Source organism: Eucyclogobius newberryi, unplaced genomic scaffold (genome assembly GCF_026437365.1).
Source record: "Eucyclogobius newberryi isolate DKJ021-1_F unplaced genomic scaffold, fEucNew1.0.hap1 SCAF_7, whole genome shotgun sequence".
NCBI classification, from domain to species: Eukaryota; Metazoa; Chordata; class Actinopteri; order Gobiiformes; family Gobiidae; genus Eucyclogobius; species Eucyclogobius newberryi.
The window spans coordinates 30,976,354-31,048,442 of record NW_027316389.1 but is presented as its reverse complement, the minus strand read 5'-3'; the positions used below and the strand labels follow the sequence as shown (position 1 = coordinate 31,048,442).

Genomic DNA, 72,089 nt, shown 5'->3' with positions numbered 1-72,089 from the left:
GCTTTTGGCTCCTACAAAAATGATACGTCAACAATTTCGATTTATTTCTGATCATAATCCATCTGATTACCCAAATTAGATTTTGAGTTTTGCTTGTCATTTAAATACTCTTAACATCCAGAAATCAGATAATGATCACATTCTGGTGTGCGTGTCAACATGGAGCGGGTTTTTGTAGTTTTTTTTTAGGAATGTATCCATATTCTGAATACTACCAAATAAAAGTGTAACTGTAATAGAGTAAAGTTACTGTGAATGTCTATTTTAAATATTGGGCAAATTGTGTGTTTTTTTATTCAAAGGTGCACTAAGTAACATTTCAGGTTGAGTCTGTGACAGTGACAGTGACTGACACAACCACATCATCTGTGTTTTTGTATGTATAATAAGCAAACTGCATAAATGGTCAGATTGGGTTTGCAGAGCAAGAGCAAGAGGCAGAGAAAATGCCAGGTACGAGTTGAGAGGAGCATTAGTATATGACCTTTATAGTACTGCAATGTCTATTACGGGCTCTGGAAAATATCATACTGTCATTTTTAGCTAAATGTAAAGTTAGTGTCAATGTGTTGTTTTCCCATTTGTCCACAGAGGGACGCTGTAGTGCTGCTGTTGTCCCAGGTATAAGAGCCAGGTGAAGACAGGTAGTATGAGGGGCTGACTTAACAGATTTTTGGCACATTTATATGAAATATTGACCCTGTGTTTGTGTATTTTAATAACTGTGCAATAAAATGGAAGAATTTAATTGGCCAATGGATTCACTGGAGGAGTCATTGTAGTATGATTCCTCCTCTTTGTGCTATGGCCCAAACATCCATCAAGAACATTACTTAAAACTTCATTGTATTATAAGTTTTGAGTGCAGGTATGTCTTTGCAATTCATTGTTTTTATTGTGCAAACGATTTGAGAAGGAAAATTATGTGTGAAAAAAGGCACAATCGAATGAGACTTGTTGGTAAAGCAGTCGGTCGTCTCTGTGAAATGTCATACTCAAAGAAACATCATTTTAAACGTTTTGAATATCAACTTTCTATCTCTTTACCCAATATCACAGCATCAATCCTTTTGCCATATTGTTCAGCCCTAATCAGCAGTAGGAATGGTTTATTACCTTCTTATGAACAATTCATAAAATAATACCACTCTGACAACGATAATGATTCAAGTACTGTAAGCAACTTTTGATTTATTTGAAGTAATTCATAGTAAAAAAAATAAAAATATATATATACACGGCTTTCTTGTCCCAAAGGAGGAGTTTCAATCTGAAGCTGCTCTTGACCTTGTGATTCTGGATGAAGGTCCAAATGTCTCAGTTTCCTCAGAAATCTTCTCCAGCTTGCCAAGTGCTCCAGGCTTGTGTTTGGGTGACTTTTCTGGCAGCAGCAGAACTTTGGCGTGTGGAATGGCACTACTGCTGTCGTTGGTGGGAGCTGCTGGGTGGGCTGTAGAAGGGCTGCTTCCTGGTTGGTCGGTGGGTTGATTGCTATAGGTGTTGGTGGGTTGGTGGTACCATATTGTAGCATATTTGTGGCTTGTGTTGGGTCTGTATTTGCAGGGCAGTGTGATAGTAGTCCTGTGATACCATCGTACAGGTGTAGTAGAGTCCTGGCTGTACAGGGGCTGCAGGAAGGCTGTAATATGTGGGAGTCACTGTGTTGGCCTTTCTTCTCTTCGTTCTCCCAAAGTTGTCGTTAGCGGACCACCCAGGGTACTTGGCTTCATGCTCCCTCTTGGCCACCCGCGCCTTATCGAAGTACGGGGCTTGGTCCTCCGCCGAGAGCATATGCCATCGCTCCCCGACAATTTTGTTCACTTCCGCTGAGTTTCTGATGTTGAATTCCAACATGATGGTCTCCCTCTGCTCCTTTTTGTAGATCATGAAGGCGTTTGGAGGCTTCTTCACGTATGGCTTGTCAGCATCTTGCCTTCTCATCCTATAAATGGAAAAATAAAGACAAGTAGGTAAGTACCGGCATGTTACAAAACACTGACAAAGAACACAACATCAGGAATACACTAGACTAGTCAAATTGACCTAACCAGGTGAGTGGGTGAATGCTCTCTATTTATTCAATGGTAAACTTAACTTTTCCCCCTATTTTAGGGAGTTTCCTGGTGAATTGTGTGTATTTATGCACCTAATTCAAGTCACAATTGGCTCTTAATGGATGTTGTTGACCCAGCGTTACCTCAGAAAAGTAAACCGATTGTTCTGTGGATGTTAAAATAGAGCTAGCACTGCTGTAGCATTCAGCTCGCAGGTGCCTTTAGCATTCTGGCATAATTATACACATTTGAGCCATTCGACCATTTTATTCTTCTTTCCGTCTTTGTGGCTGCATTTTGATTTGATTTGTGAGCGGTCCCTCAGATTCTGCTGTGTGTGTTTGTGTGTTTATATCATGTTACTTACCCCAAAGTGACTTTGCCGGCTGCTGCTTGGGCTGGATTAACGGTAAACTGTCCCGTTGTCTGGAACATAGCTTTCTCGTTGGTCATAACGGGACAATGACTTGATGATTGGGTCATTCCAGGTACTTGCTGATCCTTCTTCTTGGGTGCAGGTCCAAGTGAACATGAAGGTGCCGCTGGAGGAATTTGAGTCTCCGTGTCCGTAACAATGACATCCAACATGGCTTCAAGACGGACTACCACAGCATCTATATCCCATTTGTCTGTAGAATTACTGCAGTCCAACATGGCTTCAATACTCGCAGCCATAGCGTCTATATCAAAACTGCCCACACTACTGCTGCAGTCCAACACGGCTTCAAGAGTGGCTGCCATGGTATCTTCATCCCATTTGTCCACCATCTTTTCCTCCCAGATGAAGAAACTGTAAAAATACAAACAAATGTTACATTTTTGTCCTTGTATAAAGTAAAACATATGTTTCACTGAAAGAGAATATTCTGCACAAAAAGGAGATGCTTTTTTCACAGAATCCTGGAATTAAACTATACAATAAACATACTGAGACTCACTTATGTGAAATGAATGGTTGATAATATTAATAAATCATAAATTACATAAAAGATTGTCCCTGTTTGAAGCTCCCGCCGAGGCCCCGCTCTGCTCGGACCCCGCCGGAGAGGCCCCGCTCACAGGGCTAGAGTCCGGCTCCTCACCTGCTCCTCACCTGCTCCTCACACCCTCCCCTGCGCCTCCCTTAAACCTCCGGGCACTGCCCACAGAGGACGGCTCACTCATGATTAGAATGTCCACTTACCACTGGACTCCGATAGAGCTGATGCTGAATCTGTGGTCGGCTTCGTCCGTTGAAAAGTTGACTTGTTTTCGGTAAGTGCTGCTCACTGCGTCGAGTCCGAGATCAACCTGGCAGGACTGAGCGTGAGTGGTATTTATACACCTGCCACTCTGCGACGTCACGAATTACCATAGAAACCGGAAAAACAAAATTTGAAAAATGCACTTTTTTGTGTGGACAGCGCTGTAGGTTTATATGACGCAGGACTCACGTCATAATCTGGACATGGCGCATGGATGACCTCTTTCCCCTCTTCTCCAGACCCGAGCGGGGCTTCTGCGGGTATTATACAAGTAATTGTATAATAATAAACAACAATTAGATAATTATTTCAACATTAAACCTAACAACTATATATTTATAAAGGAGCCAATCAGAGGGCTGGAATCGTTGACAGCCAATCAGTCTCAAAACTGATTGGCTGTTTGGGCTGTCAATTGTGGGTCCGTGGTGTGTCGCTCAGAGTTGAAGCAAGAAGAAACGAGAAAAGTCCTTCAAAAATGTTTTCTTCAAACCTGGACATGGAAGAGAGGACTACAGACATGTTCTTCCAACCAGTCTTCATTTTTGGGAAAGGAACATCAGAACAGAACGATGAAGTTCTCCGGGAGAATGGTCCTGGATAGCCAAGCCCGCCTCAGCCGAGCTAGCAAGCTAGCAGGCCAGAAGGCTAGCAGGCTAACAACACTACTACAATGACAAACTAGGTAAGTTTTTGCTTAGCGATTGTTTATTCTGGACTTGGTTCTAGTTTTTAATCCGTTTAATCTGTATCTAATATTTAATCTGAAAATGTAGATGTAGATAAGAATGTAGATAAACAGCTATAGCTAATGTTTTATGAATGCTAATAGTCATACAGTCCGGTCCATGGTCAAGCAGAAAGTAGCTAACGCTAACTCTGCTTCTGAAACACATACAGTCATACAGCCTAATAATTTAATCTAAACTGAATCGTGTCTCTTACATATTTCAATGGCCCACATCAATTACAAAAAATGTGCTAGATAAATTTATATTGAGGTTTGAACTGTTCTGATCAAATCTGTCACATATCACATGTTCCCATTTCAGCCGGTTGTTTTTGTGCCATAATGAAAATCATCTGTTCCATTTGCTTGTGTTCAGCATTAATACTGTTATTTAGAGTTTGAGCATGTCTGTGAATTTTTTGTTGTTTCTGTTGAAACATTTAGCAGCTGGATTATGTTTAACTTGTTTGCTAGCTAATGTTAATTATTGTAATAATCCCTCTTTACAAAGATCTAATGGCCTATGACACTCCCGCTGTCAAGTTTACAATTGTTTTGGCCACAGTGAGAACAGCTAGAAATGTGTAGTAATTAACTTAATCTCCATCAAGACTATTTATTGTCATGTTTCAATTGAACCTTCATTAAGAAACAACCCTTTGTGTCTGAGGTAATGATTTTTCTGACCTTTTGTCACAATAATGACATGTAATGTGCTTTGTGTATTAAACTAAACTGTGCCCTCGTCTGTTCTGTTGTCTGTTTTTTCTCCTTACATTGAGAATGGATGCAGAACTGAAAAAAGAAGAGCCTGATCTGTCAAGAAGAGCCGAAAGCCCAGAAGCTTTAGCAGGTAATCTACATAAAATGATTACTATTATTTGACGTACAGGAATATATTTGTAGGAGCTTTGGCTAATTGTTTGTGTTTTCTGTGTGAATGCTTCTTGAAACAGTTGGGTTGGAGAGAAGACGTGTCAGACGCTCAAAGACCCTCTGTGGCCCCTGTAATGGCAGAAATGGGTCATGTCATGTCATTCTAATGTTGTTTTAGGCCATGACATGTCACGGAATTAATATCTTTGTTGTTCTCCTGTGTGCAGATGGGATAAGAATATGAGGTCCTGATTATACTGAATATCTACTGTCCGGCGCCTCTTAATCATCAATTAATGCGTCAGGACCGGATTCGGTGTGGAAATGGTCTTTGATTAAACCTCTGAAGAGATGGAACCGTCACAGACGTGATAGTCTGGTCTATCTCTTTTTGAGCTGATTTGGTTTGTGATTATGTCATGTTTGTTACCACCTATAAAAGGTGTACTTTGTAACTTGTAAAGTTAGGTAGGGACAGAACGAACTTGTCTTAGGGAAAGTGAGGGTGTTTATCCACTGTGCACGTGAATAAACTTCCACCTTTTGAGAGAGACCGAGAGACTCTGTTTCTGCTTCAAGTTATTGCCTGGTTACTCTTTACTTGATCATTGTTTACAGGAAACTGCCGTAACACCCCTTACAGACCGGTACAACTGTGGAGTTTAATGTTTGTCTGAAGAGCCCATAGACTTTGAGTTTTTAATGCTGTGATAATGTTGTAACACTCCCAAAGGGAAATTACCAATCAAAAGAAATATATTGGGTTATGATCATTTAAATACCCTTGCAGATGTGATGTGCACGTAAAACATGAAATTAAAGATAGGCTCAGCTTTAAACAACAAATTATATTTGGACACTTTAAATTATGGCCGTGGCTGGAGTGCCGCGGCGCGGTCAAATTGCCGCGCAGTTTCAGGGACCGCGGCATTTCCCTTATAGCCAGTTATAGCCTCATGGCTAACCTTAACCCTAACCCTAACCTTAACCTTAACCTTAACGCGGCGCAGTTTCAGGAGCCGCGGCGCGCGGCCGACACAAAAATAACATGGCTTTTTCGGCCGCGCGCCGCGGCACTGCAGACACTCCCTTAAAATTATAACAAAATAACCCCAAAAAAGTTTGTATAGGGCCCCTTTAAGTCTCTCAGTCTCTGCCCTTGGCGCAGGTGCTATCAGCGTGTATAACTATCCCAAAGCTCACAAAGTCAAAGAATAAATCCACTCCGATAGTTATTCCAAAAAAAAGACGGTTCTTAAATCCCGCAACCAGGTAAAAAGTCCGAATGCCGCGGAGCGTGCAGCGGTGCGCGTGTCCGTGCCGAGCAAACAAACAAAAAAGAACGCTCTCACCGGTCTGCGGCTCTGGGTCCGATTTGTCCAACCAACTAGGCAGGGCCGGCCCAGCCTATAAGCGAACTAAGCAGCCGCGTAGGGCCCTGAGGCGTTAATAGGGCCCCCAATCTGGCAACCCGTCTTATGCGAAGTGCAAGCGCAGCGTGCGCCACTAGTGTAGTAGCGCGGCAGCGCACACAGCGGTCACATATAACGCACAAACCGCATTTATTTGTAATGACAATCTGGCAACCGAGACACCAAACCTGCGCTGATTGGGCAACTTCATTGTGCGCGAGGAGCTCGGGAGCAAAACACAACAGAACGTGGTCCTCATGTCCAGAGGAATATATCTCCCGGTGCCAAAAAACGAAAGAAGAAACTTCTTGACGATGTAAAGAAACTGCAAACTCAACAACACTCTCCAGGTATTGAACTTCTCTTACAAAGAGACGGTTAATGCTGCTGTTTGAAACAACACGATTTTGTCACGTTAGTTCGCTCAGGCTGGAGGCGACGAGAGCTCTGCCCCGCGCACAATAATATGTCTGAATGAAAGATAATAAGCTTAACATTTACACCAGCCCGGTCGTGTTAGCTGCAGGTGAGGCCGGTGAGGGGCGTCTATGCCCCGGGTCACTAAGAGGCGGAGATCCGGTCCGGACGAGCGCCGTCTCGTCCAGAACCTCTGACGTGAAACTTTGGAGTGAACAGTGTGCGGCCCCTGTCCCGGGCCCCTGTCCCGGGCCCCCTGTCCCGTACAGTAATGTATTAATAACTGGCTTTAGTCATTTTCTCCTGGCACAGTTTCATCACATCATCATTTTATAGCATTACAACCTCAACATTTTACTCTTACTTTAGCGGCTGGACCACATTAAAATGCACCAGAAGACCCAAAAAAGGTCTGAAAGTTCATTAATTTAAACTAATGTGCTAATGTGGCTGTAGACCCTTAATGCCCACAAATACGCCCAAAAACATATCTGGGACGTGTGTTATTTGTACAGGGAGTAGAGGTGATGTCAGCGGAATACCAAGTTACATTGTGGGATTTAAGTTATCAATATTTGAGTTTGTGAGGAGCTGAGAATAAACTAACTGGCAAACGGATGCCCTGGAGTTTTGGTGCGCTTTGTTTGCGTTGAAGAAAGTTCCCATATGTGAATTGTTTGACAATGGCAATAAAACTGATTCTGATGACGTGGTGAGGGGCCCCCAAAAATGTTTTCGCTTAGGGCCCCCTGAAGGCTTGGGCCGGCCCTGCAACTAGGCAATTGATCACCGCTCCAAAATCTGGGTTATATTCCACAATCGTTTGGCCTGGTGTCCGCGATAGTCCTTGGTCCCCCGGGTCTCAGCAGCCTTGCCGTGTGTCCCAAAAGAGAGGAGCCGTGTGTCCACCAGCGAGACCGAGCGTGCACACACCTGCGCCTAAATACCTCAACCTCCGACCCAGCATCAGCTGAGAGCAATCAGCTGAGCAAATTAGAAAATAATTACACGTCATTAATAATTATTAATCAAATTTCAAAATAATTAGTTCTAAAAAGTCCTCTAATTGCATCAATAACAGGAAGTAGTTTATGTGAACAGCCACAAAATCTGGTCCTGTTTTCAAGTTGATATTGTGTTAATCTTTTCTGTTTACATTACAGGAGCTCCATGATTTCTCTCCAAAGGTGCAGGAGGACACCGGGGGGAAACTTTTGATCTGGACATGGACTCCACCCTTTCCAGGGGAATCAAATAAAACATAAAGGACAAGAGGTAATCAAAGAACAGAACTAAGTGTGCTAAAAAAGAGACTGTGAAATGTCTTGTGTCCTAAGAATACATTGACGTTCCTGCACTTTTGTGGTTAATTGTTTTTCACATTCTGCACAATACTGAACCGCGCAATACTGAACTGTGTCCTGCAGAAGTTCTCTGATGACTCTGCCATCATCGGACTCATCACGGACGACGATGATGCGGAGTACAGGGGACTGGCGCAGGACTTTGTGGACTGGTGTCAGCGGAACCACCTCCTCATCAACGCGGGGAAGACCAAGGAGATGGTGGTGGATTTCCGCAGACGCCACCCCACTGCCCCCTCACCAGTGAACATCCAGGGACGGGACATTGAGAGAGTGGACTCATACAAGTACCTGGGTGTTCATCTGAACCACAAACTGGACTGGACTCATAACACAGACGCACTGTACAGGAAGAGCCAGAGTCGGCTCTACCTCCTGAGGAGACTCAGGTCTTTTGGAGTGACAGGGCCACTCCTGAAGACCTTCTACGACTCTGTGGTGGCATCAGCTCCTGTACGGTGTGGCCTGCTGGAGCAGCAGCATCACAGAGAGGGAGAGGAGGAAGCTGGACAAAGTCATCAAGAAGTCCAGCTCCGTCCTGGGCTGCGCTCTGGACTCGGTGCAGGAGGTGGGGGACAGAAAGGTCCTGGCTAAATTCACTTCTATGCTGGACCATGAGTCTCACCCCCTGCAGGACACTCTGTCCACTCTGGAGAGCAGCTTCAGTGACAGACTGATCCACCCTCGCTGTGTGAAGGAAAGGTTTCGCAGATCTTTCCTTCCTGCTGCTGTCAGACTCTACAACAAACACTGCTAGCCCTGAACATGTGCAATACTGATGTAACCATGTGCAGTACCTGTAAATAAGAGTGTTCTATTTTGTTTTTTATACGGTTTACTTACCTGCTAATAGTATCACCTAGTCTTGTGCTAGCTATTTTTACTTTTATTGTATTCTATTATCATTATTTTATTATCTGATTTTTATCTTTATTTTTTATTTTTATTATCTATTTTATTTCCCCCCCCTCCATTCCCTATTAAGATAGAAGAGGAGTTTTGTTAATAAGAGTTTTTGGTTTTGTTCATAAGAGTTCTATTAAGAGTGTTTTTGAAACTTCCTATAATCTGTCCTTTCCTCCTGTTCTACTGCGTTGTAACAACGAAATTTCCCCTTGTGTGGATATTAAAGGATTATCTTATCTTATCTTAACATGAATTACGATATGTTGATTTTTTTTGTCAAGAAATGAGACATACACCGATGCTATTCCTTAACACATAGAGAACACAATTCAACTTAGAATATGAAACGACACAGAAATATCAGACATTTGTATGGCAAGCTTGGGAGAAAACGCGGGGACTGATCACGCAGGCTGTTGTACGCAGCCTGCGTGATCCTCCTGCGTCTCACCCCGTTTTTTCCCATGCTGATTGGTTAGATATTCTGGAATAGGCGGGTCACATTTCTCATTGGTCAGCTTCACGAATCAAGGCACTTGGTATTTTTCCGTAGAGATAAAGCCTGAGTAAACATTCCGTTGCTCCGTCTTTACGACCCCTTCACAAACAAATGCTGTCACACACCCGTTTTTCTCCTCGACTAATGATGCAGATAAAATATCACTATTATGCAGATAAAATACATCACAGAAATATAATCATATATTCACATTTTATCACATTTTTCCCAAATGGCCCATTGTCACAGGAAGATCGCGATTCGATTTTTTAATCACCAATATTATTGCTCAGCTCTATGCTCTAGTCCTGCTCTAGTGCCACTAGTCTAAAAAGCATTGCCCTAGGGAATATATTCATTTGTGTTCTGTTTTTTTCAGCTGTGCAGCGCAATCGCCTCAAGTCTGAGGGCTGAGGGCCAGTTCAAACTTGTCCCATAAAACAAGGTTCAGAAGCCTGGGCCTTTCCTTTAGTCGGCCCCACACTTTAGAACTCTCTTCCTCCCACATAAACACTGTCTGTTGATGCTCTTAAAGGTTGAATGGACGATTTTTTTTAACCAAAATCTGAATCTTATTTCCTCGTGGCGTGGACTGCCGATTAGTCCTGCCACGTATCAATCATAAAATGCACCTACCGCTCACCTGCAGCTGCGTGCGGCTCATCCTCACGAGCAGCACGGTTCCGTGCGTTTAAGCGGATGGATCTATCATAATATAGTTCCCTCAGTGTACGGGACAAAATGAAGACGGAGAAAGACTATTCGAGCTGACTCAGAAGAAGACGTAAATCTACGGGAGACGAGAGATGCGATGCGCTCCGTCGCGCTAGTAAACAAACGCACGTGTGTGTTGTATCAGTCCACACGGGGGAGTGCGCATGCGCACTTCCGCCTGAGCTCTCAAATCGCCGAAAAATCGTCCATTGCGCCTTTAAGTGTTGTTTAACCCGGCATGAGGTTTGTGTGGTTCTCTGAATGTCTTTTATTATTTTATATAATGTACATATTGTTTTTGATTTGTTTTTATTTGATTTATAGCCATTTATTGATTTATCTTTTAAAATATTTTACCTGTGCTTGTTTTGTACTTTGTGTTGGTAAAATGTGCCGTACAAATAAAGTTGGATTGAATATCTAAATATATATAAAAAGCATTTACCACCTCCACACACATGAGTTAATAATGATAAGAATTCATTGTCGCTTCAAAGTACAAGTAGGCCTAAATAATAGTTGCTAAAACTATAATTACAAGGACAATTTGGTAATATATATATTTACAATTTGTACAATAACAAATTGTAAATATACTGTAATGTATGAAACTAAATGTACAATAAGCAGTGTTTATGTGGCTCGGATCATACGGAGGAAAAGAACACCAAGTTTCATAAATAAAAACTGATATATTTTATTTTTATCTGATGAGATATCGATTGGTTTATTTACAGCTTATAGCATAGTGTAGGACACATATACTTTAATATCATTACATGCACAGCCCTATCAACATACAGGTGCACAGACAAGTGCATATGGAAATGCACAGATACAATGGAATGTCCATCATGTGTCCATGTTTCAAGTCAATGAGAAAAATGCTGATATTATCAGATGTCTTTTGTAAAAAGTTTATTAAAATTGTATAAGCCAGTTCCAACTCGAGTTGCCTAAATTGTAGATGGTATGTTAGTTGTTGACGCGCTAGCTCACTGTTTTGTGTGATCCCAGAAAGTTCACCGAGGCAGTTCCAAAGTTCATAGTATCCTTTATTAATTACAAGGAGTCTTAAAACCAGTCCAAGCAGTGCTTCATTTCATATCAATAATAAAATCCATAATCACCAGAACGCTTTCACTACATAAACAGTTCCGCCGTAAGCGGTCATCAAACTGTGGGCTTGTCCGTCTAGCAACGGATAATATAATAGATCCATTATACCTGTCCCACCCATATAGATCCATTATACCTGTCCCACCCATATAGATCCATTATACCTGTCCCACCCATATAGATTCATTATACCTGTCCCACCCATATAGATCCATTATACCTGTCCCACCCATATAGATTCATTATACTTGTCCCACCCATATAGATCCATTATACCTGTCCCACCCATATAGATCCATTATACCTGTCCCATCCATATAGATTCATTATACCTGTCCCACCCATATAGATCCATGCTCCCAGGGCCGGCCCCAGCATAGTGCCCTAGGCGAGCTACCCCTGACTTGCTAGAATATGTAACACACTGCTTTCGATTTTTCCAAAATAGTGTTTGGATACATAGAAGGGGGCGCATTAACTCAGCCAAGCAAAAAAAATATATATATATTTAAAAAAATATATAAAAAAAAATCCGCAGGCACCAGCCTAACCGGCCTAGTAGAAGGGCCGGCCCTGCCAATACACATGGCGTGAATACATGGAGGCTAAAGTGGACGGCACACGGAACTAATGCTGCAAAATGACAAAACACCAGGGACTCAACTTAAAGTTTTACAAACAACTTTCTTATTTTCAGTTATGTGACAGAAATGTAAATTAATTCATAGCTACTATATCTGTCTACAGTCTGGTGACAAGTTAATTATAGTCCTTTATATATATTCTTTATATACAAACGGAACAGTTTGGACTGAAGTGAAATGTTGCTGTTTTGGGGACATACTTATGTGATATTAAGAATAAAATGTGTAATTTAAGGATAATCTCTGTTATTTGTTTATTACTGTGAAATATAACGTTTATTTAAAAAAATATTAAATATGCTTTTAAATGGCCTACAAAGAATTAACTTTACTCGATTAATTGAAGAAAATAATCAAATCAATAGATAACTTGATTACTAAAATAATATGTATGTATGTATGTATGTATGTGTGTGTGTGTATATATATATATATATATATATATATAATTTATTTTTTATTTTTTATTATTGGAATAAATCAATTTATTGAAACAGCGTTACGAATATTTTGTAATACCCAAAATGTTGTTAAAAACATATTGATGTTGGTTAATCATTGTAAATCTGTAATGGTCTGCTTTGTTGGCCTATATTCCAGACTTTTGAACATTTGCATTTTCAAAGGGCTATTTTCGAGTTCTTTCTTATCATGGCATGCTGCTGTTGTCCTGAAGGGGGCGGTGTCGCTCTTATTTCAAATTTGGTCAAGACTCATGTCGGAGTTTAACCAAGAACCCAGCTCTGTTCTTTCATGTTGCACGTCGTTCACACACAGCGGCCCTTCTCATTATCGCCGCTGTTGACTAAACTGCTGCGAGGTTGGACAGAAATTTCATAAAACACACCTTTTTGATCATATGTTTGGCTAGAATGTGTATCTGCGCCGCCTCCACCACCAGCTGATGACCGTAAACAGCTCCTGACAGGCGGGTACGGGGTTTGGAAGTGCCATGCTAAAGCCTGGATGAACGGAGGTACACACTGAAATCAGGTAAGATTAAACATCTTTTTTTTGCTCTCTATTTCACTTTAAATAGCACTTAGCACACGCTGCTGTCAGCTAACGCCGCGGATCGCTTTGATGATGGCATCGTAATGCTAAATGCTAACGATGCTAAAGGCTCGCTTGTTATGGCTCGCGCTGGCGTGCGGTGTGTTGTCGTTTAACATTAGCTCAGTCACTGTAAGCTAATGTTGAAGCTTCCTGATATTCATCCATTCTATGATACAAATTAAACATAGGTTTTGCTGTGTCAATATAACACTCAAACAAGCATCTTAAAGCTAAATTGTGCAGTAGTGGTTTGATAAAGATGAGTACTTGAGCATAAACAAATCGTGTTTTAACACGTATTACATGGTGGACTTTTTATACATCAATAATATAGTTTTATTATTGATTAATTGAATGATTAATCAAATATAAAGTAATAATATTAACAGATTAAGTGAATGCATTTAAATTGACTGTACTAATTGGTCTATTGTTACTGTGGAGATCTGGGCTCAATTGTTTATGCAATATAAGTTTGTATTGTATTCTTATATTGCCATTGAAGGAGGCAATCACTCAATTTACTCAGTAAAACCACTGCAGCTTGAAGTCATTGCTTTGTGTTAGATTCAATTTCCACTGTGTCATGCAAAGTATAAACAGAAATAAATGGCAAGGCAAGGTTCCACATGTTGAGCAGTTAGGTTTAATACTATTAATACATTTCTAATAACAGGGACATTTACATTTACAAAATTACATTTACTCATTTGTCAGAAAGCTAAATAATAATTGCCTGACCCTTCCTTTAATTAATAAGATCATGAGTAAGTAAAAAATTGTGTTTTTGAAAGCAAGACTATTTATTATTGATGAGTAGACGTGCATGTTTGAGCAAGAATTTGAAGAATATTTTCTGTTCCATGATTACTGGCTTGCATACAATTTGAGGGGAAAAAAATTCACGAGTAAAAGTAATTTAATTCATCTGGTTTCTTGATTTTAATGGAGCATTCCTGGAGGACTGAAGGTTTACCTCAACATGTTTAAAAAAGGTCTATTATTTTTTGTGATCCATTTCAATTATTTAGTATATTCAGTTGCAACAATGTGATTGAAAATACAATTAATAATTATGTTCATTCAGCCTCTCGAAACCTGAGGTAAAGCCACTTTTCTACTCTACAGTACAAAACACATTACTGATAACATAGGTCTATGCTTTCTATAATATGAGATAAGATAACCTATATTTGTCCAATAATGGGGAAATTCTAGTGTTGCAACACAGATTAGGCACAGAAGTATAATAATAAAAATGGATAACTTAAAAAACTGTTATATTCTTGATAATAAAACTCTTATTTACAGCTGTTATATGGACAGAAAATATTGCACCATTGACATTATGTCACAGTATTGCAGATGATTATTACAGTATTGGACATGCATTATAAAAGCTGAATGACACATGTTCAAGAGTAACAGTGTTTGTTGTAAAGTGCACCGAGTCCAGAGCGCAGCCCAGGACGGAGCTGGACTTCTTGATGACTCTGTCCAGCTTCTTCCTCTCCCTCTCTGTGATGCTGCTGCTCCAGCAGGCCACACCGTACTGGGGGGCTGATGCCACCACGGAGTCATAGAAGGTCCTCAGGAGTGGCCCTGTCACTCCAAAAGACCTGAGTCTCCTCAGGAGGTAGAGCCGACTCTGGCTCTTCCTGTACAGTGCGTCTGTGTTATGAGTCCAGTCCAGTTTGTGGTTCAGATGAACACCCAGGTACTTGTATGAGTCCACTCTCTCAATGTCCCTTCCCTGGATGTTCACTGGTGAGGGGGCAGTGGGGTGGCGTCTACGGAAGTCCACCACCATCTCCTTGGTCTTCCCTGCGTTGATGAGGAGGTGGTTCCGCTCACACTAGTCCACAAAGTCCTGCGCCAGTCCCCTGTACTCCACATCATCATCGTCGTCCATGATGAGTACGATGATGGCAGAGTCATCAGAGAACTTCTGCAGGACACAGCTATCCGTGTCCTATCTGAGGTCTGCAGTGTAAAGGGTGAAGAGAAAGGGCGCGAGGACGGTGCCCTGGGGCGCCCCCACACTGCAGGTCCGAGTGTCAGACACACAGTCCCGGGCTCTCACAAACTGGGGTCTGTCTGTGAGGTAGTCCAGGATCCACTCTGCCAGGTCGTACTCCACACCAGCCGTCTCCAGCTTGTCCCTCAGGAGCAGCGGCTGCATGGTGTTGAAGGTGCTGGAGAGATTTTTTTTTTAAAAAACAGAATCCTCACAGCACTGCCAGGCTTCTCCAGGTGAGAGAAAGAGTTGTGCAGCAGGGAGATGACTGTGTCCTCCACTCCGATGCCAGGTCGGTATGCAAACTGCAGCGGATCCATGGCTGAGGTCTTTGGTGCGCGGTGTCTTGGGCACTGGTACCAGACAGGAGGTCTTCCAGACCTGTGGTACCACCCTCGGCTTCAGGCTCATGTTGAAGACATGCTCCATAACTCCACACATTTCATCTGCGCCTGGAGCTGATCAAGGCTGCTGCCTTCTTTATTTTAATTCTATATTGGTACATTTTGACAGTACAGAGGTAATCCGTCGAAATAATGTGATTTGAGTTCGTATCCAAATAATTGCAATGTTTGTTGTCCACAGTAAATGCACAAAAGTTGTCATCCACAATATGGGGTCTTATTATGTTTAAAACCTAAGAATTACAAATTGAAAAAATACAAACAATTAAAACGTTTGGGGGTGGGGAAATCCCTACTTGACCTATATATAACGTTTGTAAATGGCCCGTGATCTTTTTATCTTCATTATCTCTGCCTGTTAGCCACGGTTGTGGTTGTTTATTTTCAGACGAGTGTTGTCATGAGTGCGTGGCCGTAGGATAAACTGCCGGTGTGGCTGTCACGTTTAGCGCTGAATCCTCTTGGCTGCATTTTTCCCTTTTAAAAATGTTCATAGACTGAGAAAAAACAGGAGTCAGGACTTTAGTGAGTATTATTCAAGTTAAAAAAGAGAAGCCTCAAGTGTGCTGGGTGATTATCTCTCTATCATTATTTTAAATTTTATAATATTTTTGAGAATTAATAATACTATAATGAGTCTTTATATGCTTTTTCAGACACTCAAAGATGCTTTACATTTTTCTTCATTATTCACTCATTCATTTACACGTTGAAGTGCACTGGTGGTAACTGCTGTGGTGTCCTTGGGCAAGACATTGCCTTGTGTGAATGGGGCGTGTGGTGATGTGGGTGGTCAGAGGGGCCGATGATGCCACAGAATGTCAGCCTTGCTTCCATCAGTCTGCCCCAAGACAGCTGGGGCTTCAATAATAACGTACCATTATGGACTGAAGAATTTAGGAATGATGGACTCGTATTATAAAGCTTTTGCAGAGTGCATTAAAACTCTGAACTCTTAGAACCCCAAATCAAAACTGTGGCAAAACGGGGACTAAACCTGGACTAGAACACGACCAAGTCTTCATCAGGACTAAACTGGGCTTATACCTAGTGTGAACTCATAAAAGTTGTATTTAAATTATTTATGCAGCCCACTGTTTTAGTCTTATTTGGTGAAACATAATTATTAAGAAACTTTCTGTATACATAAATCATTTGTAAGGTAATTAGCCTTAGCCGCACATAGTTCATAACAGCATATTAGACTGTTATTGTATTGTAAAACCCCTCTGGAGGTCTAAAGTGCTATTGGCCCAAAGGACATTCCTCTGAGCTGCGGATCTGTGGGTCATAGGACAGAGAGCCCACATGACTGTTTCAGCTGAGTCTTAGGGAGGGAAAGTGTGTCACGCTTCAGTCTGAGAGTGGCACTGAAGGAGCAGGACAGGGAACATGAAGCTCAGTGAACAGGTGAGTAATAACAGTAACATTTAGTTTTGACACTTATTCTGCTCATATCGTGCTGTCCGGTTTAAATAGCTTTTTATAAAACAAGTTCTTATGGGGAACCTTATGTCCCACCCTTGCACAGCCATAATTGTGTTTTTTTTAATCGATCTGTAACATACATTTTAATATTATATAGCATAACAGACCAATACCATCCAAATATGCAATTATGTATTCATATTTTCTATATATTGTTTTGGTCCAATATGGAAGAGCATCGTGTGTCTTTCCAAGTTTGTCCTCAGTGCATCTCATCATTGGCTTTTTGAACATTATGTATTAGTTACAAAAAATTGTCAAGCATAGAACTATGAAGCTTAAATTGCATATTAGTCATGGCAAGATCAATTGAAAATATTGATATGTTTATACTGTCTTAAGTATCGATGCTCGTGTAAAAGTTTTGATGCTTTAAAAAAAAAAAAAAAAAAAAGTTAACACTTCAGATTTTCTACACATTCTATAATTTGACTTTTTTATGTTAATCACTAAATCATAGTAAACATGATTTAAGATTTTACTAAAAGTGTGACTTACTGTCTTCTTGTTTGACCATTTTTGTGAAGTTTATATTTTGACTTCCTGTTTGGATTGCATGACTTACTCTTGCAAGGTAATTCCATAATATTACTTTGTCAAATTTACATAATAGTTATTATTTTGTCAATGAAAATATATGACAACAATTTAATTTACTTAAAGGTGATATGGACGATTTTTTTTCAGCACATTTTTTATCATATTTCCTCGTGGCGTGGATAAATCATTTGTCCTGCCACGTATCAATCATAAAACGCACCTATCGCTCACCTGCAGCTGCGTCAGGCTCGTCCCCACGTTTCCGCGTGCCTAAGCGCATGGATCTATCATAATATAGTTCCCTCAGTGTACGGGGCAAAATGAAGACGGAGAAAGACAGTTCGAGCTGACGCAGAAGTGGACAGAAATCTACGGGAGACGAGCGATGTGATGCGCTCCGTTGCGCTAATAAACAAACGCACGTGTGTGTTGTATCAGTCCGCACGGGGGAGTGCGCATGTGCACTTCTGCCTGCGTTCTCAAATCACCGAAAAATCGTCCATACCGCCTTTAAATTAATGTTTTAACTGTTAATATAAATTGTGCACTTCATTTTGTAAATATTTTTAACTGTAATTTTCCACTTTTTCCTAAACCTTTTGCCACTTGAATTATGTAAAACAAGCAACAGAAGCAGAACGACAAGATTAATATTGGATGATGCTATCTGCTTTGTAAAAAGTAACATCAAAGCGTCACTATTTTTATGTGTTTACCTTTATTTATCCAGGTAGTTTGATTGAGTACCAATTCTTAAGAGGCCGCAGCACATAATGCATACAATACAAATACATTTAAAAAAATATCTCTAAACGTTTTTTGTAAATGTATTTGCTTGGCTTTAGTCATGTATACTTTTGGTATCTTTGGTCTACATTCTCATATCTAGCTCAATCTCTATTAAATTTCGATCCCCAGTCTTTGTTATAAAAGATAATGAAGCGCTTAATCCTTTGTTTGACGTTTTACGTAATTGATTTCTTGTCTTAATTGAATGGTAAGGAAAGAGTCTGCTAAATCAGAGCAGCATTTCTCGTTATGTTTGGGAAACCAGATAGATAGAAATGCTGTCTATATGTCTATATGTCATATTTATAAAAAGTACATCAAGACTGGTCCAGTTTTTTTTTTTATGTCTTGTCTTGTAAACTTGTAAAACAGAACTAGTTTATTTTAGAATAGATGCATAAAACTATTCTTTTTACAACTAATTGTTGTTTGTTGTAACTGTAAGCTCCCTTGTAAAAGAGGTTTTAAGTCTCAATGCGACTCTTGCGGTAAATAAAGGCTTTAAAAACATTTGATAGTGAAGGGTTTGCCGCTAAAGGCTTAATTGGCGACATTGGCCATTGGTCGGTACTAGATTATACACGGCTAACTCACGGAAGTTCAACATTTTTTGTTGTCAAAAGTAATTACAAAACATTTATAACAGACAATAAACAGTTTCCACTAGTTAATATACGGAATCGGGGCGAAAGCGACCTAGACCGATCCCGCTGATACAGCTCAGGCAATAATTTTTTCTCTAAAAAGCTTTTTTCCATTGCATTACAGTCTGTTTCACTTCACACATAGTATCTCAAAGATAGTGTTTGACCATAAAATAGATAACCATAACCCCTAACCCTAAGTTTTTATAGTAGTTAGGAGACGAAGGGAAAAAACGTAATCTATAAATTAAAAATGTTTAATCCCGCAATAAATTTTGGGTCAGAGCGGGAGTCAAACACAGGATCTCGAGCGCCCCACGCTGTGTTTTTACCCGCTGGGGCAACAAATCAGAAGATTCTCTGCTGCGAGACAGTAAATGTACCTCTAATGTGATTTGGGCCACCACAAGGGCCGCCATATTGGATTCTGTAACTTCCGAATTCTGACTTCAGTGAGTTAGGCGTGTATGATCTAGTGCCGCCCATTGGCCATTGGCTCAAAACAGCGGTCACGTTTGATGGCCGGGGCTTGGCTACTGTGCACAGAGCCAACTGATCAAATGCATCTCTCTATCATTTCAGCCTCTCCACAGATGTGATCTGTAACATTAAGGCTAATGCATTCCAGGTTAAGCAAAAACATCTCCATGGGGACAAGCACGTGGCGGTCCCTCCACCAGAATATAGAGTGCACCTTTAAAAAGACAGATCTTGTGCACTGGGAGCTACACATTGGCAGACAGAGACTGTGGCAGTTTAGATAAAACTATACATGCATATATGTCTAATACATTGTTTATCCATATGGAGATCCTCCCCAAGTTCACATCACAAAGAAATAGGCTACAGATTCAGTTTAAGTGAGGCATTACCAAAGAATAGATGCAGTGTTTTCCATGATTATCATTGCCTGTTTTGTAACAATGGTTTATTTCTCAGTCAATGTCAGTGTTTGTGGGAAATCATCTGCTGATTCAAACCAATCAAATCATAAATGGATTTCCAGCTTCATGAAACTTTGAGGGCACAATTTGAAGGAATCATGAGATCTTTGCTTTGATCAGTTTCACATGATGATTGTATAATTCAGTCCCTTACCAGAGAAAATCTAGCTATGTTAAAACAGCAACTCTTTTTCAACTCTTTGGGTTCTACAACATCTTTTGAAGAGAACAATATTGCTGTGTTTACATGCATTCATTGTATAAACACTACTAACCCTGTAATTTAGAACCCTACAAACATCACTAGAAAAGCTATTGCGAAAAGTTATTGTTGTATTAGCTTAGCAGTTCTTTCTGTGTACTAGTGGAGCACTGTGTGAAGAGCATCATAGTATTGTGTATTTCCCATTTGTTGACATTGTTGTCCTGTCTCCTTTAGGATCCAGACCTCCAGCTCCTTATGGCTGTTTATGATGAGAACATCCTGAAGAATCCCTTTTATTTGTCCTTGGAGAAGCAGAGGGCCGACCTGTGCAGCCGTGTGGCTGAACTGCATGGCATTGTGAGTCTTCTCTTGTAATATCACTTTTATCTCTAGTTTTGTTGTTGCATGACCAGTATGTGACATTTTATTTTCATACTTTTTTTTTTTACTATACATAAAATTACAAGGAATTGTAAAGTCGGCACACAATGTGGAGGTGCAACTGTTTAGTCATTAAATTGTATTCAACATTGAAATTGCATAGATGGATCAGATGGTAGGTCCTGAGCAGCTGTGACTGCGTGTTCTGCCACTATGTTCTAACCTGACCATGTTCTAACCAAAAACTATCGGGAACAAACTATGGGCTGTTTTACAGCGTTACAGAGATTCAAGTTCTTGGACGTGGCTTTTGTTATTTATAATATTAAGTTTCAAAGTAGAAGACAAAAAAGGTCTTTTATTTATGCCAACGTTCGAACTTATAACTGAACCATCATCTGGACATAGTTAAGATCAAAATGTTAATTCAAGTGGTATCATTTGGCTGTCATTGTCATAGAAACAGGAAATTGTGTTTTTTGTAACTGTCTGTTCACATTTGACACTGCAGTTTTCCTCACAAATATAATTATGTAACACCAGAGGTCAGCTGTACTATAACATGTGGATTTCCTTAATCAGATAATGTTGACATTGGGTCATTTTGACTACAGACGTGCACGCTAGATAAAGCAAGATTGAAATTAAAATAAATCTCTTGACTTTGTCTTAAATAAAAAAACAAAATGACAAGTACAATTCACATGAATTAACTCCTCAGTCCAATTGATGATGGATAAAATCAGTTAAAAAACTAACATGCATTTGAGAACAGACTGCTGCAAAATAAGTTACGCAAGTCAGACTTAAGCAGTAAAGCATGGTCTATGTTGTGTAAGCAGCCTGCATACACTAGTCGACCATCACGATATGACTATGTAGCACATACACAATAAAATGCACTGCGGCTGGCAACTGTTCAATTTATTTTAGTAGCACTACATGACAATACCTGGTTTACAATACAGGTGTGTGTGTGTCTGTCTGTCTGTCTGTCTCTCCGTCTGTCTGTCTGTCTGTCTCTCTGTCTGTCTGTCTGTCTGTCTTAGACAGAGACAGAGAGACAGACAGAGTCTCTGTGTTTGTGTCTGTGTCTGCGCGTGCGTGTAGGTGCGTGTAGGTGCGTGCATGTACATATACCGGTATGCATATATATATATATATATATATATATATGTGTGTATGTGTATGTGTATGTGTGTATATATATGTTGCAGTATTCGTGTTGCTCTCTTGTGTTTCCTCGGCTGTAGGTGTTGGTTCCTTGTTGTGGAAGTTTAACTGGGAGCAGTTTCTCCGACTCAAGGTTTGAGAGCTATGTTCTTCAGCCAACAGAGGATGGATACCACACTGTTGATGGAAAGGTTTGTATTTCAAGAAACATACTTTTACTTCCAAGAAACACAATTTTACATTTTAATTTTAGAAATATTTGGCTCACTCTGATTGCATAGTATTGTGTTCTGGGGTTTTAGTTGTGTATCATGTTTGTATTATATATTTATATATATAGATGATTTAGCTACAATTCTTTACACTAGATTTGTTTTTCCCTATATTTGGGTTTCGTTTTTCTATTTCATAAAAAAAAGGGAAAAAAAGAAATGTGATTAAAGGCCAGGTTCAGTGCAGCTGGCCGCAGTGTCGTGAGTTTGAATCCCGGCTCTGACAATGTACTGCATGTCTTCCTTTCTGACACTCTCCTCTCCTGATCAAATCTACGGGCAACACAATCTTTTAAAAAAAGAAAAGAAAATCTGATTAAAACAAATTTAATTAGCGGAGGATTATACCGTATCTATGGTGATTACAAAAACAAACCACCAGTTTTGAATAACATTGACTGACAATATGTGACAAATGAGGATTGGACATGGGAATTCCTTGCTGTTTGGTGTCTTTTTTTTTTTTTTTGTCATTTAGATTGATAATAATGGCTCTTAAAACTAAAGGTGTTCCATTTATCCTCTCTTGGAGTGGCACATGTAGTAATTAAGCTCCTTATGCTCTGAGAGAAAGAATTCAATGTAGGGTTAATGTTTTATCAATTGCACAGGAGTTAAAGGTTGAATGGACGATTTTTTTGGCCCAAATCTGAGTCTCATTTCCTCGTGGCGTGGACTGCCAATTAGTCCTGCCATGTATCAATCATAAAACGCACCTACTGCTCACCTGCAGCCGCATGCGGCTCGTCCCCACGTGTTTGCGTGTCTAAGCGCATTAATCTATCATAATATAGTTCCCTCAGTGTACAGGACAAAATGAAGACGGAGAAAGACTGTTCGAGCTGTCTCATAAGAGACGGAAATCTACAGGAGACGAGAGATGTGATGCGCTCCGTCGCGCTAAGAAACAAACGCACATGTGTGTTGTATCAGTCCACACGGGGGAGTGCGCATGTGCACTTCCGCCTGAGCTCTCAAATCGCCGAAAAATCGTCCATTGCGCCTTTAAGTTCGAACGAACAAGTTAGGGTCTACCTGCTCCTTGTTCCTATACTCCTGTTTCAATATTGTGAATATCGATACCCTTTTCTCATGTAGGAGGTGCGTATACAGGACCGACAGGTGGTGCTGGGCTCCGGTTTCCCCTCCCCGGCCTCCATCCCCATTCTGTTTGAGGAGACCTTTTATAACGACCAGGAGCAGAGCTACAGCATCCTGTGCATCTCTCGCCCAGTGGAGGAGGAGCCCAGCCCCTCTGACCCCTGCCCGCCGCCCCCCTACTGCCTGAGGAGCGTGGAGGATGTCCGGGACTTCCTGGGACGCCACGCGCTCAGATTGGACAAGTTCATCCAGAGCTTCTGTCAATCGTTCAAAGAGCAGGAGAGGAAGGGACTGCGCCATCACATTGTACGATACCGATGCTATTTATAGAGTTGTCTATGCTGGCCAAGCTTGTATTTTCGCTTTGATAGCTGTCATGATACAATGATGTCAGCTGAATTAGAGACGATGAAGTGTTCAAATGAATGGTCTGTGTCCGCATGCCCAGGGTGTGTCCATTCCAAGGCTCAGAATAGCACAACTATTCTTATACTAACTAAATCATTAGTTCTGGACCAGCCAGTCTCCTACATTGTGTTCCAATTCAGAAGGGTCTGGAATCGGACCAATAAAGGGGTGTAAAAAAAAAATTAATAACTACATGGGACTGTCCAAACGCATCCACTAGTTTGTAGCATGTGTCTGTCAAATGTGGGAGACAGCTCCTCTGAATGGTCACATTGAGATAAAAGAAGTTACATATTTTGTTCTCAGATACATGCAAGAGTTTAAGTAAGAAGTAGAGTTATGAGTAAGAAATCCACTCTGTGCCAATCCTCTTTTTGACCTCCAGTTCCCTTTCAAGCCGTTATGTTTGTAAAGACACGAATAGACTATTAGTTTCTCTGATTGGTTAATCTGCCAGTCAATCACAGGCATTTGAAAGATATTGTTCCAGGCCAAAGCGTCTTAGTATAGTCAAAGCGTGTGGTCTTGGCTTGTCTGGAAACTAAACCATCAACATTAGAGACATTTATGTGAATGCAAAGTAAATGTATGTCACATACAAAGTTGGAAGCTGAAAGAAACGTACAGCAAGTATACATACTTTCTTTTTTTCAACTAGCAAAAATTAGAATAATAATGATGAGGGGCCAATTCATACTCTCTTTACGCTGCCGATTCAGTGATGATTCAATCAGGAACATACAGACAAACTAATTTACTATTTAAAAAAAATCAAGTGAGTCTAATGAGAACATTTTGTTCATGTTTTTGCCGTTCAGGACTCGGTGAATGGCCTCTACACTAAATGTCTTCAGTGTCTGTTGAGGGACTCTCGTCTGGTGAGTTAACCCTATTTGATCCTGATTTAGTCTACATTCGCTTTTCAAAGAAGTATTTCCTCTCTGAGTTAATTAATCCTGGTTGCGGACTAATTAGTCCTGGTTGAGGACTAATACGTACTAAGGACTCTTCTACAGCTATGAAACGATGACGAGAAGGTTTGAAATAAAAAACAGGTCCCAGGTCTGCTTCTCCATGACTTTGTGTAGGTGTGACTTGAATTTGGATTCTCCTGAGTGTTTTTTAAGCCGCTGCAGTCGTCATTTGTCAATGCGACTCTGAACTGCTCCGTCATTTTATAGTTATGATAACCATAATACATCACCACGACAGTAACAGTTAGGGCTGGGCAATGAATCGAAAGATCAACAGATCGAGATCGAGTGATGAAAGTTGATCCTCTGTCAGTATAAGCATGTGGTTTTGAGCAGAGGTCAGACTTTGGAGGGAACAAGAAGACATTTGAATATTATTTGTGTTTAATGGCATAGATTAGTCTGTATAGTTTATGTCATTATGATTATGTCATAAGTCATTTTTACTTTTTTGAAAGACCAAATAAAATCTAAGCAAAAATTAATACAAACAAAATAGAAATGGCAAAAATAATAAGTAGTTCATGACACAGTCCACACACAAAAAATGTATCCAGTTTGAAGTATTCTTTAAATATAATGTCTTTTGTCTGTGGGTTTTGTCTCACATTCAAAAATGGTTTAAAACTCCAACATCCTAGTGTGTACCAGTCTGTAAACAACCTGTTTAAAACACAAAAAAGTAAAAATTGCTATGTAGTGCAAAAAGAGCTGCAACAAGAAATACAGAGTAGGATAGGTTTGTGACAAAGTGAGTAACTAAATTGCTATTTCATTTGCGTTTAATGTCTTTTTTTAACTCAAGCACTTAAACTTTTTACATCCCTAATAGAGTCTAACAGTTTACAATATGTCACAACACTAGCCTTTCTGCATCTGCTTTCTGTCCGTCTCTTCTTTGGTCTGTTTTCCAGTGATTTGCAGGGACCATGTGACGGTGATTGTTGCATCACGTCCTGTGCAGTGACAAATGCATTTGTCTCACTCTGATCTCGTTATTCCACAGAAGCTCTTGGCCAAACAGGAGGTTCAGATGACTCTTCTGAAGCAGGCTGTGGAGGTAACACATTTGTTATCAGTGCAGTTCATTCATATGTACAACAAATGTGTATGAAGGTTTACCACTAACCAGACAATTCACACACTTGGATATTGCCCTCCCTCTGTGCCACAAAGCCACTGCAGTGCTTTTTAAGGATAAATCTCAAAACTTAAGTATTAAATGATACTAAATCTAGGTTTTCATACGTTTTACACAATATAGTTTGAATGGCTAGAACTGCTAGTTTTCTTTGTGTTTTGACCAGTGTTTCTTTCTTTTGTGGCAGATTTATGTTCATCATGGTATCCATGATCTTATCTTTAACTTTGTGGGAACGTTGGAGGCCAGCCAGGTGAGGCTTATGTTGCCCTTTGATGGCTGTTTGCTGCAAAACTAACACATTTGTCATCTTGTGAACTGAACATTACATAAGAGAAGTAACATATATAAGAAAAACATATAATGAATGGATTTGCAGGAGTGGACAAAATCCTATGCTATATCGCCTTCCAATTCTTTTAAGCCAGGGAAACACGTAGTAACTCTATTGATTGTTCTGGCTCTGTGCACAGTACATGATAAATCTGTAGTTTAGTGGGGTCTAATCCGCCCGTCCATCTCTCCACAGGACGCTGCCTTCAACAAAATCGCCCGGAGTCTGGGGGAACTGCAGCAGAAGGACCTGGGGGTCAAACCAGACTTCAGGTCAGCTCAGAAGGCATTCATCAGTGCTAGTGGTATCAGAGTCACAAACTAGGAATTTGCTTCAGCAATGTGGTGTAACATGAAATGATGAATAATAATAATAATTGTAAAATATAAATTGTGTTAATTTAAAGACATGCATAAAATAAGATGTTAAAATAAAATAAAAATACAAGAATATTTGGGGTTCTATAGCTATTATTGCAATTAGTGACAACTATACTCACAAATTCTTTTGTCCAATTTTAGACCTGGTTTTGTCTGATGATGAAAGGTTTTAGACCCACTGGCATAATGTTTTATTTAGAAAGATTGAAGAAAATAAAGCCAAAGTTTTAGTTTAGATTGATGTATATGTAAAAATAAATAGAGGATCCTGAAAAAAAAATCACATTACTCTTCTGAAAATACATTTTTGTTCCTAAATTAGCTTTTTGCTGTTTATTTCCTTTGGGACTTGAGCTCATATTGACTAAAATGTTGTGATTGTTGCAGTATAAACTTGTCCCGGGCCAAGAGGGAGCTGAGTCAGTTAAACCAGCAAATGTCGCCGCTGCTCAAACTCATGTGTTTACGAAGAGTGGCTCTGATAGCCACTCAAACAACCAAACGCACAGGTGAGCACTCAAACGCATCATCGCTATCAGAAATCACCATAGGACATCTACCGTATTTTTCAAACTATACAGTGCACTGTCAATGAATGAATGCCTTTTTTCTATCATTTTTCATATATAAAACGCACCGGACTATAAGGCGCATTAAGCAAAACAAAACGTGTACCACACAAAATCGCTTGGAGGTCAGTAAGCACAACCAGAATTAATCCATATATATAGGGTGCACTGGTTGTTTTTTGAGAAACTTAAAAGCTTTTAAGTGCGCCTTATAGTGCGGAAAATACAGTACATCCATAGGAAATCCCATCTTTAGCCTAGACTAGACAACTAAGCAATAACCCTCCATTTGGTGTATAAAATATTGTATATAAACTATATAATTGAAGCTTGGGTCGCTAAATCATATTATCCATCCATCCATCTTCTGCCGCTTTATCCGGGGCCGGGTCGCGGGGGCAGCAGTCTGAGCAGGGACTCCCAGACTTCCTTCTCTCCAGACACTTCCTCTAACTCCTCCGGGGGGATCCCGAGGCGTTCCCAGGCCAGCCGAGAGACATAGTCTCTCCAGCGTGTCCTGGGTCTTCCCCGGGGCCTCTTCCCGGTGGGACATGCCTGAAACACCTCCCGAGGGAGGCGCCCAGGAGGCATCCGGAACAGATGCCCGAGCCACCTCAGCTGGCTCCTCTCGACGTGGAGGAGCAGCGGCTCTACTCCGAGCTCCCCCCGTGTGGCCGAGCTCCTCACCCTATCTTTAAGGGAGCGCCCAGCCACACGGCGGAGGAAACTCATTTCGACCGCTTGTATCCGCGATCTCGTTCTTTCGGTCATTACCCAAAGCTCATGACCATTGGTGAGGGTAGGAACGTAGACCGACCGGTAAATCGAGAGCTTTGCCTTTCGGCTCAGCTCCCTCTTTACCACAACGGTCCGATGCAGCGACTGCATCACTGCAGCCGCTGCACCGATCCGCCTGTCGATCTCACGCTCCATCCTTCCCTCACTCGTGAACAAGACCCCGAGATACTTGAACTCCTCCACTTGGGGCAAGGACACCCCACCCACCTGGAGAGGGCAAGCCACCTTTTTCCGGTCGAGAACCATGGCCTCGGATTTGGAGGTGCTGATTCTCATCCCAGCCGCTTCACACTCGGCTGCAAACCGTCCCAGTGCATGTTGCAGGTCCGGGTTTGATGGAGCCATCAGGACAACATCGTCTGCAAACAGCAGAGATGAGATCCTGTGGTCCCCAAACCGGACACCCTCCGACCCCTGACTGCGCCTAGAAATTTGGGAAATTTGTGACTGCGCCACAGAGCAGTCTGTGGTACTGATCCTTGTGCAGGTTTAGCGTTCAAAGAGTTTGAGGAGCTAAATCATATTATAAACAAGTAAATTATACATGAATTATAGAAGTAGTACTAACAGGATGCTTGAAATCCTTTATGCTACGTTGTTTTCAAGGTTGGGAAAGTGCTTGAATTTTTGAAAAAGAGCTAAACGTACTAAAACTGCAGAGCTGACTGCTTCGTGCTTTTGTTATAACGTTATCTGTGACTTCTGCATCTGTGCTCCATGGCACAGGTTTGCCTCAAATTAATTACTTGAAGAGGGGTAGCACTTTTCACCAGCTGTTGCCGTTGGAAAGTTGGAGCTGACTTTGATCATGAATTCGCTCACCTTTTCATGCGTATTACACGGCCTGTCCAAAAAAAGAGTTCACTACAGAAAAAAAGGAACAATAAACTTCTGCAATATTAAAAGATTTATTTTCATCCAGGGTTGTATTATTTTTCACCAGTTGATTTGTATTGAGGCCCTAGTGTATTTAATTAGTTTACTCATGCCACTTAATTACACTTTATTTTCTTTTATATAAATTAATTATTTCAGATTTTTAAAAAATCATCAAGCTCAGTTTTGTGATACTTTTATCATGTTCTCAAAGTACATATTCAAAAAGAAACATACATATCATATATTTCATTGTGCTGCATAAACTACCTTGAAGATGCTTGGAAAGTGCTTGAATTTTCTCTTTGAAAAGGTGTACAAACCCTGAACTAAACAGGGCATAAACTTTAAGTGAAAGATCTTACATAAATTATTACGTAGTGGGAATAGTACTTTAGTTTTTGTGTACGTTAGCAACTGCAAAGGAATACATTTACTTTTCTACCCATTTGCTAATGTACTGTTTAACTGAACTTCCAACAAACTATGAAATTAGATATTCCATCCATCCATCCATTTTCTCCCGGGGCCGGGTCGCGGGGGCAGCAGTCTGAGCAGGGACTCCCAGACTTCCTTCTCCCGAGACACTTCCTACAACTCCTCCGGGGGGATCCCGAGGCGTTCCCAGGCCAGCCGAGAGACATAGTCTCTTCAGCGTCTCCTGGGTCTTCCCCGGGGCCTCTTCCCGGTGGGACATGCCTGAAACACCTCCCGAGGGAGGCGCCCAGGAGGCATCCGGAACAGTTGCCCGAGCCACCTCAGCTGGCTCCTCTCGACGTGGAGGAGCAGCGACTCTACTCCGAGCTCCCCCCGTGTGGCCGAGCTCCTCACCCTATCTTTAAGGGAGCGCCCAGCCACACGGCGGAGGAAACTCATTTCGACCGCTTGTATCCGCGATCTCGTTCTTTCGGTCATTACCCAAAGCTCATGACCATTGGTGAGGGTAGGAACGTAGACCGACCGGTAAATCGAGAGCTTTGCCTTTCGGCTCAGCTCCCTCTTTACCACAACGGTCCGATGCAGCGACTGCATCACTGCAACCGCTGCACCGATCCGCCTGTCGATCTCACGCTCCATCCTTCCCTCACTCTTGAACAAGACCCCGAGATACTTGAACTCCTCCACTTGGGGCAAGGACACCCCACCCACCTGAAGAGGGCAAGCCACCTTTTTCCGGTCAAGAACCATGGCCTCGGATTTGGAGGTGCTGATTCTCATCCCAGCCGCTTCACACTCGGCTGCAAACCGTCCCAGTGCATGTTGCAGGTCCGGGTTTGATGGAGCCATCAGGACAACATCGTCTGCAAACAGCAGAGATGAGATCCTGTGGTCCCCAAACCGGACACCCTCCGACCCCTGACTGCGCCTAGAAATTCTGTCCATAAAAATGATGAACAGAACCGGTGACAAAGGGCAGCCCTGGCGGAGTCCAACATGCACTGGGAACAGGTCTGACTTACTGCCGGCAATGCGAACACAGCTCCTGCTCCGGTCATACAGGGACCGGACAGCCCTGAGCAAAGGGCCCCGGACCCCGTTCTCCCGGAGCACCCCCCAAAGGACACCCCGAGGGATTAAAAATTAAATATTATTTTTTAGAAATAAATACATAAGACTCATCACCCTCCCTGTTAAAATAGATAATACAGTGAAAAAAGTGATCGTTTAGATTCTTTCTTCCCCATATAAAAACAATTTTATTCCTTTGCTAAACTACTTCCAGAACACTAGAGCTGAACTCTGGCTGATCTTGAAGCGTAATCACATCTGACATACAGAGTCTCTGCACTGTTGGCCTTTAATGCAGTTGTCCAGTTTGCTTTTGGAAATAGGAGTTCATTAGTGCACAACGACCCCTCTGTCTGAGCGCAAAGTGGTGCGATCCGCCCGAAATTAATGTTTGTAAAAGAAGCAATTTAGTTGTTTGTGTAACAGCAGTGAAAACACCAGCGACAGGGAATGTGTTGTTTCAGGATTCCTGCTCCATTGTATTAATAATTAAAATTAAAACCGAAAGCCAAAACATTTTCTCAACTAAGAGAACCATAGCTACAAAGGATTATTACACACTTAAAAGTACAAAGTAGACGTTTATGTAATTGGAAGGACAAAACAATAAATAATGCTCATAATCTGGTATTTTCAAAGGATAGACACAAAAATGAGGAAAAATTTGAAAATATGGGTTTCTTGCAGCGCTCCTTCAGATATGATCTGATGATATGATCCTTCAGATATGATCTGAAGGAGCGCTGCAAGAAACCCACATTTTCAAATCAATATTGTCCACACGTTTTTGTCACAGGAACCAATACTTTTAAAGTGTAACAGTCCTCTTATTTAAGTAGGAGAAAAGGTATGTTGTATGAAAACTACCCAGATAGGAAACTGTATACATTCTGTGGTGAAAAGTATCGCAGTACAAAAGTAAAACTACTATACTTTTTTTTGGAGTGGATAATTTTACTTCTGTACATTTGAGAGTATGTATCTGTACTTTTTACTCTACTACTTTTTTTTTTAAACATACCATTATTGATACAATTATAATTCAGTAATTGATTGAAGTACCAAAAATCTGCACAAATCTTTATCCCTAAATTAAATTAAAAGTACATTTTTGAACAGGTAATTTGACTTAAGTAACAACATTGAGTACTCGTTCCACTACTGTATACATTTATCTGAAGTAATGCAGTGTTTTTCTTTCCTGCAGTGAGCATAGAGGCCGTGAGTGCAGACGACCTCCTGTCCGTCATCCTTTATCTCCTCGTCAAGACAGAAATCCCAAACTGGTGAGACAGACTTTTTGACCCTGAGATGTTTTGGGCAGCGTTGCAAGTTCAGAGAGTCTCGAACTACGTGAGGCAAATGCCGTAAACAGCTTCAAAAATAATTCTATATTCTCATCTAGATCAACACAAAAATAACTGGTGTTCATCAAAGTCCCGAAGGCAAGCCATCGTTACGTGACTAGTTTTCTCTCTCTACCGCCATGTGTTGTGCTTTGGATTTTGAATAGCCTTTATTTCTTTATAGCTTTTTACGTAGACTCGTGACTCCTTGTGGCTGTGTTTTCATCAAACTAAACCTTAATCATTTTGTCACAGTAGTACAAGATGAAAAGCTGTGAGTGGTGATAAGACATCAGCCCTTATTTGTTTCCAATACTAATAAACGTGGCTGTCTCTCCTCAGGATGGCCAATCTGAGGTACATTAGGAACTTCTGCTTCAGCCACTCGACCAAAGACGAGTTGAGCTACTGTCTGAGCACGTTCGAGGCCGCAGTGGAGTACATCAACCTGGGGAAGCTGCAGGACGCGCGATCGGTACGTCTTTCTCTGTCAGAATGATCTTTAAAATGGCATATTGTGTGTTTTTAAGCTACTTAGTTATAAACTGTAACACATGCAGGTCATTGTTTTGCATTGTGTTCACTATGAAACCCAACATTGATCTAAAACAGCTTGATAATAGAAAGAGATCCATTGACTTCCTGTTCAAAAGTGCAGAACTGATTAGCCCCACCTCTTCATAGTTGCATTTCACCGTAACAGCAGCAGATTTATATTCACATGTTTGCATTGTTTAAAAATGGTTATGTGAATTTTTAAACCCTTCATATATGATCCTGAGTCAGATTTTTTATTTTAATTTTTTTAATCATTGCAAGTAAGTACAGAACAGTGGCGGAGATGGGGGGTAGGTGAAAACAGACATTTTCTGGACACTCAAAAAAATATATAACGTGAAAATGTTCTTCTAATCTGTTAGATGAGGGTTAAGTATCAGAAAAATGTGAAATGATTCCTGGAAAATGTAGAAATATCACAATATTATCGATATTTGTATTAATCAATGGAAATGTAACTCTGAGTAAGATTATGATGAAGGAAAACTGTTATAATATGGTCCTAAACTAAACTATAAACCATACATTTAACATAATATACATCCTCTTTTAGAGCAAATAACCAATTTATTGCTCAACATTCTACAGGGTCAGTTACCTAGACTTCAACAGGCAGGACATTGTCATGATTTATGAAAAGTTATCACGTTCAAATGTTTCTGTTCTTTTTAGATATTTCCTATGAAAGTGAAACTGGCCGTTACCCCGCAGCTGGGAGTATGAAATCATATTGTATTTCCATTGTAAAGACATGTTTTGTGTCTCTTCTCAGGGCTGTGAGCTGAATGACAAGGCTCTGTTCAAGGAGAGGATGAGTCTGCTGGCTCAGACCGCTGCCTCCCCCATACACTGCCTGTTTGAGGTGAGCTTTGCTTTTGCATTAGTCGAAGTTTTTTGTGCCCATGAATAGAGTTGGACTGTAAGCAGCATAAATGAAGGTGAAGAGCGGGGTGAGACATTCAGCCTTCCATGAGTACATATACATACATTTATATACTAAATACTACATATGATTGCTACATAATTTTTTACAGACGGATGTATATGTGGTTGCCATTGTTCTGACCGTTTGTGTTTGGTGTATGTTTTTGCAGCACATCGCAAACGGAAACGAGGCCGAGATCGAGCGTCTTCTGAGTGAAGGAGAATCTGATGAGGACATTCGGATGTGTCACCCGCTCTGCTCATGTGACCTCTGCGACCTCCAGCTTTCAGGGTCAGCAGTAACATATACAGATGTGTAAAAGTAGTCAACATGTCAGGCATTTCTAAGTAAAAGGTTATGGATGTAACAACGAAAGAAGCGGAACTGAGAAAGAACTGAGAAAACATTTCTGAGTCTTTCCTCAAGTACTGAATTGTACAATTGGGGAACTTTTGTTAGATGATGAAAGTGAAGGTAAACCAGGATTAAAACTGTATTTCCGCTGCAGTGAGTCAGGCTGAATCACTTCCTCAAACAGACTCATTCCCACTGTATATTTTATTCAAATGTTCTTACTTTCATTGATCCTGAAGACATTTTCTGTTCTATTTTCTATTTGTTACATTTGAATTATGAATGATGAACAAAAAGCTCATGATAAAACGTGATAAAAGGTGTTCGCCTCATTCTCGCTGCCTCATACATAACAACTTTTAAATATTCAGTTCTTTTATTTTTACACTTAGAGCTAGAATTTTAGAACGTTAGAACTAGAATTTTAGAACGTTAGAACTAGAATTTTAGAATGTTAAAACTAAAATTTATTCAAGGCCATACACGATGCACACATAATATGGATTCAAGGAGATTCAAATTATATAATAAAATATGTTGAACACACATACAAATACACCAGATTTGAGCTCTTGGTTAGTTTTACTTTGTATCTTTTACATTCACCATGTTTACTATTGTTTATATGTAGTATATTTCAAGTATGTGAAGTAAGCTGTATTTGTATGACTTGTTACAGGAAGCTTAACGACCCCTCCATTATCACACCTTTCTCCAGAGACGACCGGGGCTACACTCCACTGCACGCCGCTGCCATCTGTGGTTAGCAACATACTATTTTCAAAAATAACACATACAAAAATACCAAAATAGAACGTCACTTGAAATGTGTTTTTTCTTCTGGACCAGATGTTCTTTATGCTTATTCAAGTTAAATAGAATGATCTCTGAAGTCAATCTCCATGGGGAAAGGCTCACATTTAGTATATGGTTAAATTGAATAAGTATACCCCTCCTGCCTCCTCCGCTTAGGTGGTTTAGTGTGTGGTTTAACTCATAAAAGCAGGATCAATCTGCTTACCAACTGATCCATCTTATGTAACACCAAGTTGGGTATGTCTATATCTGTTTAGTACTGGATTAACTGTTCAGATGTCAGTGTTTTCAAACATGTAAATGATCTTGGACTTATAAGAATATTAATATAATATAGCCGCAAGCGGCAATGATCGGCCCTCGCCACGCCGCCGCCACACCGCCGCCACGCCGCAAGAGGAGGGGGCGCTAACGCGCCCCAATTGGCCTTTTATTACGCCTACTGCTGAATCTGTGACGCTGTCACATCTTCTCCCCTTTGTTTTACCATCAAAAAGCTATTTTATTTTGAATTCTTGGCAAAATGTGCGGCTTTGCCGCACAGACACCGTGACTCTTTGAATGAAAATGTGGATAACTTTTGATGGTCCTGAAGATGAGTCTCACCAAATTTCAGGTTAATAGGGCTGACGCCCTGAGGGGGAGGTGTTTGTGAAAGTCTAAAGTGTAAACATGTTCTGGCGATTTCCCCATTGGAATAACATGAAAGCCCAAGCCTATGACCTCCCCTACCCCTAGCCTCCTCTACCCCATTGCCTACACTTCTACCCCCTGTTACATCCCCATCTTTTTCTCTCTACTTCTTCTGTCTTGTTCATTTTATCTGTATATTAATGTGTTCTGTACGTGTTGTCCCCCCTATCTGTAAATACCCCCCCCCTTTTTATTATGTTCAGCGTCTTTGGGTCACTGAAAAGCGCTATATAAATAAAAGTTATTATTATTATTATTATTAAAGGTTTGGGTCATCGTTACGGCAACGCCATAACAATTATGACATGGGTCTCATTGACTTTTTTGATGGGGATGCTAAAATTGAGTTGTGTGTCAAATTTCAGATAATTTCGCAAAACTAAACATTTAACCTCCATATAAAATCTATAGGGGGCGCTGTCGCGCCAAATTAATTAATTTCACTTCAAGTAGGTTTAGGGCAAAGAGTTTAACAACTGATTCTAATTTGATGCAATTCGGACTTTATCTGCGCAAACGGCAGAAATTTTAAATATGGGAGATTTCTGAAATTTTAGTTACAGTTTGTGGCTTCGCCGCACAGAGACCGAGGTATCAATGTAATTTGGATAACTTTTGATGTCCCACTCCTCAGTAGCATTTTCACCAAATTTCAGCTTTTTAGGGCCAACGCCCTGGGAGGAGTTCGTAAAAGTATGACGTTTGGAAAAACTCCGAAGTCATGTTTAGCCATTTTTGAAGCAATATGGCCGACATTTGGTTGGGGGGACGGCGTTGCCGTAATAATATTTTTTACTTCTCTTGTCACCATCTACCTCTGCGCCAAATTTCATGATTCTACGATCAGATTTTTTTTGGGTCATTTCCCATCTCTCAATGCATTTTTGGTACATTTGGTGGCGCTGACGCGCCAATTTTTTTTATTTTAGAAAAGGGAAATAGCCAGAATGTAGAGAGGCACGATTTTTAGAGGTGTGCAAATTTTTGTGACTTTTCGTCAATGTTCACTGGGTGAAAAATAGGGGGGTTGGTCCCAAGAAGAAGAAGAAGAAGAAGAAGAAGAAGAAGAAGAAGAAGAAGAAGAAGAAGAAGAAGAAGAAGAAGAAGAAGAAGAAGAAGAAGAAGAAGAAGAAGAAGAAGAAGAAGAAGAAGAAGAAGAAGAAGAAGAAGAAGAAGAAGAAGAAGAAGAAGAAGAAGAAGAAGAAGAAGAAGAAGAAGAAGAAGAAGAAGAAGAAGAAGAAGAAGAAGAAGAAGAAGAAGAAGAAGAAGAAGAAGAAGAAGAAGAAGAAGAAGAAGAAGAAGAAGAAGAAGAAGAAGAAGAAGAAGAAGAAGAAGAAGAAGAAGAAGAAGAAGAAGAAGAAGAAGAAGAAGAAGAAGAAGAAGAAGAAGAAGAAGAAGAAGAAGAAGAAGAAGAAGAAGAAGAAGAAGAAGAAGAAGAAGAAGAAGAAGAAGAAGAAGAAGAAGAAGAAGAAGAAGGCGACGACGACGACGACGACGACGACGACGACGACGACGACGACGACGACGACGACGACGACGACGACGACGACGACGACATCATCATCATCATCCAGCGGGCCGCCGGCCTTCCGACTCTGCGCTTTTGACTTGATAAAGATGGCGCCCTTATTGTGTGTTGAATTAAAAAAGAACTTGACAGACGGGGACACATTGGACATGGCCAATCCAGTGCAAATCAACACAAGTGTCAGTCAAATTTGCTGCGCCGCCGCACAGAGACCGTAGCACTTAGAATATAAATATGGATAACTTTTGATGCCCCGCTTGTGTGGATGATATTTCCCAAAGTAAAGCTTGATCGAGCTATTGCCCACGGAGGAGTTTGTTAAAGTGTGAAGCATGAATTTGAACATTTCAAAGATTTGGCGTTTTCCCATTTGTGACAGTATATTTGCAGCTCCACGGCACAGAGACCGTACCACTTGAAATCAAAATATGACTGACTTTTGATGCCCCGTTTGTGTAGATGATTTTCCCCAAATATGAGATTGATCGGGCAATCGCCCTAGGAGGAGTTCGTTAAAGTGTGAAGCGTAAAAATGTGGTCATTTTAGAGATTTCGCTGTTTTCCCATTTCTGACATATATTTGCGGGTCCGCCACACAGAGACCGTAGCACTTAGAATCAAAATATGGATAAGTTTTGATGCCCCGCTTGTGTAGATGATATTCTCCAAATATGAACTTGATCGGACAATCGCCCTAGGAGGAGTTCATTAAAGTGTGAAGCGTAAAAATGTGGTGATTTGAGCGATTCTACGATTTTCCCATAAGGATAACATGGGATGTTTCTGTCAACGCTACGGTTACGCCGTACAAAATATGACTTTGGCTCTCATACTTTTATGATCAGGATGGCAAATTAGAATTTTGTTCAAAATATCATGTCATTTGGAAAAACTCTATTGTTTATAGACCACTCTGAAGGCCAAATAGTCAGAATTCTGGGAAACGTTTGCGGCTCCGTCGCACAGAGACCGTAAAAGTTATCCTTAAAATTTGGATAACTTTAGATGCCCCACTTGTCTAGAGGACGTACACCAATTTTGAGGTTGGTGGGCAAAACGCACTAGGAGGACTTCGTTAAAGTGTAAAACATAAAAATGTGGTAATTTGAGAGATTTTGTGGTTTTCCCATAGGGATAACATGGGAGGTTTCTGTCATCGCTACGACTACGCCGTAAAAAATTAGGCATTTTTGTGATTGGCTTTTGTGATTGGGACGGCAAAGTAGAATTTTGGGTAAAGTTTAGACAATTTTGGTAAAACTAATTTTTGACCTTCAATGTTAATTTAAAGGTCACTCTGTAGGGGGCGCTATCGCGCCCATTTCAATTTTGTCAGCCTAAACTGGTCCAAACTAGAAAGTTTAACAACTGATTCAAATTTGGTCCTAATCGGACTGGTTTTGATCAAATGGGAACAATTTTTAGATCTGCAATATTCCAAAATAAGTTGTCCAACTTTGCGGCTGCGCCGCACACAGACCGTAAAAGGTATCTCAAAAAATTGGATAACTTTAGATGTCCCACTTGTCCAGAGGACGTACGCCGATTTTGAAGTCGGTGGGCAAAACGCCCTAGGAGGAGTTCGTCAAAGTTTGACGTAAACAAAATGGCTAACTCAGCTTGTTTTCATTTTCAAAGGAAGATGGCGGCCATAGGGTAAGTCTGGGGGCGTGGCCACAATAATATTTTTTTTTTGTCCTCACGAGAGGAATGCGTGTCCCGAATTTCGTAGCTTTACGACAAAGTTGACCTCGGGGCGTCTCCCATAGGCGCAATGTATTTTGACTTTTGTCGGTGGCGCTGTCGCGCCATTTTTTAACGAAAAAAAAAATGGCCCAGAAAAAATCAAATTTTTCGCCGATTCTGAATTTTGGGCAAAGTTTGGTGAGTTTTTGAGCATGTTCAGGGGGTCAAATTAGAGCTCAAAAAGCAGAAGAACAAGAAAAATAAAAATAATAATATTTTTAGCAAAAACAATATAGCCGTTTCCACTATAACAACAAATTATACATCGTTTGAAAGCTCTAAGCCTTCCCCATGCCGCCATGGGGTGGAATCATCATTACGAGCGCTTACGCGCTCGTCACTCCCCATTCCGTCGGGATGCCCCGCCCACTCCCCATAGACTTCCATTGATTTGAGCAGATACAAGCATGGCCCATGCCTGCGGCATGGATTCTCGCGTACAGGACGATGCCAGGAGGGTTTTTGGAGGAATGCAGCGCTTCGCGCTGCTGTTGTCAACAATTTGTGAATGGGCGTAGCAGGAGTAAGTATGCATGATCCATGCCTTCGGCATGGGCTAGTTCACTGTACTTGCCAGGGGCGATGGGGCACCAAACATGCGGGCTGCCAGTTGCAACGCTGCCTTCGGCAGCGTTGCGGGAGCAATAGGCCCTCCGCCCTGCTGGGGCTCGGGCCTAAATATTCCGATGCGAAAACAATGTTTCCCATTTTCCAAATATCATAAACTATACATTTTCGGAAAGCGCTCGCGCTTTCCTACCTCATGGTGTGGGTCCCTGGTCACTGAAGGGTACTTTCGTTAATTTTGAGTGGGCTCCGCCCACTTTGTGTTTTTGGCCCTCTATACAGTTATAATGTTGAATTTTTGCATAACATGCTTATATGCACGGAACATGCAAGAGATGGGGAACGTATTCGTGAGCTACTTAGCGCAAATGAGTGCTTTATATGGGGATGACGACCGCTTCGCGGTCGTCATCCCAATGTAAAGTGCTCGTTTAGTGCGAACTTTTGCACGGGCTTCGCCCGTTTACAACGGTAATGTTCCATTTTCCTACTACTAATTAGTATGCACGGGGCGTGCATGAGTGGAGGAGTGCGTTAGTGAGTGTTTGGAAGTGGGCGAGCGCTTCGCGCTCGATTTCGTGCGCACTATGTGCGCACTTTCGCAGCCGTGCTTCGCACAGCCTTACGAGATTAATAGGCCTCTCGCCAGCTTGTGGCGCTCGGGCCTAAATATAACCCTAATAATTGCTCCTCTGTTGGTGTGTTTAGGCCAGGCCCAGCTGATTGATTTACTTGTTCATAAAGGAGCTCCGGTGAATGCTACAGACTACCACGCCCTCACTCCACTGCACCTGGCCTGTCAGAGGGGATACCAGGGGGTCACTGTAAGACACAAATCTGTTTCAACTAACTCTGCTTTACTAGTCAGTAGGGCTGGGTATTGCCAAGACCCTTGCGATTCAATACATATCCCGATACAGGGGTCACGATATGATACGTATCCCAATACTTGTATATTCCGATACAATTCCCTCATTACGACACATTTTGGGAAAAAAGGGTCTTAAAAATTTACCAAATGGGTAATGTTTTTACTCAGGATAAGAAAATGTATCAAATTTCATAAATAAATAAATAAATTTCATTATAAATCCGTTATGCTCTATTAACTTCATACATCCACCCAACTGATCCAAATATAAATATATGGAACACATAGTAAAGTATTGCATGTTTCTTGCCAAACAATTGGCCTGGTCTGAACATGCTGCAGCAGCATCTTCTGCACAGATCAGCTTCTGCTCAGGTCCACAGCTCCTTCTCACCACGGCCCAGAGGAGCGCGGCACAAACAGCAGATCAAAAGTACTATTCCACCTTGTTTTAAAAAAAAATTGAAAATATGCGTATTGATACGGAGTCCGTGTTGATATATCGTCGTATCGATATTTTGAACACAACCCTACTAGTTAGCTGGTTTACTTGCAAACAAATCAAAAATGCCATACATTGTAAGGTTCCATGAATGAACACTTACATGTGAAAAAACACAAAAACTTAAATTCACTTTTTTACGTTTCAGTTGCTTCTGCTGCATTATAAAGCCAACACAGATGCTCAGGACAACAATGGGAACACGCCTCTGCACCTCGCCTGCATGTACGGACATGAAGATGTACGTTTCTTTATCTTTTTCTTATCTGTAACTTGGCTGCACACTCGTACTGTGAGCTGGCGGCAACGAGCCTGTTGCAGTCATTGTAGTGTTGAAAATACTGACTTTTTGATATTTTTAAGGAGTTTTGGAGAAGTATACATTCTACTACACATTTCAATTGCATGGGACTATTTGCTTTGCTGTCAGAAATATCAACCAAGTAACAAAGTAGATGCTGAATACTACATTGTATTGTCCGCAGTGCGTGAAGGCATTGGTGTACTTCGACTGCCTCACGTGTCGCCTGGACGTTCAGAATGATAAAGGGGACACTGCTCTGCACATGGCGTCTCGATGGGGCTACGAGGGCATTATCCAGGTCCTGCTCGAGAACGGAGCCAGCACCAGTGTCCACAACAAAAACAAGGACTCACCTCTGCAGTGTGCCCTCAACTCTAAGGTCAGACACAACAAAACAGGATGTAATGTACATTTTATTTATTATTGTATAATACAAATACAAACAGAACAAAACCAGAGAGTGAAAGACAAAATCAAAAACAGTCCAATATAAAAGTAAATGTTTCCATTACATTTTTGTAAACCCCAAAGTTATTTCAGTCCAGTCGACTGAGTCCCTGTCATGCACTTTCTGTTATTGTCTTTTTTGCTGCTGCCAAAAGTACATTCCATCCATCATCTCCATCTCTGGGAAATAATTTATAATCTAATCCTATTAGACGTCATTTTCTCCACATTACTAATTTGAGCAGTCGAGGCTATGGGGCCCTTTTATTGGGAACAGAGACGACTGATCCTCTTAATCTAAATCCAGGAATTAATTTGGACCAAAATGAATTTAATGAACATGTAGCATTAAACTCTTTTCTTTGTCTTTCTTCAGATGCTGGTGTTGTTGCAGTCGGCTCAAAATGAGCGCCATCGCAGCAGCAGTGGGGTGGATGTGAGTGTTTACTGGTCTCCACAGATACGAGTAGGATCACAAGCTCTGTTCAAAGTTTAAGGCTAGTGAGAGAAGCTATAACAATGGAGCTATTCAGCCTAAAGACAGTAGCAAACATGTACAGTATTAAAAACCACTGCTTGTCAGTAATGAAAGTGATAAAGGAGAGTGACATTTCCTTGAACATCATTAAGTTACAAAGCTCCAGGTGTTAAAAAAGGATAATGGAATCACTTTGTAAATAGCTGCCTGCTCAGTATGGCCTTAGTATTATTTCAATAGCTTGGTTTTCAGTCTTTGAGGACTTTTTTCTGCACGTTTATACAAATAATGTTGCCACCTGCTGGTTTTATATTGATTTGCAGTTTTGCCCGTGTACAGTAATCCAGTGGTTCTCAAACTTTTCACACTAAGTACTATATAAGAAGATGTTTAGAAGATGTTTATCACCAAATTTATAACAGGACTATAGTATATCTAAACCAGGGCTAAACCAGGTCTAAAGTATGTCTACACCACAGATTACTGACCCTAAAATAAATTTGAAACGGAAGAGGGATCCGCGTACCACCAAACAATCCCAGTTTGAGATGCACAGCTGTAATCTACATAATGCTGATGGATGAAACCTAAATAACAGATCAAAAATCAAAGTATGACCGCATTAAACTCAGGATAGCATCAAAGACTTTATTATTATAGAAATTGTTCACTGTGGTGTGTATAAAGCTGAAGCGTGTTCCGTTGCCAGTCCCCCAGCTGCTCACCTTTGGCCTCCGACTGCAGCAGCAGACGCTCCTCTGTGTCCAGCACCTCTTCAGTGGGGTCAGAGGTCAAACCGGAGACGGAGAGGGTCCGACACAGAGAGGTGAGAGAGGGCACTGTTATTCTTATTTCACAGCTTTACATTTGAGTGACGCTCGACTCCTCGCATTCCACAGGTGGAGAAGCTTCTGCGGGCTGTCGCTGATGGAGATGTAGAGATGGTGAGTTTGTGTGGTGACCGAGCAGGACACGAGATTGTGCTATTACTTAAAGGGTCATTATTATTCTTATTAGTCTTATTATTGCGTGTTGTGTCCAGGTGCGTTACCTGCTGGATTGGCTAGATGTGGCAGAGGAGGAGGAGGACACAGACCTGAGATCAGACGCCCCTCTGTGTCATCCTCTGTGTCAGTGTCCCACCTGCGCTCCCACACAGAAGGTACCACACTGCACTCCAATTTTCAAATTTCTTGCCTGTATGCTGGGATTTGTTTAGCGCAGTCCTCTCAAACATAATCCCGTCAAGTACGACTAAAGAAACTAACTAAGCAACACATTTTATCTACAGTAAAAGGTTTATTGCCATTGTCAGTGAACAAAATTGGGGGCTGTGACTCTCCTGAAGTCCACGATCATCTCCACTGTCTTCTGGTCATAAAGCTCCAGGTTGTTACCGCTGCACCAGGACACCAGCCGGTCCTTCTCCCTCCTGTAGGCAGACTCATCCCCGTTCGGGACAAACTGCAGACAAATCTGTGTACCACCAGTTCACTGGTTTAGAGTATATATTATTTCCATTTTTTATTCGGAAACATTATTTTTAACAGTCCAGATTAGTGGCCTATTATAACTACAAATATCACCAGTTTTTAACACAATCAAATTCATGGACATTAAAAAGTGTTGATTGTACAGCTTATTTTACAGTCCCAACATATGCAGGCAAAGCATTTTCACATTTATAGCACATTTTACACAGAGTGGCCAGTGCACAAGATGACAAGACAACAGTCACATAACTGTCCCCTCTGTCCTGCAGCTGTCAGTGGCGCCCCCTGGTTCTCTCGGCGTGAACAGCAGTAACATAGATGGGTTCGCTCCTCTTCACGTCGCAGCCCTGCACGGACACTCGGCTCTGGTCTCTTTGTTGATCCAACACGGAGCAAACGTAAACGCCCGGACGGTCCAAAGCTCCACCCCTCTGCACCTGGCCAGCCAGAACAGCCACATACAGGTGAGAGGGCTCAGAGGACGCACAGGAAACACTGCAGGCATTTACAGGATGGCCGAGGGGTTTGTCTCCAATGGCCGCTCACTCACATTTCTCACCGCTCACTATCCTCTACAATCTTGATGATCATATATGGACAATACTTCTTTTTTTTAGTAATAGTTTATTTTCATTCTTTTACTGTTATTTTACGCCAACACCAAACTGAAAGTGACAACATTACATTGGCAAATCATTTTAGTATTTCATTAATTTGGCTAGTTGTGTGTCTCTAAACTCATTTTGTTTAATTGTTTTGTTGCACATATTTACCTTGGCTTGTAAATTATTCCATTTAGTCAAAATTCTCAAAAACTGAACAGTCCTTATTTATTGGTACAAGAAAAACAAGCAGTGAAAAAGGAAAAATAATGGACCCTCGCTAATACAACTCGTATATGTATTAAACCAGAGCGTTCCAAAAACACATTTCTTAAATGTTGTGTAATTGTTAATTTATTTTGTATTTGTAGGTGATGAGGTTTCTTTTGGAGTGTAATGCCAAACTCAACAAAAAGGACCACTTTGGGAACACTCCTCTGATTCAGGCCTGTCTCAGTGGAAACCTGGAGACGGCCACCACACTTATCGAGGTAAATAAACGATATAACAGCTCTTGATATTACTTACAAGTACAGAAATTATTATTGCTCCATATTTATTTTAGAGGTGAAATAATTAATCATTAATTACAATTTTTTACACTTAAAAACAAAGACGGTAAAGAACAAAACCAGAGATAAGACTTTCAAAGATGATGTCCAAAATAAATGTCCCATTTGGTCCAAAGTCTGTCAAACTGTTACATATTTCAGGTAAAACTAGACCCTTGTCAGGACCAAATGAACTAAATGTGTTTTGCAGAGTAATGCGTTGGTGAATGTGGCCAATAATCATGGGAACACGGCTCTCCATGAGGCGGTGCGGGGAGGGCACCAGGCTCTGGTGGAGCTGCTGCTGCGGAGCGGAGCCTCTCCAGGGCTGAGGAACAAGAGGCAGAGGACGCCCCTGGACTGTGCCTACGAGCTCGGAGGGAAGGTACTGCCTTTCATATGATCATTCTCTTTTTATAAAGCATTTTCAGCTTTGGAGAACAATAGGATGTGTTCATGTTCTGAACGTTCAGGTGTAAAGGCCCGTTCATACCGCCGCGTCAAAACGTCCAGTTTACATTGAAAATCTATGTCCAACCAATCAGAGATTACGCTCCAGTGACATGCTACGCACTCCCCGGAAAAAGCCCCAAAACAAACACTGGAGCAAATAATGGTATTCACTAAACTCTGCTCAAATCTGAAGTATCTGTGGGTCCCAGACAAGCCCCGGAGTCAATCGCCTCCGTTAATGGACTTTGTAATGTTAATACACCAAAGCCACTTACTCCACCTGTTCTGCCATCGCACAGCTACACAGGGAAACACAACAACTGCTCCACTGTGCATGTGCGCTGGACGCCTCGGACGCGCGTCTGCTGTTGAGTTTATTTTTTGGATGCACGTCCGGGGCGTCTGCCTTCAAATGTACAGGCGTCCAACTCGGGCGTACGGCGCGAATTTGGACGCAGCGGTGTGAACTCAGCTTTAGGCAACTTGACCATTAGCACTTTGGGACAGTTTACAATAAAATGTCACGTGTCCATGTCCAGATGCTTACACACAATCAAAAAAGAGGCGGGCAGCAATGAACTCTTTTCTGATGGGGAGTGTCTACAGAGCCGCGGCGCGCGGCCGAAACTGCATGGGTTTTTTGTGCCGCGGCTCCTGAAACTGCTGGGCTATTTGACCGCGCCGGGTTAGGGTTAGGGTTAAGGCTAAGGTTAAGGTCAGGGTTAAGGTTAGGGTCAGTGTTAAGGTTAGGGTTAGGGTTAGCCATGAGGCTATATGGCCGTGCCGAGGCTCCTGAAACTGCTGGGTTATTTGACCGCGCCGCGGTTCTGCAGCCACGGCCTTTCTGATGAGTGGTACACCCTCTAGTGGTTTCCAAGTGTCATTGCTTTGCATAGCACCTATACACAGATACACAGATGTCCAGTTACTATCGCCAATACACAGACTCATTATAGACCTCATGTGAGTTAATGTTGATGTGACAGAACACAGAGATCCTGAGAGCCTTGCAGAAAGCCTCTGGACTGTCTCCAGACGCTGAACCCATCAAACTACTGTCAGTGCCCAAAGGAGCTCTGGGTAAGACTCATTAACACACCAATAACAGCAATTCTGTTTTATTATAAATAATCTTTTCATGCATGTATTTCTCTTCAGCCCACTCGTTTGTGCAGCGTCTGAGGCTCCAGGACAACTCCAACGGGAGGAGACAGAAACTGGCTCAGTCCATCAGCAGGTCTTAGTCAACAACCTTTCACATTTCCCATGTGAGATTGAAAATGTTTGTGAAGTATTTGTTTTTTATATGTTCCAGGATGCAAAAGGTGAAGAGAGCGTCTTCTGGTCATTCACCAAACCGATCTCCAAATCTCAACCAGGTTTAATGCTCACTTTTGATGTCTGTTATGCCACTGTCCAGAGTGTACCCCAGAGTGTGCGCCCATTTGTACTGTAATACCAATATAATATATCGAGGCTGTAGGGGGAATGGATCATTTCTCAATCCTTTAAGTGGGATGCACCAGAAAACGTTTGCGAAACACTGGTGTTCCGCATAGTGTACTTTGTGTTTAATGTTTAATGTTTCTGTTTGGGTTCCAGTTTAGTTTAGTCTTTATTTGAATGTACAGAGACATTAAGGTCATAGATGTTCACACCAGATTTTAGCACAGTAGCTCATTTCCATCAGCAGTTCGATTAATACTTAAAAATGATACAGTGCAAACAAAACCCATTCTACTGTCTGTCTGTCGAGCTGGGTTCAGGTCCAGGGAGCAGATCTGCACTGAGCATGTGTGTTCTTCTCCAGGTAGAACACTAAAGCATGTGATCACATCGCTCTATCATGCATGTTTATTCTGCCAAAAATATTACTCACACACTATAGGTGTGTTCAGAGCGGTACAGGCCCAGATGAACAGGGAATGATTCACGTCTGGGTTGGGTTCTTGGGACAGTACATGTGCAGGCACGGGTCGGGTCAGGCTGGACTTTCTGGGTCTCTTCTAAACTCTAGAGACAATTTTCCAATTGAAATGATATAGTCTCACGTTACGTACTGCCCAGTCTTCATGCATAATGTCCATATTGGTTAGTTTGTCTGGCTCACTTTTGTCTCATTTTGTGATCATAGGTGAACTCAGACCGGAGGAGGCTGCGTCGGGGGGAGACAGTGGATATGAGCACCCCAGCGGAGAGCCTCAACTCTGGGCCTCGTCTGAGAGAGCACCCCCTGTGTCGCGCGCACACTCTGGACTCTGGAGAAAACCCAGCGTCAGAGCAAGAAGAAGTCAAAAACTCCCCAAAGAACACCCGAAGGTTTAGTCAAGACTCGATGGGAACTAATGAGGATTTGGACAAAACACAATCAGACACAAGCCAAGCACAGCCCTTTGAACTGCCCAGTACTTTTAGCACAGACTCGCCCTCGTCACAAGCCACGGAAAGCCCATGTTCACATGACTTTTCTCTCAACGGGACGTCCGATACCAGCAACATGCAGTTACAGTCCATGAACGGTGAGGAACTGGAGGAGTCGATAGACAGTGGTCCGGACAATCCAGAGGAGCCCAAACCGCTCCGCCCCACTGAACTTAACATCCCCAATCTGTCGAACAAGGAAGAGGTAGAAATGCCGCCAGAAATGTGCGCAAAGGAGATTAATACTCAAACCAAAAACTAAAAACAAGCAACAAAAGGGATGGGATGGGCTAGATTATAGTAATACAGTTGATGCCACAGGATCTTACTATGGGAAAAGTATGACTTTTAGGAAGAATACAATTATATTGCTTCTAGGGGTGGGCAATGTTGACAAAAGGATTATCTTGATAATAGTCAGATTTATTATGTCAATCCAACAGAAACGTGTTAAGACATGTCTTTAAATGTAGGATAAAAGACTCAAATGAATCACAAAAAGTGCATTTGAACGTTTACAACAAAGTTGTTTTGGTTTTAAGGTGAGTAAGACACTGCAGGGAAACTGTTGAAAACAACAAAATTTTCCAGTTTACTCCTAAATATGTTTTACTATTTCATGAATTCACTTCTAGATTTCAATCCAGATTTCTATGGAACATATTAATGTCAAGGTCACTTAAAGTAGCACCTACACACACCAAACTTTATAATTCTGTACTTCACAAGATTTCGACGGAACATACTGCAGGATTTGTTGATCTCTAATTCTATCCCTGATTTAATAAGTCTTAACAAATTTGGAGAAATTTGAATTTTTAGGCTAATTTACAGTCAGAACCAGTTTATCCTAAAACTGAATAATATATCCAAAATCCCCCTCTGTGAATTCCTTTGTAACTATAAGGTCTACCAAATGAGAAATTTAAACCTGGTTCTGTTCATTTTTCAGATTTAAATATCCTATATATGTGCACTTAAAATGCCTTATTTCTATGTGGAAACATTAGGTGATGAAAAACTTGTTTTTATCTTACTTTTATGTGAAACTTGAAATTACAAATTTAAATCTTTAAATTTAAGTTTCCTATTCACCTGCAGTGTCTGACCTTAAAGTGGGGTCATGTGTTGCGGGTCCCCAACATTTTTTGAAAACATTACATTACTAAAATACTAATATTTCTTACAAACATACAGTGTTTTTGATGGCAATAACTACACCAAAAACTAAAAACAGCGAGAAATTTCATACAAATTTGGTTATAAACATGATTTGAAATTCTGAATTTTATAGTGATGCCATTGTGGACGATGGGGGTCCTTGGGATATTGTATAACTGATAAGGGGTCCCTGGCCTTAAAAACATATTGCATTTGGCATATCTTCAGAACATGTTTCAATACATTGCCCACCTCTAATTTGCCTCATTACTGCTGTTATGATAAAATTACTTAATTGTCTGTTAGAAGTTATTCGAGAAGTTTACCCTTTAATTGAAAGGTTGCTGGTTCAATTCCACTTCTCACAATGGGGTTTTGGCCTGTGGTTGATGAAATAATGCAGCTAATTTTAAAGCAATTTCAAATGTTGTTATTTATAACAAATGCAATGTTAATGTTTCAGTGTTTACAGTGTTTTACACTGAAAACCTCTTTCTGGGACTGGCAAAAGCCTGTGCACACTTCCTGTCCCATTGAAGATGTTCTTTCCCATAGACTTAAGGTCCCTTTGACACTACTGAAAACATTATAACTAATCTCTCCACTTGATGTACTGTTGATGTCATAAACATAAATTAAAAACGACAAAACGGGCAGTGGTAGTAATAGTATTGTTAGTCGTAATAGTAGTTGTACCAATTGCTTAGTGTAGTAGCATGAAACAACACGAGTAGGTGAGACAAATTAGCATAAAAGGATTAACGCATTCATGTAGATGTCTCAGGCATAACTACACAATAAGGACTTTGACTGTTCAGTTTGTGAGAAATGTTCTTAATCTGAATAATTTACTAGCCAAGTAAGAGACACACAACTAGCCAAAATGTATTACAAAAATGATTTGCCAAGGAGTTAAAATATCTAATGTAGTTGCTTTCAGTTTGCCTTAAAAATAACTCCATACCTTTGTTTTTTTGTTTTCTTTTTGCTAAATATTTGTTACTTAAAAGATTGCCTATACAAACTCATACAGGATTGAAGTCGCACATATCACAATGCAGCTGATCAATACAACCACTGATCGTTTTTGGTATTATGTAACAAAAACATCTAACAATATAAAGCTAATCATCTAATTTTCTTTTCACATTGGTCAAAAATACCATGCATGCATTTTCTATACGTTTATAATCCACTGCTCCTTTACTGTAATTTAAGCACTTTTCTGACATTAATTTAAAGGGATGCAAGCTGTTTTAGGATGTCCAGATCAAATGATTGTAGTTTAGTAGTGTTTGATTTGACAGTTATTCCGAAATTGTTTTTGTTTTACTTGAATGTTCGAGGCTCAGTGTTCAAATGAATGGATTTATGCAATGTTTTGATTTGCCTTTTCGTTAATATCATAGAAGAGAAGTTTTAAGTGCATCAGAGAGGTTTGGTGTCTCCTGTTTGTGCCGAAATAAGTTAAAAGTCTGAATGGAGAAGCTAAAGTAAAAGCTAAATTTAAAAAATTGTAAGTTGTGTAAATTTTTAATTACATTGGTCAGGGAAATTGCATTGGTTTGTCTGTTTATCAAATGACAACCAAAATACATTTATAAGATACATTTTGTTGCCATTGTGTGTTAGATGAGCACCTCTGTAGGTTGTGGGTTTGATTCCCGCTGTTGCCTGATAAATCTTGACAGGGAATTGTTGAAGTGTAAAGTTAATCCTGTAACCTACTGTCTGAGTGTAGCTAATCTCACAGCTGGTTAGCACAATTGCTATATGAGAGAAGTTTGACTTTGTTCTAAATGGCAAATGACTAGTGTGAACCCTGTTTCTGATGCGTCACGGAGATAAACCCTTCTGATTGCACGCTTCTGTTTGAGTTTGCCTCGAGGCGTGACGCAGGGCCGTGTGACCAGACTCACTCTTCTGAAAGAACTGATGAAGTATGAATTCTGGATCCCAGGCAGTCCATGTCTGGTTTAGGACTGTTGTCTTACATTGTTTTGAACGTGGTAGTCTAGGAAGGAAAAAAATGTCACTTTTAATTATTTTAAATTGTACCACTTTTATTTTTCGACTTGGATGTTTTGAAATGTGAATGTGCCTTATTTAATTGACACCTGTGTTAACCAAGAATAAACTTTTGATTTAAACTAAGATTAGTCTTGTCTTCTCTTATGAAACCGGGTCCAGGCTGCTCCCCACAGATGATTGACAGTTGCTCCAGAGTATGGTAAGCCATAAGGGCCACAAAACGACTTGCTTTCCTCACATCTGCACATAAAAGGTGCGTGTTTAATCCCCAATTTGCATGCTCTTTCCCCAGTCTCTTATATATTAAAGCTCACAATTCCCATCCCCCAGAAATAGACTAGTATGTATGTATGTATGTGTGTGTATGTATATGTATATATATATATATATATATATATATATATATATATATATATATATATATTTAGTTTTAAAGTTTTAAAAAAGTATTTAGTCAGTCACCAATTGTGCAAGTTCTCCCTCTGAAAAAGATAAGCTTTTTCAGAGGGAGAACTGATTGGCATTATAGGTAGACCTCAACTATGTCAAAATGAGGGGGGAAATCACATTGTCTGATTTTGCAAATAATGGTAGAAATTAAGTATTTGGTCAATAACAAAAGTTATTCTCAATACTTTGTTACATATCCTTTGTTGGCAATGACAGAGGTCAAATGTTTTCTGTAAGTCTTCAGGAGGTTGGCACACACCGTTGCTGGTCTGTTGGCCCGTTCCTCCTGCAGATCTCCTCTAGAGCAGTGATGTTCTGGGGCCATCGCCAAGCAACACAGACTTTCAACTCCTTCCAAAGGTTTTCTGTGGGGTTGAGATCTGGAGACTTCCAGGACCTTGAAATGCTTCTTATGAAGCCACTCCTTTGTTGCCGTGGCAGCGTGCTTGGGATCATTGTCTGAAAGACCCAGCCACGTTTCATCTTCAATGCCCTGGCTGATGGAAGGAGGTTTGCACTCAAAATCTCACAATACATGCACCACTCATTCTTTCATGTACACGGACCAGTCATCCTGGTCCCTTTGCAGAGAAACAGCCCCAAAGCATGATGCTGCCACCCCCATACTTCACTGTTGCTATGGTGTTCTTTGGATGCACGCTAACCCTGTTTGTACCAAACAGTTCTACTTTGGTTTCATCTGACCATATGACATTCTCCCAATACTCTTCCAAAACATCCAAATGCTCTCTAGCAAACTTCTGGCACCCCCGGATACGTACTGGCGAGCATACTAACATAAATATAACACAAGAAAGTGGGTGAGGAGAAAGTAAGGACATAGGTAGACTTTAATAAAACCCTCTGAGGTATGAAATGTTCTGGTAGCTTTTTAGTTGGTTTGATTACACATGATAAAGCATTTACATTATTTTGAGGTTCCAAAGACATTAAAATGAAAAGTATTAATAATTGTATGGTGTAAACATTTGATGGCCTTTTCCCCTGCTTCAGAGCATCTCCTTCCCTTTGAAATACATTTAGAACATAGTCAGGCAAACAGGAAATAAAAGTGATTCATTAGACTAGTTATCCAATTAAATATATTGTAGATCATTAACAATGTATATGCAATGTAATATATAGCGATGTTGCATGATGTCTAGAGTTAAATAATGAGTATGTGTGAATACAGGTTGCACATGATACGCGATGTATCAACAAATTATTTTAACTATTTGATTGACTGTGTTAATCTGTACTATTAAGTAATTTATGGTAAAAGAGATTGTTAATCTCAATGAGTTTTTAACGTGGTAAATAAAGGTCAAATCAAATAAAAATAAGATGAGTTGCATAGGCAGGTAGGGCGTTTTAAAGATTTGATGACTTCTTTCCAACTCTGTTAAAGCTTTAAATCCCTCTGAGGTGAACCCATCACTCCCTGGAGACTTGTATTTCTAAAAATGTTATTACAGATCCTAATCTTTTATTTTGCTTTTGTAAGTTGGCCATACCAACTTCCCAAATTCCCAATCTCATCAGATCTTAGGGATGGGCGTGGTTAGTACTTGGATGGGAGACATGTACCACAAGAGGGCGGTAGTGGATACTGTCGTTATGTCCTTGGGCAAGACTCTTCTCCCACCTCGCCATGTGAAAGAGAGTGTCTGTGAGAGTGAGCGCGGGACAACAGAGAGAAATGAGCCCATAGCTACAATCTGTGTATGTATGTATGTTCAACACGCACGGTCCCACCGCCAAAGAAATACAATAATGCTAATAATAAATGGAGATTTTTCAGAATTTTTTTTTCTTTCATCGATTTTTCCCGTAATATTTTTTGTTGAAAAATTCAAACAAAGATTGTATTTGGTCATTATTCTTGTATTTGGCTTCTTTGGTTTGCTGTTGTTTTGGGTATTTTTTATCATTATTTATTGTATAGTCAGTTGATTAATTTCCCTTCTCATCTTAAAAAGAAATAAGTAAATGTTTATAGTACAAATGAGATGTCCTTTCTTACTATTGTTCTTGATTATTTTCCTTTGTACTTTACTTACTGCAGGAATTGCCCATATTTTGTCTTCTTCCTCTAAACTTTTTCGTCTCTCCATCTGTCACATCCTCACAGATTTCCCATTGGCTTCTGTTAATCATTCCTGATCTTCTGCCCCTTACACCACTCTTTACACCACTCTTTACACCACTCTTTACACCACTCTTTACACCACTCTTTACACCACTCTTTCAGTGTGCGCTCTCCCCAAACCTCCATCATGTTTCTGAAGACTGACTCCTTGTTTCTTCTCTGTGTATTTTTGCCCTTGTCGAGCTGTGGGCCCCAGTCTCAGCTCCATGAGAACATCACGGACCAGAACCTGTTTTGGGGGGCCGACCAGTACGACTTTTCTGTGGTTCTTTCCGCCTCAGGCCTGGAGTGCTTCTGGCATTTCGCTCATGTCGGGGAAATCTTCTACCTCAACTTCATGGTAAGACAATACCCAACTTGATATAAGTGTAAAGTTCGACAAAGCCTATGAATTAGTCAACTAAATACATTGTTGTGAAGAACCCAGGTTTTCTGCAGACAATTATGTTTGTGTCTCTATAACAGAAAAAAACTGAAATGTGTACTGTTAAATGTGATATAATTAAATGTGTGCTAATGTAACTTTTGTTGGAAGGTAACATTTAATTATAATCCATTCTGGGACAAACAGGTGAGGCTACTTTTTGATGTTACAGGTCAGATCTGTGGAGAGGCGTGTGTGCTCACAGTTCGAAAGCATGATTTATAAGATCTTTTCATGAAACAAATCTGTAATTTCCTAAATGCAAGATAGATAAACAGTAGAACATGCCAAGCAAAGAAACAACTCCAATATCCTCTATTATGATTTGTTTTCCATAAGTATCTTTATGCATTGCTGTGTGTCCGTGTGTTTTAAGGTGCAGTGGGTGACCGGGGTGGGCCATGACAGACACCTCTCGGTCACGGTGAACGCTCCTGGAGGTTTACTGCTGAACACTGTGGATGACGCCACTGGGCAGATTCGCTTTGAGGCAAAAGAGACTGGTCTGTACACAAGTTACATACTATAATAGAGCCAATGAATGATAAGGGTCTATTTCAACGATACATCCAAGATATAGTCCTGGTTTATGTGGGAGAAGCACTCATTGCCATCATAGATTGTCAGGTTTTATTCTTTCAAGGATTGACAACAATGGTTAAAGGGGACGTATTATGTCAATTCATCTTTAATGAGCTTTTAATCTTTTGACCGCTTCCTGAATATTTGAGTAACTGCAACTGCAACTTTATTTATAACACACTTTAAAAAAAAAAAACAGGTTAAACAAACAGCAGCAATATCAGAAACTAAAAGAAATATTTAAAAAAATAAGTAAGTAAGTAAGTAAGTAAATTTTATTTATATAGCACCTTTCACAGACAGAGGTCACAAAGTAGTTCACAAAACACAGAATAAAACAATAAAAACACAAAAAACTTACAGTGAACAATACATATACAACAATATACAGTAAAATCAGTCCGTAAAACAAGTGCATTTAAAAGGCTTGACTAAATAAAAAGGTTTTAAGCTGACCCTTAAAAGCAGTAACTGAGTCCAGTGACCGTAGGGAGAACGGAAGATCGTTCCAGAGTCTGGGGGCAACAGCCTGGAAGGATCTGTCTCCTCTGGTCCGAAAACGGGTGTGAGGAACCAACAACAGTTTCTGATCCAAGGACCTTAGTGAGCGAGAGGGAGCGTATGGTTTAATCAGATCGCTGATGTACGATGGGACCTGACCATTTAAAGCTCAAAAATTTAAAACAAGAATTTTGAACTGTATCCGGTAGGAGACCGGCAGCCAGTGAAGGGCTTTGAGAATGGGTGAAATGTGGGCCCTTCTATTTGTGCGGGTTAAGATCCTCGCTGCAGAGTTCTGGACCAGCTGCAGACGAGAGAGTTCCTTCTTGTTAAGACAGGAAAACAAACTGTTACAATAGTCCAAACGTGAAGACACAAATGCATGAATTATAAGTTCCAGGTCATTTTGAGACACCATTTTCCTGAGCTTAGAGATTTTCCTCAACTGAATGAAACAGTTCCTCGTCAACAGCTTGGAGTGGTGCTCTAAAGACATGTCTTTGTCAAAGACAACACCCAAGTTTCTAAGACTTGGTTTAGCAGTCTGACCTAAAACACCCAAGTACTGGTTTATCCCTGGAATGACATCATCAGGGGCAATAATCAGAGTTTCTGTTTTGTCAGCATTTAGCTGCAACGAGTTTTGACTCAGCCATTGTTTAATTTGCACTAAACAACTGACCAAGGAGTTCAGCTTCTGGATCTCAGAAGGTTTAAAAGAGCAATAGAGCTGAATATCGTCAGCAAACAGGTGATAGGACACATCACTAAACTCTTTAATGATCATTCCCAGGGGAATTATATAAAGCAGAAATAGGACGGGACCCAAGACGGAGCCCTGAGGAACTCCACACAACAGATCAGCTGAGTCGGACATTATTTGGTTTGCAGCAACACTAAAGCTCCGACCGGATAAATATGAGGAAAACCAATGAAGAACTATAAATATAATGTTTCAAAGTGTTTTTAAAAAGCAACTTAAAAACAGGTGCCAAAGAGGCCTGTCAATTGTGCAAATGAAGCTTGTCCCAAAGTTTTGGTGCTGCCAGCACAAAGGCCCGGGCCCCCGGGCCCCCGTGAGCGTCAGTTGACCTGAGAGACCATGAAGGGTTGTAAGGATGGAGAAGCTCAGAGAGGTCCAGTGGAGCAGCACCATTCAGACGCTTCAAAACAAATCAAATCAGTTTAAAAGTGAGCCTTAAGTGCACGGGCAGCAGCCAGAGAAGAGAGGAGAAAGTCAGGCTGATTTGATAACATTTTGTGTGTCTGTTCAAAGATGTGCAGCTGCATTTTGGATGAGCTGCAGTCGAGCTACAGAGGACTGACTTACCCCAAGATAAAGTGCATTACAGTAGTCAGCTGAGCGGTTATAAAAGGCGTGTATTACTGGCCAGTTGTTGCAGGTGGAAGAAACTGGATCTGACAATGGCTTTCAAGCTTAGTCTGGACCCATTTTAAACGCCAGATTCAGAATTTCAGGTTTGCAGTTCCAAGTTGTCCAGATCTAAGTAGTAATCCTGTATTGTTGTCAATAGAGGCGCTCACCTTCCTCCTATCCCCGCCCACTTCCCTGTACTTAGTGGGGATTATTAGAAAAATGAAAACACTGAATGATACATTTAGGATTCTAAAATGTATTTTTTTGCATGTTTGTCCTACTTACATGTTTAAGATCAAAACTAATTTAAATATTAGTCAAAGACAACACAAGTAAACACAAAATGCAGTTTTTAAATGAAGGTTTTTCTTACATGGCCCTGTGTAATAATTGGGTGGGCCACCCATAGCAACAAGGGGAAGGTTCACCACTGTTCCAGGTTTTCGCCATTTGTGGATAATGACTCTCACTGTGGGTCACTGGAGTCTCAGATCTTTGGAAAGGGCTTTATAATTAATTTATAATTAATTACTTTCTCATTTCCCCTGAATTTCTCTGGATCTCAGCATAATGTGTAGCTTTTGAGTATCTCTTGGTCCACTTCCCTTTGTCAGGCAGGTCCTCTTTGAGAAGGTGTGGCAGGATCAGGCCTGGCTGTGGCAGAGGAATTCAACTGATAAAGCACCAAGAAATGAGGAAAGGGGAAAACACATTTTCACACCCCTGAAACTAAGTTACAACGTGCTGCTGGTTTCAGTGAAATGTCACTGTGAAGATTTCAAGTCAATGGACCCATTTCTATTACTAAGGTTTATAATGAGCAAAATGTAAAAGATGTACTTATGTTAAGGTGAGACACAACAAGTGAAGAGGAAAAAATCTTAAATATAATCATATAATTTAGAAACTTCTCCTGTAGTTTATTCACATAAATGTAAGAAAAAATTGCATTTGGCATTTTTTATCATTTAAGGTTTTCATATAGAAATAAGACATTTTGTGTCTGTGTGTAAAAAAAGCCAAAATAGCACCTAATTGGGACATTTAAATCTGAAAAATTGGACTGTCAGTTTTAAATTTCTTGGTTCTTTTTGTTGACATATTCGATCAAAAAAATATGGAGGGGATTTTGGATATTTAGTTTTAGAGTAAACTTGAATAAATTTGCCTTTGAATTAGATAAACAAATCTGCACATTCGCACGCACAAGTTTGGCACGTGTTGCTACTGTAAGAGACGGTCTTTATGTGGGGACAGCCCAGGGGGGGAGTGAGAGACCACAGATCTGTGGTCTCATTCACAAAACAGTATGTTAAACTCTATTCTATAATAGAGTTATAAAACCCTCCGTATGCACTCCAGCAGGTCATTTCCTCCTCGCGGATCACACCTGGAGAACAAATCTCCACACATGATCCTGCCTAATGTCTCGCCTCCTCCACTCTCATTTCATTATGTAAGGACAATGCAAAGTGACATATGACTGAGATTTACCTAAACATGAGCCAATGATGAGCAGGTTTGATTGACACACAGAGACACAGATTTCATCAAACATTTGAGTAAAACAGTAAAGTAGGGCTCAAATGCATGGTTTCAGCCTATATTTAGTGCCTTTGCTTAAACATGGCTAAATGCCCTCAAAACCATTGTAATGTTCTAACAATGTTTTATTTCACATGATGTAAGCACTGTATGTGCACATGGAAGAAGGCTGTGGAATGAACAGCCCTTCTCCGTATTTAGGTCCACTTCTGTTTAAATAATATTTATTAGGCCCGAGCGCCACAAGCTGGCGAGAGGCCTATTAATCTCGTAAGGCCGTGCGAAGCACGGCTGCGAAAGTGCGCACGTAGTGCGCACGAAATCGAGCGCGAAGCGCTCGCCCACTTCCAAACACTCACTAACGCACTCCTTCACTCATGCACGCCCCGTGCATACTAATTAGTAGTAGGAAAATGGAACATTACCGTTGAAGTCTATGGGGAGTGGGCGGGGCATCCCGACTGAATAGGGAGTGTGTAATGATGATTCCACCCCATGGCGGCATGGGGAAGGCTTAGAGCTTTCAAACGATGTATAATTTGTTGTTATAGTGGAAACGGCTATATTGTTTTTGCTAAAAATATTATTATTTTTTTTCTTGTTCTTCTTCAGCGCTTTGATCTCTAATTTGACCCCCTGAACATGCTCAAAAACTCACCAAACTTTGCCCAAAATTCAGAATCGGCGAAAAATTTTGTTTTTTCTGGGCCATTTTTTTTTGCGTTAAAAAATGGCGCGACAGCGCCACCGACAATAGTCAAAATACATTGCGCCTATGGAAGACGCCCCGAGGTCAACTTTGTCGTAGAGCTACGAAATTCGGGACACGCATTCCTCTTGTGAGGACAAAAAAAAAATATTATTGTGGCCACGCCCCCAGACTTACCCTATGGCCACCATCTTCCTTTGAAAATGAAAACACGCTGTGTTAGCCATTTTGTTCACGTCAAACTTTGACGAACTCCTCCTAGGGCGTTTTGCCCACCGACTTCAAAATCGGCGTACGTCCTCTGGACAAGTGGGGCATCTAAAGTTATTCAATTTTTTGAGATACCTTTTACGGTCTGTGTGCGGCGCAGCCGCAAAGTTGGACAACTTATTTTGGAATATTGCAGGTCTAAAAATTGCTCCCATTTGATCAAAACCAGTCCGATTAGGACCAAATTTGAATCATTTGTTAAACTTTCTAGTTTGGACCAGTTTAGGCTGACAAAATTGAAATGGCAGTGATAGCGCCCCCTACAGAGTGACCTTTAAATTAACATTGAAGGTCAAAAATTTGTTTTACCAAAATTGTCTAAACTTTACCCAAAATTCTATTTTGCCGTCCCGATCACAAAAGCCAATCACAAAAATGCCTAAATTTTTACGCCGTAGTCGTAGCGATGACAGAAACCTCCCATTTTATCCCTATGGGAAAACCACAAAATCTCTCAAATTACCACATTTTTATGTTTTACACTTTAACGAACTCCTCCTAGTGCGTTTTGCCCACCAACTTCAAAATCGGTGTACGTCCTCTAGACAAGTGGTGTATCTAAAGTTATCCAAATTTTAAGGATAGCTTTTACGGTCTCTGTGCGACGGAGCCGCAAACGTTTCCCAGAATTCTGACTATTTGGCCTTCAGAGTGGCCTATAAACAATAGAGTTTTTCCAAATGACATGATATTTTGAACAAAATTCTAATTTGCCATCCTGATCATAAAAGTATGAGAGCCAAAGTCATATTTTGTACGGCGTAACCGTAGCGTTGACAGAAACATCCCATGTTATCCTTATGGGAAAATCGTAGAATCGCTCAAATCACCACATTTTTACGCTTCACACTTTAACAAACTCCTCCTAGGGCGATTGTCCGATCAAGTTCATATTTGGAGAATATCATCTACACAAGCGGGGCATCAAAACTTACCCATATTTTGATTCTAAGTGCTACGGTCTCTGTGTGGCGGACCCGCAAATATATGTCAGAAATGGGAAAACAGCGAAATCTCTAAAATCACCACATTTTTACGCTTCACACTTTAACGAACTCCTCCTAGGCCGATTGCCCGATCAATCTCATATTTGGGGAAAATCATCTACACAAGCGGGGCATCAAAAGTCAGTCATATTTTGATTTCAAGTGGTACGGTCTCTGTGCCGTGGAGCTGCAAATATACTGTCACAAATGGGAAAACGCCAAATCTTTGAAATGTTCAAATTCATGCTTCACACTTTAACAAACTCCTCCGTGGGCAATAGCTCGATCAAGCTTTACTTTGGGAAATATCATCTACACAAGCGGGGCATCAAAAGTTATCCATATTTATATTCTAAGTGCTACGGTCTCTGTGCGGCGGCGCAGCAAATTTGACTGACACTTGTGTTCATTTGCACTGGATTGGCCATGTCCAATGTGTCCCCGTCTGTCAAGTTCTTTTTTAATTCAACACACAATAAGGGCGCCATCTTTATCAAGTCGAAAGCGCAGAGTCGGAAGGCCGGCGGCCCGCGAGGGCCGTTGGATGCCGCTTGCGGCTTTAATTTTTCTTGTTCTTCATCGCTTTGAACTCTAATTTGACCCCCTGAACATGCTCAAAAACTCACCAAACTTTGCCCAAAATTCAGAATCGGCGAAAAATTAAATTTTTTCTGGGCCATTTTTTTTCTCGTTAAAAAATGGCGCGACAGCGCCACCGACAAAAGTCAAAATACATTGCGCCTATGGGAGACGCCCCGAGGTCAACTTTGACGTAAAGCTACGAAATTCGGGACACGCATTCCTCTCGTGAGGACAAACAAAAAAAATCATTGTGGCCACGCCCCCAGACTTACCCTATGGCCGCCATCTTCCTTTGAAAATGAAAACACGCTGTGTTAGCCATTTTGTTCACGTCAAACTTTGACGAACTCCTCCTAGGGCGTTTTGCCCACCAACTTCAAAATCGGCGTACGTTCTCTGGACAAGTGGGGCATCTAAAGTTATCCAATTTTTTGAGATACCTTTTACGGTCTGTGTGCGGCGCAGCCGCAAAGTTGGACAACTTATTTTGGAATATTGCAGATCTAAAAATTGCTCCCATTTGATCAAAACCAGTCCGATTAGGACCAAATTTGAATCAGTTGTTAAACTTTCTAGTTTGGACCAGTTTAGGCTGACAAAATTGAAATGAGAGTGACCTTTAAATTAACATTGAAGGTCAAAAATTAGTTTTACCAAAATTTTCTAAACTTTACCCAAAATTCTATTTTGGTGTCCCGATCAAAAAAGCCTATCAGACAAATGCCTTAATTTTTACGGCGTAGTCGTAGCGATGACATAAATCTCCCATGTTATCCCTATGGGAAAACCGCTAAATCTCTCGAATATCCACATTTTTCTGTTTCAAACTTTGACGAACTCCTCCTAGTGCGTTTTGCCCACCAACCTCAAAATCGGTGTACGTCCTCTAGACAAGTGGGGCATATCATCCACACAAGCGGGGCATCAAAAGTTATCCATATTTATATTCTAAGTGCTACGGTCTCTGTGCGGCGGCGCAGCAAATTTGACTGACACTTGTGTTGATTTGCACTGGATTGGCCATGTCCAATGTGTCCCCGTCTGTCAAGTTCTTTTTTAATTCAACACACAATAAGGGGGCCATCTTTATCAAGTCGAAAGCGCAGAGTCGGAAGGCCGGCGGCCCGCGAGGGCCGTTGGATGCCGCTTGCGGCTTTAATATTCTTTCTTCTTTCTTTCTTTCTTCTCGGGACCAACCCCCCTATTTTTCACCCAGTGAACATTGACGAAAAGTCACAAAAATTTGCACACCTCTAAAAATCGTGCCTCTCTACATTCTGGCTATTTCCCTTTTCTAAAATAAAAAAAATTGGCGCGTCAGCGCCCCCAAATGTACCAAAAATGCATTGAGAGATGGGAAATGACCCAAAAAAAATCTGATCGTAGAATCATGAAATTTGGCGCAGAGGTAGATGGTGACAAGAGAAGTAAAAAATATTATTACAGCAACGCCGTCCGCCCAACCAAATGTCGGCCATATTGCTTCAAAAATGGCTAAACATGACTTCGGAGTTTTTCCAAACGTCGTACTTTTACGAACTCCTCCCAGGGCGTTGGCCCTAAAAAGCTGAAATTTGGTGAAAATGCTACTGAGGAGTGGGACATCAAAAGTTATCCAAATTACATTGATACCTGTCACGGTCTCTGTACTGTAGCAAGAATTTCAGAAATCTCCCAAATTTAACATTTCTGCCGTTTGCGCAGATAAAGTCCGAATTGCGTCAAATTAGAATCAGTTGTTAAACTCTTTGCCCTAAACCTACTTGAAGTGAAATAAATTAATTTGGAGCCACAGCGCCCCCTACAGATTTTATATGGAGGTTAAATATTTAGTTTTGCGAAATTATATGAAATTTGACACAACTCAATTTTAGCATCCCCATCAAAAAAGTCAATGAGAGCCATGTCATAATTGTTATGGCGTTGCCGAAACGATGACCGAAACCTTCCATGTTATTCCAATGGGGAAATCGCCAGAACATGTTTACACTTTATACTTTCACAAACTCCTCTTAGCCGCACATTTTGCCAAGAATTCAAAATAAAATTGCTTTTTGATGGTAAAACAAAGGGGAGAAGATGTGACAGCGTCACAGATTCAGCAGTAGGCGTAATAAAAGGACAATTGGGGCGCGTTAGCGCCCCCTCCTCTTGCGGCGTGGCGGCGGCGTAGCGAGGGCCAATCATTGCCGCTTGCGGCTATATTTTATATTATGCTCTCGGAGCGAAATTGTTTTAGGCAAAAAGATGCTGACAGTTTCCTGAATCAAACACTTCCTCAAACTTTCTTTACTTCTTCTCTCCTCAAGTGTCATATTTCCCATGTCTCTAAACATAGAACTTACAGGAGGATCTCAGATTGCGTAGAGATAAGCAAAATCCTGCGCCGAGTGGAGGTTTTATAAATACCACGGATGGTGCAGAGGGCGACCTATGCACTGAGGAGATGAAGCACAAGCTTTATAAATGGGGCCTGGCCTGTAACTTGTTGGTCAGGTGGCACCACCTTTCGTCTCTATGGAGTAGAGGTTTTATTCTAGACAAATAAATAACATCCCCATTGAGACCAGTTATGTAGTGGACTATACAATAAATATTTAACGAAAAGGAAATATGTGAACAAAATGTGTTTATTTATAACAAATTATGTCAAAAATGCATCTTTATTTCACATTGATCCATTCTGGACTTCGGTCTCAGCTCACTCCTTTTAGTACATATTTGAGTTTTCGAGTTTTAATCATAGATTATTTTTCTGTAATAATCCTTTTATTATTGCCATGTGTCCAGGTTTCTACCAGATGTGCTTCAGTAACTTCCACAACCGTTTCGGGTTGATGCAGGTGTTCTTGAGTTTTGGCGTGCACTACGACGGGTACGAGGACTCCAAACAGAAGGAGGAGAAGAAGAAAGAGGAAGTCAGCAAAGACCTCAACAACACTCTGGGCATCATTCAGGTACAACATACAATATGTCTTGCTCAAGCACACAATGTAAATATGCACTGATGGAAGCAGGTATCAGACCCTCCACTTAGCTACAGCTAATGTTTGTAGGTTTATAGGTTCATTTAAATGTCTCTTTTTTCTTTTACTAATACTTGAGTAATTATATTTTAGTTCTGTTTAGTATTTGTTTGGAGCTCAAAGAGACGATTGACTTTGGAGCATTCTGTTCTGTTATTGGTTGCCTGTGTTTCCAGGCAGAGGGCGTGGCTCTCAGAGGTCTGCTACATGAGCAGCTGACGTCACCCAGACATAACTAATATTTCCTTTTTCTTCATGAATCCAATCTCAGCAATTTTCAAAAAGACGTTCAATAATACAATGACCTTAGTGCAAAACAAGTTCCTAGTTTGTGAATTCTGTTCACCGACAATAAACAATAAAATACTTTTGGTTTATTGTCAGCTTTTCCTACATGTATTTCACTTCCCTGTTCCTCTGCGCCGCGTTTCAACCTCTCTTTGTAAAATAATGTCGGTTTGACATGTGTTGGATGCATTATGCATTGGACTTGGGGACAAGAGATGGAAACTAGCATGAGCGTTAAAGATGTTAATATGCACTGTCCCTATCAAATAAACAAATATATACCATAAAAGTTGAACTATAGAACGCTCCTGAACATCCATCCATCCATCCATTTTCTACCGTTTGTTCCCTTTCGGGGTCGCGGGTGACTGGAGCCTATCCCAGTGACTTTGGGCCTTAGGCGGGGTACACCCTGGACAGTGGCCAACTCGTCACAGGCCAACACAGAGACATAGACATTACAATCATTCACTCTCACATTCATTCACTAGTGCTCCTGAACATAAGCTTTTTTTTTACATATATAGGCTGCACCTGTCTATAAAATGCAGGCGTCCATGCAGTAATATGAGATATCTGCACAGTGATGCGCGGGTTGTGTTCGCGGCTCTGCGCGGCCAAGTTGTAGCGGGCCAAATAATGTACATCTCATTGTTGGGCAGGTTATGAAATGCTCACCGCTGTATTGCATGTGTAACTTTGTATTTAGATATGTCTAAATTCAGTTCCTCATTAGACTCATTTCTTGTGAATATGAGTCAGATTGTAATAAAACAGGGTTAGGGTTTTTTTAAGCTTAACATACAGAGCTGAGCTGTCCAACTGTCCCGTCTGTCCCTGATGTCCCTGTGTGAGCTGATTTACCTGTGTCAGTCTGTGTTTCCACGTCTGGCTCTGTTACTGAGTTTGTACTGAGCGAGTGAGCGAGAGAGACAGAGAGATTCCTGCTAGAGTGCTACAAGAGCCTGTTAGCTCCTACAAAAATGTGAAATTAGCCACGTTGTGGAATAGGCCGCAGGGTTCAAAGCATGTGAAAAAAGTAGTGGCTTATAGTCCGACTTTTACTGTAATAATTTTGGTTGTCACGCGCAGGGACGTGCATTCAGGAGCGGCAGGGGAGGCAGGGCCTCACCTGTCAATCTTGGGGAAAAAAATTATATATATATATATATATATATATATATATATATATATATATATATATATATAATTTTTTTCCCCAAGATAAATATATATATATATAAAATATTAATATTTTGTCATCTGGTATGTATTATAAACCCACTTTCCGTTTGAATCCAATATCGAACAATATTATGTCAAATAACAATGTCAAAATGTTCAGATGTTCACACACAGACACACACACAGACACACAGACACACACACACACACACACACATACATACACACACACACACACACACACACAGACACACACACACACACACACACAGACAGACACACACACACACACACACATACACACACACACACACGCACACACTCCTCACAAAATGAGCTGGTGCAATGCAAATGATGTGTCTCTCTCCCTCTGTTTATAACAAATAAAACACCCTGACGATGTGCTCAGTGCTTCCATATTCTCGATAATGTATGAAATGTATTTCTGAAGCATGTTTTAGACTCACAGATTCATTATAAAACCGCAGTAAAAGTTCACTCAGGAGAGGCTGCATTACATGCGCCGCATGGACGCGCACGCTCCTGAGCCCGGCCGTGTGTGGACAGGTTTCACTATCTTCTTTGTTATTATTGTGTTTGTAGAATCTGGACGATTACATTTCCAAGTTAAAACGTTTCACAAATCTGGATTTTCAAGCAAAGCAAGAGGTTATAACTAAAGAAAAAACGGAGTTGAACGAGTTGTTTTAGACAGAGCTATATATCTAAAAACGCTGAAGTCACTCATTGAACATAACTCATTGAGCCTAATGGTGAGCGACACAGCTTTGAACAGAAGACAAATTGTGTTCGACTCCCGCTTGTCCCAAATTTATTTTTTTGGTGCCTCACCGCACGTCACTGGTCACGCGAGTTCCGTGCATCACTGATCAGGAAACAGCTGATAATGACGTGCGCTAGCTGTGCTATGCTAAGTTTGTCATTTTAACATCACTTGAAATGCATAGTATTATCACAAGATTAAGTCAGCGTTTGTGTTTGGTGAGAAATTATTATATTTTATTCACATCTGCTTTCTGCCATTTTGTTTTTACCTGAGTCACCTGCATTCTCTCTTGTCCAATCATCTCGCGCTAAAGCGTTCCAGGGGCTGAAAGCGACCCAGAACCCTCTGGGTCATGGCCCCCCTTTGCACAGTGGAGACACTTTTGGACTGTACCAAATCCGCTCCAAAGTGAACCAGTCGAAACGTGCCTTATAGAACCTTTCTGGTGGATCACTGCATGAGGACTGTAATCAGGCAGAGTCAGTTTTTATTTTGTATGTTTTTTCATTATGGTTTGCTGGCTTGGCACTTTGTGCTAAAATGACTGCAGCAGTTTATGCCTCATTTGCACTTATGCTAAATGCTAATCAGCTTGTTATGTCCATTTTATTACATTTGTACTTAACTTGTGTGAACGGCTGTGTGAGGTCTTTTTTATGTTGCAATTTGTGACTGCAAATGGTTTTACTTCTTTGAGGATAAATGAAGTTTTCTGAACTGAACTGAAAAGTGACATAGTCCACCTTTAGGTACCGATGCTATTCCACCTTTTATTGTGTGTTATATTTCTTGCAGGACGCCACACACAAAGTGGAGACCTATGTTTTCCACATGTTTCGCTACTACACGTTCGGCCGTATGAAGAAGAGCGCAGACTTTTACCTGCTACTGTCCAACTCCCAGTATGTGTCCTGGATGTCCCTGGGCCTCAGCCTCCTCATCCTCACCTCAGGATACCTGCAGCTGCTCTTCCTCAAACGCCTCTTCAACACCAAAACAACGGACCAGGAGGAGAAGCTACGCTGCTGAAAAATACATGGGCCCACATGTGTATAATAGTACACCACATAATAACATGTGCTATTCTCTGTTCTCCAATTAAAGTTTTTTCAAGCAAGATATATCTTAAATGAGTTCAAGTATTGCCTGATTCTTGAATAGTGGTTAGTCCAAATAATAAACTGTTTTAGGCTAATTAAAGGGATAAAAATCATCAAACCAAACCAAAGAACAAAGAGAAGTGCAACATTCCGATGCATTAGTCACTGCCATAAATGTGTTTTCTGTTTTCAAAATGAAAACGTTGGTTGAAATATGACACTGCAGATGCCACTGAGGCTATTCTCTATAAATGCAGGTACTTTCAGTTCACAACAATCCAACTCGTCACACCTCCAGGTAAGGACATGGCCATGTTTCTTTTACATAGACTTTACATACAACAAGGACCATACGTTGCAATTCAGGTGTTATACAAAGTTAATGAATAATCATGTATTATCACATTTTCATACAACAAAAAAACATTGTTATTTGTGCAGGCTAAAACTCAAAAGTATTGTTTCAGCCAAGGGAAATGTTTTGTCTTTTTACATATAAAACAGTATATAAATACTACAAACATAAGAATCTACTTTTTGCAACAAATCTACCTTCTAATTGCAGGGTGAGTCAAAAAATATGTTTTAATTTTAAAAGTTGTCTAAATAAATATATATGTTCTAAATAAACTATTAAGTGTATCAGAAAAGTAAAATAAAATGTGAATATCTTTAATAAAAATAAAATGTCCTCTCTTAACATATGCAGTATATACAAAGTGTTAATTTACAATGTACAAAGTGCATGTTTAGTCCTGACTCTGGCACCAGCAGGAGGCCGGTCCATGTTTAGTCCTGACTCTGGCACCAGCAGGAGGCCGGTCCATGTTTAGTCCTGACTCTGGCACCAGCAGGAGGCCGGTCCATGTTTAGTCCTGACTCTGGCACCAGCAGGAGGCCGCTCCATGTTTAGTCCTGACTCTGGCACCAGCAGGAGGCCGGTCCATGTTTAGTCCTGACTCTGGCACCAGCAGGAGGCCGCTCCATGTTTAGTCCTGACTCTGGGCACCAGCAGGAGGCCGGTCCATGTTTAGTCCTGACTCTGGCACCAGCAGGAGGCCGGTCCATGTTTAGTCCTGACTCTGGCACCAGCAGGAGGCCGGTCCATATTTAGTCCTGACTCTGGCACCAGCAGGAGGCCGCTCCATGTTTAGTCCTGACTCTGGCACCAGCAGGAGGCCGCTCCATGTTTAGTCCTGACTCTGGCACCAGCAGGAGGCCGGTCCATGTTTAGTCCTGACTCTGGCACCTGCAGGAGGCCGGTCCATGTTTAGTCCTGACTCTGGCACCAGCAGGAGGCCGCTCCATGTTTAGTCCTGACTCTGGCACCAGCAGGAGGCCGGTCCATGTTTAGTCCTGACTCTGGCACCAGCAGGAGGCCGCTCCATGTTTAGTCCTGACTCTGGGCACCAGCAGGAGGCCGGTCCATGTTTAGTCCTGACTCTGGCACCAGCAGGAGGCCGGTCCATGTTTAGTCCTGACTCTGGCACCAGCAGGAGGCCGGTCCATATTTAGTCCTGACTCTGGCACCAGCAGGAGGCCGCTCCATGTTTAGTCCTGACTCTGGCACCAGCAGGAGGCCGCTCCATGTTTAGTCCTGACTCTGGCACCAGCAGGAGGCCGGTCCATGTTTAGTCCTGACTCTGGCACCAGCAGGAGGCCGGTCCATGTTTAGTCCTGACTCTGGGCACCAGCAGGAGGCCAGTCCATGTTTAATCCTGACTCTGGCACCAGCAGGAGGCCGCTCCATGTTTAGTCCTGACTCTGGCACCAGCAGGAGGCCGCTCCATGTTTAGTCCTGACTCTGGGCACCAGCAGGAGGCCGGTCCATCTGGGCACCAGCAGGAGGCCAGTCCATGTTTAGTCCTGACTGTGGGCACCAGCAGGAGGCTGCTCCATGTTTAGTCCTGACTCTGGGCACCAGCAGGAGGCCGGTCCATGTTTAGTCCTGACTCTGGCACCAGCAGGAGGCCGGTCCATGTTTAGTCCTGACTCTGGCACCAGCAGGAGGCCGGTCCATGTTTAGTCCTGACTCTGGCACCAGCAGGAGGCCGGTCCATGTTTAGTCCTGACTCTGGCACCAGCAGGAGGCCGGTCCATGTTTAGTCCTGACTCTGGCACCAGCAGGAGGCCGGTCCATGTTTAGTCCTGACTCTGGGCACCAGCAGGAGGCCGGTCCATGTTTAGTCCTGACTCTGGCACCAGCAGGAGGCCGTTCCATGTTTAGTCCTGACTCTGGGCACCAGCAGGAGGCCGGTCCATGTTTAGTCCTGACTCTGGGCATCAGCAGGAGGCCGCTCCATGTTTAGTCCTGACTCTGGCACCAGCAGGAGGCTGGTCCATGTTTAGTCCTGACTCTGGGCACCAGCAGGAGGCCGGTCCATGTTTAGTCCTGACTCTGGCACCAGCAGGAGGCCGGTCCATGTTTAGTCCTGACTCTGGCACCAGCAGGAGGCCGGTCCATGTTTAGTCCTGACTCTGGCACCAGCAGGAGGCCGGTCCATGTTTAGTCCTGACTCTGGCACCAGCAGGAGGCCAGCCCATGTTTAGTCCTGACTCTGGCACCAGCAGGAGGCCGGCCCATGTTTAGTCCTGACTCTGGGCACCAGCAGGAGGCCGGTCCCTGAGGTCCTCAGAGTCCGAGATGGTTCATATGGCACTAACATGTCCGAGATGTACTTTGGTGCTAGGCCATGGAGAGACTTGTGCACAAGCAGAGCTGCTTTAAAGTCTATTCTCTGAGCCACAGGGGGCAGTGCAGAGACCTGAGAACAGGACTAATGTGATGGTACTTCCTGGTTCTGGTCAGGACCCGAGCAGCAGCGTTCTGGATGTACTGCAGCTGTTTTACAACTCGTTTGGAGAGGCCAGTGAGCGGCCGTTACAGTAGTCTAATCTACTGGAGACAAACGCATGGATAAGTCTCTCCAAATCTGGTTTAGACACTATATTTTTTATTTTAGAAATGTTTTTAGATGGTAAAAATCTACTGATGTTATTGATATAATGTGACTAAAGTTCAAGTCTGAGTCCACTATTACCCTTAAATTTCTAACTTGATGTGTAGGTTTTAGAGCGAGACTCTGGAGGTGACACTAACACTTTCTCTTTGGGCCAAAGACGATTATTTCAGTCTTGTCTGAGTTCAGCTGGAGAAAGTGGTTTTGCATCCACAAACTGATCTGTTGGATGCAGTGACAGAGTGAATCCACGTGTCCATATTCACCTGCCGATAGTGAAACATAGATCTGACTCGTCTGCATAATTGTGATTTTTTGCTGCGTATCAACTGACCTAACGGCAGCATGTAGAGGTTGAACAGAAGGGGTCCCAGGATTGACCCTTGGGGCACCCCACAGGTCAGGGTCATGTGGTCTGAGACACAATTTCAACAAAGTACTTCCTGTCTTCCAGATAGGACCTTAACCAGTTTAGGGCAGTGCCAGTGATGCCCACCCAGTCCTCTAGTCTCTGTAAGAGGACCCCATGATCGACAGTGTCAAAAGCAGCACTCAGATCTAACAGAATTAAGACTGAGGCTTTGCCCGTGTCAGTGTTCAGGCGGATGTCATTTGTCACCTTGACAAGAGCAGTCTCAGTGCTGTGATGAGGTCTAAAACCTGACTGAAAAACATGAAATAAGTTGTTTATTAAGAGGAAGAATAAACAACAATAACAAGAGGGAGAAGAACTAAGGACAAATTTGTCCTCAGAAAGATCTCTCTGTGGGATGTTCCAGCCATTGCACCCACCATTTCTAGGACAAAGCGAGAAATGTGACAAAATATTTGCACTTTGTTTAATTTCCCCACAAATTATTACCAATATTGTCTCAGTAGTGAGTTAATGGTGTCCTTGTGTTTTCAGTTGACCATGGACTACACGTCTCTGGTGCTGTCCCAGTGCAGGGACATAGGCTTTAAGGTCTCAGAGGCCAGAGTGATGAAGGATAGCTGTCGTAAGCTGGGACAGAGGCTCACCTCTGTGGAAAAGATGGTACTGGCCCTTCAGGCATCCAGCTCCATAACTCCACAGGTAACTCCAAAGTAACATCAAATCCAACACCTATAACATCATAGGCAACTCACCATAACACCATGGGTAACTCCATACTACATAACCCCAATTAATATCACAATAAAATCACAGGTAACACATCATTTAGAACAGGTAACCCCACTGTAATGTCACAGTAGTAGTAGTATCTAGGATGAGAGCTAATGTCCTTACTAGAAGAAGTTCTGTTATTGTTCTAGGTGGGCGGATCTCTGCAGAGTCTTTACACCGCCCTGATGGGCGCGGACAGCCTGCTTCATAAGTGTGCCGTGAACAGAGTGGTGAACACAGCGAATTACAAGAGCGAGTTTAACATCCTGGACCGGCAGATCCAGGACAGTCTGAGAGTCCTGGCCACTGTCCCACATGTCAACCACGCCCTCTCCACTAGCCACACCCCTTACATGAACCATGGCCCCCCACCAAGCCTTGCCCCCCCACCAAACTACAGCCTCGCCACCTGCCACGCCCCCTACATGAACCCAGGCCCCCGCCAAGCCATGCCCCCCCACCCAGCTACGGCCTCTCCTTTGGCCACGCTCCCTACCCTGGCTATGCCCCCAATATAAGCCACGCCCCCTACCCCAGCCAAGCTCCCAACATCAGCCACACACCCTATCCTGGCCACGCCCCCAACATCAGCCACGCTTCCCCCCCAACCATCGATGAATCAATGAATCAATATAACTTTACTTTTATAAACTCGCCATAGCACTCACTGGTGCTATTACTACACTTATATCTGGATAAGAATATGAGGTCCTGATTATACTGAATATCTACTGTCCGGCGCCTCTTAATCATCAATTAATGCGTCAGGACTGGATTCGGTGTGGAAATGGTCTTTGATTAAACCTCTGAAGAGATGGAACCGTCACAGACGTGATAGTCTGGTCTATCTCTTTTTGAGCTGATTTGGGTTGTGATTATGTTATGTTTGTTACCACCTATAAAAGGTGTACTTTGTAAATTGTAAAGGGAGTAGGAACAGAACGACCTTGTCTTAGGGAGAGTGAGGGTGTTTATCCACTGTGCACGTGAATAAACTTCCACCTTTTGAGAGAGACCGAGAGACTCTGTTTCTGCTTCAAGTTATTGCCTGGTTACTCTTTACTTGATCATTGTTTACAGGAAACTGCCGTAACATGTCACACGCGTCAGACTGCATTCCTCTCATATTTGAGTGATAACCTGTTGGACTAGTGAAGCTCTTACATCTGTGTCTCACAAACATTCAACTAAACATGGGCTGAAAGGAGAAGACGAACATTCTACAAACACTTTATTTTCTTCTAAAGAGGTCATCATACAGGTAATTATGTGTTCATTTCATAATACAAAAGTGTCATAAGGGCAACGTGCATGAAAAGATTGAGCCTAGTATAGAATTCACTTTTATTTTTATAAATCTGTCAATAGAAAGTACAAGATGTAGGTGCATCGTTTGATATTTTAGCCTTTTTCTTCTTATTAAAGCCGTCTTCTCACAAAAAGACATTTTTGGCCTGATTTGCCTCTCTAATAGTTTGGGGAGGTGTGGCCCAAGTAGAAATTGTCATATGTGATTGTCATGGCACTCTTCATGTCTGAGAGGTCGCAGTTTGCAAACCCCAAATTGTGAGGTTCCAACAGCTTTTCCACAGCCAATCAGAGCAGCCAGACAGATTTTAAAATGTGCAGCCGGCTTAAATCACTACTAAGATGGATGTATCTAAACACTACTAATGTTGTCATTTTGGTGAAATGTTTCAATTGAGATTATTTGTTTCAATTATAGATTTTTACTAAACCCTCACAATTTATCAAAGCTGTGTTGCAAGAAATCCTTCTCAGTTTTAAACGTATGTATGTAATATGTACCTATTTCATAGATTAAAGGCATGTCAAACATATTAACCAATTTGTTTCCTTGCTTCTTTCTGTGAAACAGTTCAAAATGGCAGACATCGCGATTGACCTGATTATAACGTTGACCACGACAGTGATAAGGATGGGCATGAATGCAAAGGCCAACAAGGAGCGTTGTCAGCGTGTGGCCAAGCGGGTGACATCCCTGCAGGAGCTGGTGCTCAAACTGAAGGATCGGGACCCCACCCAGATTTCTGACTTAGTCCGAAAAACTCTCAATGAACTGTCTGCCACTCTGGTTATAGCTCAAGACACGATGCAAAAATACCAACAGAACAACAAGGTCAAGAACTTCATTTTAAATGGTGCTAACGAAGACAAGTTTTTAAAA

General features: G+C 41.4%; 3 protein-coding genes across 4 annotated transcripts; 2 read left to right on the top strand and 1 right to left on the bottom strand.

Moving 5' to 3' along the window:
* Positions 1-1,491: 1,491 nt before the first annotated feature.
* On the bottom strand, positions 1,492-3,218 carry LOC140348506 (uncharacterized). Its single transcript, XM_072434439.1, has 3 exons — positions 3,148-3,218; positions 2,422-2,844; positions 1,492-1,942 (listed from the first exon to the last, which is right to left on the bottom strand). Exons 1-3 carry the CDS (start codon positions 3,216-3,218, stop codon positions 1,492-1,494), a joined length of 945 nt encoding a protein of 314 aa, XP_072290540.1.
* A 9,590-nt stretch (positions 3,219-12,808) lies between these two features.
* ankrd27 (ankyrin repeat domain 27 (VPS9 domain)) lies at positions 12,809-49,952 on the top strand. Of its 2 annotated transcripts, none has more exons than XM_072434539.1 (28): positions 12,809-12,972; positions 20,301-20,423; positions 21,701-21,811; positions 22,991-23,299; positions 24,220-24,279; positions 25,382-25,435; positions 25,704-25,769; positions 26,046-26,122; positions 26,618-26,739; positions 31,190-31,268; positions 31,671-31,803; positions 32,659-32,748; positions 32,981-33,102; positions 33,845-33,927; positions 39,224-39,339; positions 40,037-40,129; positions 40,374-40,571; positions 41,016-41,075; positions 41,827-41,943; positions 42,017-42,061; positions 42,160-42,279; positions 42,880-43,074; positions 43,584-43,703; positions 43,975-44,148; positions 45,203-45,296; positions 45,375-45,453; positions 45,532-45,595; positions 46,351-49,952. In XM_072434539.1, the coding sequence occupies exons 2-28, from the start codon at positions 20,322-20,324 to the stop codon at positions 46,897-46,899; spliced, it is 3,432 nt and encodes a 1,143-aa protein (XP_072290640.1). In that variant the 5' UTR covers positions 12,809-12,972; positions 20,301-20,321; the 3' UTR covers positions 46,900-49,952. The 2 variants fall into 2 exon arrangements, with proteins under 2 accessions (XP_072290640.1, XP_072290639.1); XM_072434538.1 differs by lacking the exon at positions 12,809-12,972 and adding an exon at positions 16,795-16,866.
* A 2,570-nt stretch (positions 49,953-52,522) lies between these two features.
* On the top strand, positions 52,523-65,750 carry tmed6 (transmembrane p24 trafficking protein 6). Its single transcript, XM_072435218.1, has 4 exons — positions 52,523-52,771; positions 53,232-53,358; positions 62,199-62,365; positions 65,490-65,750. The coding sequence occupies exons 1-4, from the start codon at positions 52,559-52,561 to the stop codon at positions 65,721-65,723; spliced, it is 741 nt and encodes a 246-aa protein (XP_072291319.1). The 5' UTR covers positions 52,523-52,558; the 3' UTR covers positions 65,724-65,750.
* Positions 65,751-72,089: the final 6,339 nt, after the last annotated feature.

Bases quoted from the DNA above. Each gene is read 5' to 3' on its own strand.
- LOC140348506 (XM_072434439.1), bottom strand. From the start codon at position 3,218: ATGAGTGAGCCGTCCTCTGTGGGCAGTGCCCGGAGGTTTAAGGGAGGC. The intron at 2,845-3,147 runs GTGAGGAGCAGG...GTATTTTTACAG, and splicing joins GGGGAGGGTGTGAGGAGCAG to TTTCTTCATCTGGGAGGAAA. The intron at 1,943-2,421 runs GTAAGTAACATG...TTCCATTTATAG, and splicing joins GCCGGCAAAGTCACTTTGGG to GATGAGAAGGCAAGATGCTG.
- ankrd27 (XM_072434538.1), top strand. The intron at 25,436-25,703 runs GTAACACATTTG...CTTTTGTGGCAG, and splicing joins TTCTGAAGCAGGCTGTGGAG to ATTTATGTTCATCATGGTAT. The intron at 31,269-31,670 runs GTGAGACAGACT...GTCTCTCCTCAG, and splicing joins AAGACAGAAATCCCAAACTG to GATGGCCAATCTGAGGTACA.
- tmed6 (XM_072435218.1), top strand. From the start codon at position 52,559: ATGTTTCTGAAGACTGACTCCTTGTTTCTTCTCTGTGTATTTTTGCCC. The intron at 53,359-62,198 runs GTCTGTACACAA...CCATGTGTCCAG, and splicing joins CTTTGAGGCAAAAGAGACTG to GTTTCTACCAGATGTGCTTC. The intron at 62,366-65,489 runs GTACAACATACA...TATTTCTTGCAG, and splicing joins ACACTCTGGGCATCATTCAG to GACGCCACACACAAAGTGGA.